This window comes from Arachis hypogaea, chromosome 7 (assembly GCF_003086295.3).
Source record: "Arachis hypogaea cultivar Tifrunner chromosome 7, arahy.Tifrunner.gnm2.J5K5, whole genome shotgun sequence".
In the NCBI taxonomy this organism is placed as follows: Eukaryota; Viridiplantae; Streptophyta; class Magnoliopsida; order Fabales; family Fabaceae; genus Arachis; species Arachis hypogaea.
The window spans coordinates 6,883,071-6,955,159 of record NC_092042.1 but is presented as its reverse complement, the minus strand read 5'-3'; the positions used below and the strand labels follow the sequence as shown (position 1 = coordinate 6,955,159).

The 72,089-nt window shown below is 32.6% G+C and overlaps 3 protein-coding genes across 5 annotated transcripts; 2 read left to right on the top strand and 1 right to left on the bottom strand.

The window, feature by feature from the left end:
- The first annotated feature begins 35,105 nt into the window (after positions 1–35,105).
- On the top strand, positions 35,106–41,726 carry LOC112702267 (inositol diphosphatase DSP4). 3 transcript variants are annotated; one of them, XM_025753237.3, is made up of 6 exons: positions 35,106–35,826; positions 35,923–36,016; positions 38,945–39,002; positions 39,122–39,165; positions 40,049–40,164; positions 41,389–41,726. In XM_025753237.3, the coding sequence occupies exons 1-6, from the start codon at positions 35,546–35,548 to the stop codon at positions 41,396–41,398; spliced, it is 603 nt and encodes a 200-aa protein (XP_025609022.1). In that variant the 5' UTR covers positions 35,106–35,545; the 3' UTR covers positions 41,399–41,726. The 3 variants fall into 3 exon arrangements, with proteins under 3 accessions (XP_025609022.1, XP_025609020.1, XP_025609021.1); XM_025753235.3 differs by having other exon boundaries at positions 40,049–40,230; XM_025753236.3 differs by lacking the exon at positions 41,389–41,726 and adding an exon at positions 40,275–40,664.
- A 6,887-nt stretch (positions 41,727–48,613) lies between these two features.
- LOC112701057 (uncharacterized) lies at positions 48,614–50,466 on the top strand. The gene is made up of 2 exons (XM_025751857.1): positions 48,614–49,269; positions 49,524–50,466. Exons 1-2 carry the CDS (start codon positions 48,614–48,616, stop codon positions 50,464–50,466), a joined length of 1,599 nt encoding a protein of 532 aa, XP_025607642.1.
- Positions 50,467–59,722: 9,256 nt separating this feature from the next.
- On the bottom strand, positions 59,723–62,359 carry LOC112702266 (1-aminocyclopropane-1-carboxylate oxidase). The gene is made up of 4 exons (XM_025753234.2): positions 61,923–62,359; positions 61,606–61,832; positions 60,869–61,205; positions 59,723–60,295 (listed from the first exon to the last, which is right to left on the bottom strand). Exons 1-4 carry the CDS (start codon positions 62,025–62,027, stop codon positions 60,005–60,007), a joined length of 960 nt encoding a protein of 319 aa, XP_025609019.1. The 5' UTR covers positions 62,028–62,359; the 3' UTR covers positions 59,723–60,004.
- Between the last annotated feature and the right edge of the window lie 9,730 nt (positions 62,360–72,089).

The window sequence follows — 72,089 nt, the reverse complement described above, 5'->3', positions numbered from 1 at the left end:
CTTTAAGAATTTTTTGCGCATATGTGCTGATAAATTCTGCATAATTCAAAGCTCTTCTTCTCCCTCCTCCTCATCTTTTGCTGCTTCTTCTTCTTCTTTTTCATCATCATCATCATCATCATCTTTTTTTTTTCATATTCATATTTTTTTCTTTTTTTATCTTCTTAAGTTTCTTCTTATTTTACTCTTTTAATAAGAATAAAAACAAAAAAACCAAACAAAGAAGAAGAAAAAATACATAATGGTACAAAATTACTTGAAAGAGGATGAACTTACATTCATTCAACTAAAAAAAAGAAAGAAATAAAGAAAAAAAGAAGAAGAAAAAAATGCAGTATTAGAGGAAATACTTTTCTATATTTGCAACAAATTTGGGTGTAACACGAAGATATTTGGGTGTATTCTTTAAGAATTTTTAGTGTATGTGTGCTGATAAGTTTTGCATAATTTAAAATTCTTCTTCTCCCTCCTTCTCATCTTCTACTGCTGCTTCTTCTTTTTTTCATCATCATCACCATTTTCTCCTTCTTTTTTTCTTATTTATCTTTTCCTTTTTGTTTTACCTTCTCAAATTTCTTTTTGTTTTACTCTCTCACCAACACCACCTCCTCCTCTTCTTCCTCCTTCTTTTTTCATTAGAATTTCTTCTCCTCCTTCCTTTTTCTCCTTCTCCTCCATATTCAGTTATCTCGTTGTTGAAAATAATGAGTAATTCAAGTTCAGATTGTCAATTGAACCAGAACGAAATTGATTATTTTAAATCCAATAAAGTGGCCGAGGTGTGATTCGATTCTAGTTAATGTTTTCGTTAGTAGTTTATGATTCTGTAGGTGAATAATGTTGTTTTTGTTTGTGAAAATTGTTGTTTATCGTTGATGGTTTGAATTGAATGTAATGTAAGAGTTCTGCATTAAAGAAAATATTTATCTGTATTTGGGTGTAACATGAAGATATTTGGGTATATTCTTTAAAAGTTTTTGGTATATGTGTACTGATAAATTATGCATAATTCAAAACTCTTCTTCTCCCTCCTCCTCATCTTCTGCTGCTTCTTCTTCTTCTTTATCTTCTTATTTCATATTTTCATAATTCTTCTTGGGAGGAAAAAATCAAACAGAGAAGAAAAAATTTACATAATGTTGCAAAATCAATAGAAAGAGAAGGAGGAAAAAAATGCAACAACAACAATAGTAATAAAAAACGACGATAAAGATGAAACACACGAAGAAAAAGGAGGAGGAGGAGGAGGAACGCAAAGCGCGCTATGGAAACCGTTAAATAATAGCGCGCGTGTTAACACGTTCGTATGAGTGAGCGTCTTTTTTGTTAGGTTTGATTCAATTTATATGACTTGTATGTGTAACACTTTTCAACATTGATGGTTTCAGTGGCTAAGAGAAGGGGGGGTTGAATCTTAGCCCCCTTTTTGCTTGATTGCACTTGCTGACTTGTTGGACCAATTCTGGAGACTTTTAGTCTTTTTATCTCATCACTGCATACGAGACTTTTTCTTTTGTCTCGTCCTTAGCCACGAGACTTTTCTTTTTGTCTCGTCACTTGGCACGAGATAATTTTGGATTTTGCTCCTGTGAAGTAGAAACAGAAATGGAGTAGAATGGAGAAGAAGGTTACACCATTGGAATTTATTTCTGCGCAGTCTCCCCCTTAATCAAAGCTCCTCCATCAAGCATGTAGTTTTATCTCATCCAAACATGCAGATGCGGAAATATATTCTGCTTCAGCTGTGGATAGAGCCACTGTGGCTTGTTTTTTGCTTGACCACATGTTGAGTGAGCTTCCAAGGAAGCAACACATGCCGGAAGTGCTCCTTCTATCCACTCTATCTCCCGCATAATCTACATCACAAAACCCTACTGCACAAAAATCATCAGATTTAGGATACCATAAACCATAATCACATGTTCCCTTAATATATCTAATGATGCATTTAACGGCCGATAAATGGGATTCTTTTGGGTGAGATTGAAATCTTGAACATATACCCACACTTTGAACAATATCCGGTCTAGAGGAAGTAAGATACATTAGTGAGCCGATCATTCCCCTATATCGTGTCTCATCCACATCTAGGCCATCATCATCCTTTTCAAGTTTAGTGTTAGGATGCATTGGTGTTCCCATTGGTTTGGAATTTTCTAGCCCAAATTTCTTTATCAATTCTTTTGCATACTTGCCTTGGTGAATAAAAATGCCACTAGGAGTTTGTTTAATTTGGAGGCCAAGAAAGAAAGTTAGCTCTCCCATTAAACTCATTTCAAACTCACTAGTCATGAGTTTTCCAAACTCTTCACACAAGGACTCATTGGCTGATCCAAACACAATGTCATCCACATAAACTTGAACAAGAAGTATATCATCATTAGATGCTTTAATAAATAAAGTAGTGTCGGTGGTACCCCTTTGAAAATGGTTTTCCAACAAGAAAGCACTAAGCCTCTCATACCAAACTCTTGGAGCTTGCCTAAGACCATAAAGAGCCTTTGAAAGTTTGAAAACATGATTTGAAAAATCTTTATGTTCAAAACCGGGGGGTTGAGCCACATACACTTCTCTATCAATAAAGCCATTAAGGAAAGCATATTTAACATCCATTTGAAACATTTTGAAATCCTTATGGGCAGCATAGGCAAGAAGCAACCTAATTGCTTCCATTCTAGCTACCGGAGCAAAAGACTCATCAAAATCAATACCCTCTTCTTGATCGTAACCTTGGGCCACTAATCTAGCCTTGTTACGAACAACTTGTCCATCCTCACCAAGTTTATTTTTAAACACCCACTTAGTACCCGTTACCTTCTTACCATTCGGATGAGGTACTAGTGTCCAAACCTCATTTTTGTCAAATTGAGCAAGCTCCTCTTGCATGGTCTTGACCCATAATGGATCTTCAAGAGCTTGTTTGACATTGTTGGGCTCCATTTATGACAAGAGAGCGAAGTTGCTAGGTTCGGTTTGCCTTTTGGTGGAGGATCTTATTGTTATTCCTTGAGAGGGATCACCAATGATGAAGTCATGAGGATAACCCCTCATAGACTTCCATTCCCTAGGCTTTCGGACAGGTGTAGAGCTTTGATGAGCTTCTGGTGGTCTCACTGTTTCAGTTGCTCGTGCTGGCTCAGGAGACAAAATGGAAATGTCTCCTCCAATCTGACGAGACAAAACTGGGCTGACAGATTCTTCATTTTGCATAGATTCGAGATTTTCTTTACTTGTTCCATCTTCTTCACAATTTGAGTCATTTTCTATAACAGTACTGGGAATTAAATTAGAATCACAAAAAGTAACATGTATGGATTCCTCTATGGTTCTATGCTCTTTTAGATAAACTCTATAGGCCTTGCTTGTGGTGGAATATCCAACAAACATCCCTTCATAGGATTTTGGATCAAATTTTCCAAGGTTTTCCTTATTGTTAAGCACAAAACATTTGCATCCAAAAACATGAAAGTACTTAAGATTTAGAGGGGTTCCTTTCCATAGCTCATAAGGAGTTTTCTTTAACCCTTTTCTAATGATTGTTCTATTCAAAATATAACATGTTGTGTTCACAGCTTCAACCCATAAAAATTTAGGAATTTCATTCTCACATAGCATGGCCCTGGTCATTTCTTGAAGGCTTCGATTCCTTCTTTCAACCACCCCATTTTGTTGGGGGATTCTAGGGTATGAGAAATTATGAGAAATCCCTAATTCATCACAGAATTTTTCAAAGTTTTGATTTTCAAATTCTCTTCCGTGATCACTTCTCAAATGGGCAATTTTCAAATCCTTTTCGTTTTGAATTTTCTTGCAAAGGGTGGAGAAGGCATAAAATGCATCATTCTTATGAGCAAGGAAAAGTACCCAACCAAATCTAGAGTAATCATCAACCACCACAAGACCATAGTGTTTACCTCCTAAACTTTGAGTTCTAGTAGGACCAAAAAGATCAATATGTAACATCTCCAATGGCCTTTTGGTAGAGATTCCATCTTTTAATTTAAAAGAAGATTTTACTTGTTTGCCCAATTGGCAAGCATCACAAGTAAGATCCTTATCAAACTTGATGTTTGGAATTCCTCTAACCAAATTCTTTTTGACTAGCTTAGAAATTTGGTACATGCTAGTGATGATTGGATTTTTGACGGTTTAGAATTTCACAATTGAATTCTCGTTGCAAGTATAGTTTCTAAACCAACAATAATCCTTTCATACAAAAGATTATTTGTCACAAGTAACAAACCCCTAATTTTATAAACCGAAGTATTCAAACCTCGGGTCGTTCTCCCTAGGAATTACAATAAAGTGTCTTGTTATTGGTTATGAGTTATTTTGGGGTTTTGATAAGAGGCATGAAAGATAAATGGCAAGAAAGTAAACTAACAACTATAAAAGGCTCTTGGCAAGGTGTGAGAACTAGAAGTCCTATCCTAGTTATCCTTCTCAATTGTGATGAAAATTGTTCATTGCTACCACTTAGTTAACCCTTACTAAATAAAGGAAAGTCAAGTGGATGAATTGACTTGAGCCACAAGTTCTAGCCAACTCCCAAGGAAAGACTAGCTTTAGTGCACTCCAAACCAATTAGCAATCTCTCCAATTATCAATCAACAAAGGAATTAGATAACTCAAGTGTCACTAATTACTCTACCTAGGCCAAGAGGAGCAAAATCTACACTAAAACTAAAAGAGACATTTCAACAAACACATAGAGTGCAATAGAAGTAAACATTATTAAATGCAAGAATTAAAGGAATCTACAACTACAAAAACAAGATATCAACAATAGAAAAGTAAAGAAGACACATTTATTATGAATTACCTCTTATTGAATTGGAAGAATGTAGAAGGAACAATACCAGATCTACAACAAAATATAAGAACAACATAAAGGAAATTACAACAAAAGAGTAGAAGAAGATGAATGTAGCAACAAAGAATTGAGAGATAGAAGTGGAAGAAAACAAAGATTAAAACCTAGATCTAAGAACTAAACCTAATCCTAATCCTAATTCTAGAGAGAAGAGAGAGCTTCTCTCTCTAGAAACTACTTCTAAACTAATCCTAATGAGTGAAAATGAACTCATCTCCTTTTCTCTTCAATCCTTGGCTTTAAATAGCATCTTTGGCGCCAAAGTTGGTTGCAATTGGGCCCCACAATCCTTCAGAATTCGTTGGCCACGTTTTCATTAAAAAATCATAAAACGGCACCGACGCGTACGCGCACAGCACGCGTACGCGTCCATGGGGTGATTCGCAGGTGCGCACAAGCGCCAGGTGCGCGCGCGCGTCCATGGGCGAGTTCAACTTCTTTGACTTTTCATGATTTCTCCACTTTGCATGCTTTCCTCTTCACTCCTTTGATCCATTTCTAGCCCTTTTCAATCTGAAATCACTAACAAACACATCAAGGCATCTAGTGGAATCAAGGAGAATTAGATTTAGCTATTTTAAGTCCTAAAAAGCATGTTTTCACATCTAAGCACAAATAAGGAGACAATCACAAAACTATGCTAATTCAATGGGTAAATGTGGGTAAAAGGTGTTAAAATCTCTTAAAATCAATGCAAGATAAACCGTCAAAACGGGGTTTATCAACCTCCCCACACTTAAACCAAGCATGTCCTCATGCTTAAACTAAGGATGAAGCAAAGGGTATGGCATTTATTCAATGGAACTAACTAAATGCAATCTACCTATATGCAACTATCTAAATGAATGCAATTGCTTGGTCAAAATAAATCAATTTCCCAAGAAGCATATATGCACAAGGGCTAAGGACTAACAAGTCTAATCCACAATTGAATTGAGTTATTAAATATTTTTACAAACTTGCATGAGAAGAGATGATCATAGGTGGAAACATGTAATTGAGCATCAAACCCTCACCGGATGTGTTTGCACTCTATTCGCTCAAGTGTTTAGGGTTGATTCTCTCAATTCTCTCCTAATCATGCTTTCTAAGATTTGTTCTTCTTCTATCAATCAACATATATTTCATGCATGCATACAAGTATCATGAGGTCTTTTCATAGGTTGTAATGGGGTTAGGATCAAGGTAGGATGCATATTTGGTCAAGTAAGCTTAAAATTTGAATCTTTGATAAGCTTAGACTTCCCACCTAGCTTATGACATCCTATACAATTGAGTTCTAACCTAACTACCCATTTCCCACTTTTTCACATACTCATGCAATTTCTTTTCATTTCCCAACACTTATGCATTGATTTTATTGAGCTATACTTTGCTTTGGGGCATTTTGTCCCCTTTTTATTATTTTTCTTCTTTTTTTCTTTCTTTTTCTATTTTTTTCTTTTCCATATTATTTTTTTTCTTTTCTTTTTCTTCGTTTCTTTTTTTTTCTTTTCTTTTTCTCATTTTTTTTCTTTATACAAGAGCATCAATGCATAAGGTCTATACATTTGATCAATACATGAGCATGTACCCAATTCCCAATATTTTCAATAAAAATACAAAACTACCCTTTTATTCAGCCAATGTCTCAAGGTTCCCACACTTGAATGATACTCACACACACTAGCCTAAGCTAATCAAAGATCCAAATAAGGACTTTTATTGTTTTCCGCTTTAGGCTTGTAATGTGCTAAAATTAAGAACAAGTGGGTTAATCGTAAGCTCAAATTTGGCTAACAAAGGAAGATAAAAGGTAAGGCCATTTGGGTAAGTGAGCTAATGAAATGATGGCCTCAATCATATAAATGCATGAATACACAAAGTAATGGACATAAAGAATCAAACAAATCAAAGATTACAATCATAGGAAGAGAATAATGCACACAAGAAGGAAAAATAAGTGGTTATAAGATGTAACCACACCATTAAGCTCAAAACTCACTTGCTTGTGTTCTTAGCTCAAAAACATGATCCACAAGATATATAATTCAAGCAAGTTTAATGAAAAGTTTTCACTCAAATCAATTGGTGCCCTATAGATAGAAATCCTTGAAAAATTTCATTATATTGACTAAGCTTATTGTGTATATATATGCAAAAATAAAAAAATGCAAGTAAAAATCCTAAAATCCTAGAATGAAATACACAAGTGTTGGAATTAGAAATTTGTCACCCAAAATCGCCGATCGGTCGGACGACCTCCCCACACTTAAAAGTTTGCACCGTCCTCGGTGCACTCAAAGATGAGCAAGGGGGTACGGCGACTCTCCGGACTGCTACGTGTTCTTAGTCTTGCTTCCGTTATTGTTTGTGGTGCATTCATCATGAAAGACAAAAATATAACACCATAAGATGATGAAGATATAAAAGCAAGGAAGCATACAATGTTGGAATGAGATAAATCACTAGAATTGAGTGAGTGAATTAGTGTGACATTAATGACAAATATGTGTGTGAATTCTAAATTGCGCGGTTTAGAACACACCTTAGCATAAAAAGCTATGTCACAAAAGAAGCATGCACTTTACTCATTCTAGTATGCTTGAGATGCTTTAAGTGAACTTGTAAGGTAAAAACAAGCATTAAAGAAGCATGAAAGCATTCAAGTCAAACACATATGGATGTATATGATCATGAAACACAATGCATTTAAGGTAAATGCACAACATCATCTATCAAGAGGTTGCCTAATCAAGGAAAAGGATTCAAATCACATGATGGCTAGCTACAACATGCAATTCAAAAGAGTTAGAAGCTCGAAGGCAATTCTCATCACTTGGTATTTTCAAAAGGTAAGCATGAAAAATTCAAAACCAAGTAGCAACATATAACCTCAATCATAGAATCCAACAAAGATTGTAAACATAATGATGTTAAGAAAACATCCCTTTTTAATACTTAGCAGCAATTAATGGTAAACAAGAATATCAATCCAACACTTATGATGAAAAGAGAGAAAATAGAATGAAAACTAACTAAAACTAACTAAGCAACTAACTAACTAATTAACTAACTAACTAATAACTAACTAAAATAAATGGTTATCAATGGTGTTTGGAAGTGTTGGATGAGGGGTAGGAGGAGGGAAGAGGAAAGGAGAAGGAAAGAATTAGAAGGAGGAGAAGAAAAGAAATGTGGTGAAGGAAGGAAATCCGCGCGTACGCGCGCATGGTCGCGCGCGCGTCGATGGCTTATTTCGAGAGTGGCGCGAACGCGTCATGTGCGCGAGCACGAAAATAGGTTTGTGCCTCAGGCCCAATTTCCGCACAGTGCAGGCCTAACTCTCGGGTCAGGGTATGGAAGATGGAACTTCTCAATCCACGCGTACGCGTGCATGGCGCGCTCGCGTGGATGGTCCAAAACGCTTGATGCACGCGTACGCATGGATGGTGCTCTGTTTTTTTCAAAAATTTTTGTTATGTTTTTTTTTTTTTTTACTTTCTATGCCAAAGCCATTTTTCAGATTCAAGAGAGGTAAAGCATGTTACATTTTGTTCCTTTAAATCCTCAAGAGTTAATCCATACACATTGTTGCATCTTTTAGCTTCAAATAGAACATCCCCAGTTTTCTCACAAACAACTAAGCAAACAAACTTCTTAAAAATAACTTCAAAACCCAAATCACATAATTGACTAACACTAAGTAAATTATGCTTCAAGCCATGTACAAGAAGGACATCATTTATACAAGATGAGAGATTTTTACCCACTTTCCCAACAGCCACTATTTTTCCTTTTGCATCATCACCGAAAGTGACAAGTCCTCCATCATATTCATCAAGCTTTATGAAGAAGGTTGTCTTTCCGGTCATATGCCTAGAGCATCCGCTATCCATGTACCACATATTTTCTTTCTTCTTGGATGCTAGGCATACCTACAAAATAAGCTCAAGTGACCTTAGGTATCCAAATTTTCTTGGATCCTTTCACGTTAAACCATCTCCTATGTCCCAAATCATTGTAATCAAAAACAACTTTGTAAACTTTATCACCAATCATCCTTTCACCAAAGAAACATTGAACTCGAAAATGACCACTACGATTACACAATCTACAAAATCTTGGAGTTGCTGTTTTGTTAAAGTAGGTGGGATCTTGAAACCTTGTGTCATTGGATGAAGAAGGTTTATCTTTAAAAGATGGTTTCTCATCAGTTTTATAAAATCCCAATCCATCTTTATCATAAAGAGGTTTTTGACTAGCCAAGATTTGATTAAGATTTTCAGAACTTTGTGTAAACTTGGCTAAGTCTTCCTTAAGCCTTTGAACCTCTTCAAGCAACTCTTCATTTCTTTTGAAACAGTCTACATATGCAAGGATAGAATGGTCACTTTCACAGCTTCTAATTTGGGCTCTTAACTGCTTATTTTCTTCAACAAGATCATAAGTAGTTTCGGCCTCCCTTAGTTTTTCTTTGAGAAAATCATTTTCAGCTTTAAGAATGAAAATTTGTTGTTCAAGATCTTGATTATCAGTCAGAAAACATCTTATTTTTTCAGAGAGGTGATCTATCATGAGATGAAGGTCTTCGGTGTCAGGGTTTTGAAAAAATACCTGATCTACATGATCTGCCATGAGACAAGGCTATGACTTAGTTTCAGATTCTTCATCATCATCATCTGAGTCATTTTCCAAATCATCCCATGAAGCCATCAGTTCCTTCTTCTTTCCCTTTTTCGGCTTTTCCTCCTTCTTTAACTTGGGACAATCAGATTTGAAATGCCCTATTTCCTTGCAATTGTAACAGATTACTTTGCTAAGGTCTTTCTTCATCCTCCTTGAGCTGCTGCCTTTGCCTTTGAGTTTCATCATTTTCCTGAATTTTTTTGCAAACAACACAAACTCATTTTCAGAAGAGTTATCACTGGATTCATCATCCAGAGGGTTAGTCACAGAAGAAAAAGCAATTCCTTTTTTTTTTGAATCTTTTTTCAAATAGGAGTTTTCAAAAGCAAGAAGATTTCCTCTCAAATCATCAAGTGTCATGGAGTCTAAGCTGCTACTCTCAGAAATAATTAAAGATTTTGTTTCCCACTCTTTTGTAAGACATCTCAACACTCTTCTCACTAGCACAGATTCTGAATGTGTAGTTCCAAGAGCATCCAAGCCAACAATGATGGAGTTGAACCGTTCAAACAATTCATCAATGGATTCTCCTTCCTTCATTGCAAACATTTCATATTCTCTGTTCAACATGTCTGTCCGAGCTTTCTTTACAATGGTGGTTCCTTCATGAGTGATTTGTAGCTTGTCCCAGATTTCCTTTGCCGTTGTGCATCGTGATACTCGTCGGTATTCCTCAAAGCTGATAGCACAGTTGAGCAGGTTTACTGCCTTTGCATTTAACTCTACCTCCTTCCGATCTTCCTCGGTCCATCTTGCTTCTGGTTTGAGAGAGACTACTCCTTCAGCACTTGTGGTAGTTGGAAATTGAGGCCCTTCAAGGATAATCTTCCAAAGTCTGTAATCCACTGCCTGTACAAATATCTTCATCCTCTCCTTCCAATAGGTATAATTTTTCCCATTGAAAAGGGGAGGTCTGTTGCTTGATTGACCTTCAGTCAGATTGTAAGACACCACATTCGCGCCACTGTTTTCCGCCATGAGGATCTTTACTCCAAGCTGCAAAGCTTGATCTCTTTGAGACCAAGCTCTGATACCAATTGATGGTTTCAGTGGCTAAGAGAAGGGGGGTTGAATCTTAGCCCCCTTTTTGCTTGATTGCACTTGCTAACTTGTTGGACCAATTCTGGAAACTTTTAGTCTTTTTATCTCATCACTGCACACGAGACTTTTTTTTTTGTCTCGTCCTTAGCCACGAGACTTTTCTTTTTGTCTCGTCCTTAGCCACGAGAATTTTCTTTTTGTCTCGTCACTTGGCACGAGATAATTTTGGATTTTGCTCCTGTGAAGTAGAAACAGAAATGGAGTGGAAAGGAGAAGAAGATTACACCAGATATATCCTGGTTCAGCTGCTAAGTGCAGTGCAGCCTACATCCAGTCTCCATCACAAACATGATGAAATTTCACTATAATCAATCTGATTACAACTTGTAAAGTGCTAACCCAACTTACAAGGGAATTCCCACAGAATCATGAAACACAACATAGATGAACAAAGGAACTCTATGGACATCTATGACTTTTTCTTTTAATTTTGCACTCTCTACCTTTTTCCGCTCTATGGCTTTTTCATACAAACCTCACTGTTTGCCTTTTTCCATGAGACTCAAGACATGACAAAATTAAACAGAAAAATATAAAACTGAATACATTGAAGGAGAAGAGAAAAATGTTAGCTCAGGTAGCTCTGAGAACTCTGTGCCTTGCACTCTCAAATTTTCTCCTTGCTTCAAATAGTGGCTGTTCTCTCTTTTTAAAGAAGAGGGAAGCCTCCACACTTGAAGCCAACACCCAAACCAACTTCTTCCTCCTTCAAGAAACAGACCCGGTTCGGCCACATAGAGAGAGAAGAGATAAACATGCTAAACCCAACATGCAATTACCTCTAGTCCTTTCTTGATCACCACTCTTCATCAGTCCGAGCTCTCCATCCTTGGCTTGCTCTCCAAGATGGATTTCTGGCCCTTGATGCTTCATGATGGTGATGACTTCATCTGCTTCAATCTCTGCCTTAACCATCACTTCGCCACTCTAGCTACTTCCTGTGGTGGTTGAGCAGAATCAAAGACAAGCCATGCTTCAAGAATCTCCCTGGCTGGTCGAATCTTCATCCTCCTTTTTTAGCATGAAGAGCTCGAGATTACCTCACCAAATCTAACCACATTTGGTGAAAATCTCAGCCACTACATACCTTTCTTTTTCTTTTTCGTGCCATCAACTCGATGGTCTTTATGCATGCAACTTCTTTTTTTTCTTTGTTGATGAGCATAGCATCCATAGCTTCATGGACAAGGACCGAAGAAGAAACAAGAAAGAGATGAGAGAGAATAAACAACTTAGAAGAAAAGCAATTCAATGTGATAAACCACTTTGTTGGTAAAAGTTGCTTTTACTTCCCTAGCTTAGAGTGGCGTGTAGTCATTATGGCCATTAATCAATTCAGTTGAACTTTTCTTTCTCATATTTCCCATGCATTAATTAACAATGTAATAGATTTTGAAATCCATCACATGGTTAAAAGCTTGGATCCGTTGGAAGCATTTTGCTTTCATTTTATCTTGGTTTCGGACCAAGTTTGGAAGCATTCATCAACAATAAGATTTGGGCTTTGTAGCATTAAAATTAAAACTGGCCCAACTAGTTAACATTTGCTTTCCTGATGAATTTTGTTTCGGATCAAGTAGAAAACTTTCATCAAAATTAACCATGGGCTTGGTTGTAACAATATTGAGCTTGGCCCATCAATATAAAAATTCAGTCACTCAATATAAAACATGCAGCAAGGCTGATTATTGGGCTTAAACCAGAAACTCATTTTTCGGCCTAATATAAAATCTACACAACAAAATTATTAATTAAGTAAATATGAATTAAGATCAAATTAATAATTTTGTAATTAAATATTTTAATAATATTTGTTCATCATCAAAATTAAATAAGAGTTTCCAAACGCATCAAACACAATATTATAACAAAATCTTTTTGAATGATACATAAATAATTGAAACGGATTGGATATTTTTTGAAAAAAAAAAAGGTCCATGTTCATAATTTTAAACATTATTACATTTTATCTTCTTTAATCACCACTAATTAAAATGTTACACATATAGAAGAGACAATTATGTAAATACCTTCGAATTTGGATTCAATATTTCATACACAATAAAAATATGAAATTCTACAAATATATCAATGGCCTGGGAACTCGTTATTAACAAAGGATGATTAAATATATCTTTTTATAGATGTTGTTTGCACGCATGGAAAACGGTTGTTAAGGATTCTATATATCCACCAATATCCAATAATATATAAATAATATTTGGACACGTAAAACAATCTATATCCCTTTCTATGTAGCTAAATTGTTAGGGTGGATGAAAATTATCCACAAAGGTAGTTTTCACTTTGACTGAACTTTCAAATAATATGATAATAGATATTTCCGATATTGGAAAGATTTACGATCCACAATGTATGGTTCTTTTTATCTTAAACAATTATAAAGTTCTAATGTCATAACTCATCCATTTTTAGCATGATTTATTAGTCAAACAAAAAGGATGATTTATCTATTTGAAAGTACATTAATGGTCAACAATAAAATTTCAGCTTTGAATTTATACATACTAGGTATGAGAAATTTAAATAACTTTCCTTTAAGAAAATTTCAAGTGAGTAATTATTGTTCCTTTTTTTTTACTTGTTTCAATGGAAATAGAATCAGAGTGTTATGAGTTTGATGAGTTTTGGTTTATATTATATTACATATTTACCCCAAGTCTTTTATATAATTTATGAGAGAGGCTATTGTCACACCTTTTTTTAAGCAGATAAAGTCCCACCCGTTCTACTTTAAATTATTGAAGAATTTAATTTGTATATAATGAAAATTTCTTTTTTTATTTTTAATTCATATGAAAAAAAGTTTAAATAAGCTTTTAGTTTAATAAATCTGAACTGCTTTATTTGAGTTTTAATTTGTTCGTCTTTATTTTTTGTTTTTTTTTGTTTTTTATAAAGGTTAGTCCATTTTTTATTATAATATTTTTTGTTTATATATTATTGAAAGAATGTTAAGTATATCAAGTACACCGATATTTCAATAATTTTAATAATTTTAAATATAAAAAATATATATAATATATAATAATTAAATGTAACCGTTAAAATTATTAGAATTCTAATATTTTAAATATATTTAAAATTTTTTCTTATATTATTTATATTTACTGTTGAATGCACGTGCATTGGCCAATGGTACGGTGAGATCCAAAGGAAATAAAAAAGTAAAGTATTTTTTTTTTGTACTAAATAATAGAGATAAATATCAATATTATCTATCTATATATCAATATATAGGAACATGATGATAATAATGTATCTGGAGTAAAAAAATTCATAATAAATCCTTTTATAATATAGAATTTTTTTCTATTTTTATTTTTGGTTTAATTACTTTGCTTCCTATAGTTTTGCGAAATTTTCAATTAGGTCTTTATACTTTTTTTCCTTTTAATTGGGTCCCTATACATTATTTTTTTTCAATTTAGTCTCTGTTAACGTTAAATGTCAAAAAACTATTAGTGAATTGTGAAATTACTTGTATACCCTTAGGGACCCAATTGAAAAGAAAAAAAATATAAGGACCTAATTAAAAATTCGATAAAACTATAAATATTCAATGAAAGATATTCCTATAATCCCTTTTATTTTGTCACTATCATTCTTTTACTTATTTATACACAAATTGTACCAAAACTACATTCTTTTTTTTTTTTTTACTTTTAAAATACCTTAAGAACATTTTAAAAAATGGATAAAATAAAACAAAAATAAGTACATAAAAAATTCAATTTCTATCATTCAAGTATTCATTATAATCATGTAATATTTTACATTTATGTGAATTCATGACAGGAAAAATTCATTCAAAAAAAAGTTTTTCCTGAATCTAGAGAATGACAATTATTACATTTCAAGCACCCATCCAAAAACTTTATCTGTTTCACGATCCTTTTTCATTGCCAGGTAAACATTTATTCAAGTGGGAGCAATCTTTTTCAGGAATTTCTGACATACGTTACATATATAGTTAAAAGGTGACCCAAAATAAAGAGACTATCCATAAGTATTGCTACTTTTATCCAAAAATATGTGTCTTTTCACCAAAACTTAAAAAGAAAATTAAATATATATTTAACACAATGTTTTTCTCTTATCTCAACATATTTTTGTCTTATCTCTGTAGTCTATTTCTACACATTTATCAAATACAATCTAGAAGACACTTAGTTTTGGACGGAAACAAATTAAAAGATACCTTGACAACAATAACAGGTAAATTGCCAATCGGATCTATATTGATTATTGGTCCTTTCTCTTTAAAGAAGTACTTCCTTAGCACTTTCTCATACTTCTTTGGCTCAATATAAAATAAAGAAAATGCAGCTCCAAGACCATCTCTAACTAAGTTTGATGAATTGATTTATGAGAATAAAAGAAGAGAAAAAATTTGAATAGAATACAAGATTTTCAATTAGTTGCAGCAGATCCATATATTATCATGTAATAGTAGCTTTGTTACACAGATATACAGCAGTACAAGCACATTTAAAAAATGACTTGTTCTTATTGGCAATGATGATATCAATAATTATTCGTATTAGTCATAGTAGTAATAAAGCTTTAAAGTAACAGTGGTAGTAACTACTTAAAACAAAATCAAATACATATTATCTAATGCCTCTACATTCGATAAAATATATGACATCTAGCAAATTCACAACTCACTGGAAAAATTTTGAAGTCACAAGATAAAATACCTGCGGTCTCTTAGATTCTTTGGCAGAATTGGCAACTGCATCAAATTCAACATAAGTAAAGAAGACTACAGTAGCTCCAGTAAATATGCTTTTCATGCCATTCAAAACAAAGGAAGACCAGTTGGAAACATCAACCTCAAAAGCTTCAACAAGAACGACAACTATATAAAAAAAAATAAAATCCTAACAAACCAGCATCATCACACTAACAACAATCAACAATATACAAAATTCATAATTTGCAAAACTAATTCATATTTCAATTCATCACATATATTCATATATTTTTAGAATTGGATAACTGTAGTGAACAAATAAACTAAAGGAGTTGCCAATTTTTAGAATTGGACAACTGTAATCAATTTTTTGTGTATTGATCTGCATTTGAGAATAGCAATAAAGTTTATCTATGGCAAACTCCAAAATTATCTATTGAATATCACAGTTTGTAATTCATTTCTCTATAATAGTAAAACAAAATTATTGATGTGTGTGCGTTTGTGGTAAAGAATATATGGTTCGTGATTGAAGGCACAAAGCGTACAACCTTAATATATGGTACAACCAGAAACTAACTCACCTGTTCTGGCAGATCAAGTGTACAGGCAGTAAAGCGAGGCGAGGCGCGACAACGTGAGGTGAGGCCCGCTGAGTTGCAGACAGGGCTTCGACGGATCAGTTAGTGAAGATCTTCAAAGACCGACAGAGGCTTTAGATGAAGATGATGGACCGACGGCTATGGATGATGAAGACGCCGAAGCCTATGGATGAAGATGACAGACTCCGGGAGGAGAAGCGCACTTTACACGATTTTCAGAGAGAAAATTAGGGGCTGGCTAGGGTTTTGTTTTCCTTTGGGACAAAATGTCAAGGAGTTTTTGAGTATTTTAAAAAAATAGAGATATGTACAATTAGAATATCTAACTCAAATAGAAGAATATCCGTTTTTTAAACTGAATATTCCGTTATCTTAAACGTTATCCTCACGGCATGGACTTAATTAAAAAAAATTAACGTATAGGGACTCAATTAAAAGGAAAAAAAGTATAGGGATCTAATTGAAAATTTCGCGAAACTATAGGGACAAACAGAGTAATTAAACTTTTATTTTTATTATTTTTAACTAATTTTAAATTTATTTACGACAATAATATATATCATTAGAGTTTAATTTTTCTCCACAACTAAATTCATTGTTATTATTTTTAAATATTTATTTATTTACTGTATATGCCACTATTTTTATTAGTAACTTCTTTTATGGAATTAACAATGAGATAATTTTGAGCCGTTTTTATAATATTTGGAAAATAATTAATAAAACGAAAAAAAAAATAGAAACAACATTTCCATTTGGTACAAGATTAAATACTATATTACCTAAAACAGTATATAAGCACTGAAATTTGAGACGATATTAAAAAGAGGAAAAGAACTAAAATTAAGGTTTTATTTTTTTAAATAAATAACTAAAATCAATAATTTGAGCAATTTAGAACTTGTAATATATTTTTAATGATAAAAATGGAGAATTGGATAATATTTTTCAAATATAAGGCATGCAAAAATAAGTAATAAGTGTTGGTACCTAATTTAGTAAAAATGAATAAATTTAACTCAACTTCGAATTAAAATCTAGTCCAAGTAAATTATCTAACACCAATACCCTAAAAATGATCACCATTATATATCCTTAGCTTGTCAAATGATGTGAAACTTCTAATACATTATTTTTTCCATTTTAAAATATTTGTTTCATTTATATTTTTTAAGATTTTGAAATATTTATTTATTTGGACAATATCAAAATGTTTTCCGTCTTTTACTCTTAATATATAATGATATATTTGTTATTAAAGCAAGAAAAAATAATTAATTGCAATAACTAAATTTTTTATGAAGATAATTCTATCTATTCATGACTCCGCCTATGTTACACTTGCGGTATATAGTCATTTCTAAACCTGAATAAAGGAGGAGGGTTGTGTTAGATTTTCGACAACCAACATAAAAATATAGTCGAACCCCTGTGATATATAATTTTATATATTCATCTAATGTTTTGCTATTACTAAAATGTTTATTGTATATTTGGCCAAAAAAAAATTGATATCGGAAATTTATTTGTAAATTTTCAAAATATGGTGATATTTTTATTTTCTATAATATGGTATGTCAATTTTTAAAAAGCCAAAAGGATGAAGGAAGTTTTGTAATTTTTTTGTTTTAGATAACCAAAAATCATTGAAGGTGAATTCAATTTTTTTTTATATTTTGAAACACGAAATTGGTGAGAACAATTTTATAACTCATTTCTTTTATTCTAAAATACACTAAATCGGTAAGGTGATTTTGTATTTTTTAAAAATAAAGAATAAGAAACATAATTGTCGAAAGTAATTTGTGTTTTTTCTTTTTAACAAATTTTTCTAACAATTTTTTTTTCTCTTTTCCATCTTTTTTCCATCCACGCACCTACCTTTTTTTTCCTTTTCTTCTCTCTTTTCTTTTCCAGTTTTTTTTTTCCTTTTTTTTCACTTTTTTTTCTTTTTTTTTTCTGTTCTAGTTCTATTTTTTGTTTTAGCTTTTTTGTTTATGATTTTATATATATATTTTTTTAAATTTTTTCGTAGATCTAATTTGTCAATAATCTTTTGGTAATTATTCTTCTCTTTTTATAGTGTAATAGTTACTTTTTATGGATATTTTGGTTTCTGTAATACATATCCTAATATGGGAGGAAGATATTTTGAAAAAAAATTGGATATTTATAGAGTTTTTTATATATCTAAAAAGTGATCAAATATATTTTTAAGAGTCGAGAAAATTATTTTATTTATTGTTTTAATTTGTAGCATATCTATGTAGATTTGGAAATAAAAAAACTTAATTTTATCGTTATTTTTATTAATTAAAATTCTTTGTAATTTAATACTGCGCCTCTCTTCAGTTTATAGTTTAATATATAAAATATTTATCTTCTGATTTAGATATAAATTTAATACTTTTGTTCCGATGTGTAAGTATTTTACGAGTTTTCTATAAATGAAAGTTGTTCCTCTTAACAAAAAAAGAAAAGAAAACAAGGCAACGAGGGCATAATGTGTATATTGAAAAGACAACACTAAATTGATAATATTCCTCACCTAATGATGCTTTCTGTATATTGTCCTTGACTTATTCATTCTTCTTATATGGCTATTACTGTGCAAATCGAAAATTAAAACAGCGAAAGTATCAATGACAACAGAATAATTGACTGTTAATATATATATATATATATATATATATATATATATATATATAAATAAACGATAATTTTAAAAAAAATAAAAAAATCAAAATTTATTTTATTTAATATTTATTAATTATTACAATAATTAATAAATTTTAAATAAAATAAAATTTGGCTGATTTTAGTTAAATTTTGTTGGTTAATTAACATTTTCGATATATAAACAACCTTAAGTTAAAATAAAATATAAGAGGCTTTATAGTTTATACTACTGCTCACTATATTTTTAATACGAAAAAAATGGATGTGTAGTTTTTATATGTTACATGTTGAGTAACGCGCTCTTAATTACTTATATGTAATTTATTGGATTCTTTAATTTCACGCTATTTATTTAAAAATATTGAAATTATGTTATTTTTATTTTAAGTATTTTATGATATTGCTGGCCACCAGCTTTTAGATTTTTTTGAAATACATATTTAATTTAACGAGTAGTTCAATTTTTTCTTTTTGGTTTTTCAATCCATCACGAGCTATCATTAGGATACGACCCGATTCAGTTCGAAGTAATTTTGTACATATTGGCTTAGACCTAAAGTGATTTAGATTTAATCGGAGATAAAATACAGCATTCAAAAGAATACCTCAACCGTATTCAGACCATAGTTCAAGTTATTCGGTTCGATCCGGTGAAGATATATATATATATTCGAAAATTATTGTTTTGTGTTTAAGAATTATAAGATTTTAGATTAATATATAATATTTTGTATTATTTAATTTATATGTCACTTATATATTTGGTGTTATTAATATTGATTTATAATTATGTTTTAATATTAAAATTTAATTAATATTTTTATATTTTTTAGATAAATTTTATCATATGAAATAATTATTAGAGATTTAGAACTTCTCTCATATTAATATTGTGTAATATTAATTATAAATTAATCTATTTATTTTTAATAAAAATAATTATAAAATTAGAAAAAAATATAAAGATGTATGAAATTATGATTAAAGGTCTGATTTTTATCTGATGTAATTGTGGCTTGAATTTGTATAAATTTCATCATATTTAGAATCGGTTTAAGATCTAAAAGATAGGTCCGATATATATTTAGAGTCGGATCTAAATTAAGACAAATCCAATTTTATTCGACCCATATACATCTCTAAATATCATCATTCAACATAGCTAGACAGCCGATGCAAATGATTTTTCAACCAAATTTCATTTATTATTATTTTCTTCTTATTAAATTTTTGTTATCTTTTTTTATTATTATCATCGCCTCTCCCTCCTTTATATGTTCAGTAACTTAGCACATAAATTTTTTAAAGATCACATGCTTAATACATTGACCTCAAACAAACAGTTTACATAAAAAATTTTGTATTATGTACAAAAATTTTTGTGTTATGTGTAAAAAAATTTATACTACATGTAAAAATTTTTGTTATATCAATAAATTATGTGTTATGTGCAAAATTTTTTATGTTATATATAAAAATTTTTGTACTATATCAATAAGTTTCTGTACTCAATCAACAAAAAATTTTGTGCAGAAGAAACACGAAAAAAAAAAATAAATGACACATTCACACTTTTTTTTTGTCGGACTTGCATTGTATTATTTGGTTACAAAAGCTTATGTACGTGTAGTATCACTGATTTTCTTTATTAATGGCAAAACTAATCCCCCTAAAAAAAAGTAATTTCATGATATGTTATCAAAATTTTTATAATCTAAAAATCGAGAGTTTAATTTTTGTCGATTTTAATAAAAAAGAGAAAAACTTAAAATAGTCCTTGACAATTACTTCAAAAGACAACAAAATCTTTGATAAAAAAAATATCCAACCTAACTCCTGAACTTTATTTTTATGAGACTAATTAACGCCTGTGCCAAAAAAATTTAATGTTATTTTTTTGGCACATGAGCTAATTAATTCCAAAAATAATATCAGGTGCCGAATTGAGCGGTTTTTTTTTTTTGGAAGTCTCGTTGTCCTTTTGAAATAATTGTCAGGAGTCGGATAGGATATTCACTCAAAAAATAATTTTAATATAAGACAAATAAAAATTAAAAAAAGCTATACAAAAATTTACATAAATTAATAAAAGAAAATTTTTGTATGAAAAGACATATTAAAAAATATAACTATTTATATACCATATTTTAGCGGCTTAAATTAAAAAAAAATAATTTTCCAAAAAGAAAATTGTCGTTAGGGCTAAACCAAAGATTCTAGTTTGACCATGAGAAAGGAAAAAAATTTGTTTGGTTCAAAGCCCCTTCTCATCGAATTTCTTGATATTTCTAAACCACATAAGGACTATAGAAAAACTAAAGTAAAATAAAATAAAGTAGCTCAATGCACCTTTTGTTTTTTGTTCCTTTTGTTCTTTACTGAAACAAAAATAAACCAAGACATTTATAACAAAGTCCATGTTCCATGTATATGTGTAAATAAATTAAAGAGTTAATGGGCAGTGTGGTGTACCATGTGAGCTTTAATTTGTTGCAAGCAATATATTGAGTATTGACCTTTCCAAAGAAGGCATGAAGAATCTACCATAAAAAAGGCCTAAAAGAAAATTAAACAAGTAAATTAAAGCCTAATAGTCATGATGATGAATATAAACTAAGTTTTGTGCATCAATTTACTATATAATAATATAGCTGTATGTTCTTTATATATATACACTAGTATGAAAAATACTAAATTGCTGATATATTGACAAAATTTTTGTTATCAGCAACTTTTGAGAGGTTAAAACTCAAGTTTATATTAGAGTTATCCCAAAGTCCAACTTAAAATTGAAGAAGGTATTTAGATAGATGACAACTGTGTAAATCAAGATTCTGTCAAAAAGCAATTAGAAGCTCTATCTTAACTAACTCTAGCAGCTTCTACAGTGTAGTAGTAATCTCCTATGTTTGTGTATATAATGGCTTTTGGTCTAGTGGGTGTGTAATTAAAAAATTAAGGGATTACAATGCATTATATTATTAGATATTAGAGAAAAAGCAAGGGCATAATAAAATGCTATTTAAGTCGTATAAGACTTTACCTGTGTTGGTTACCAGCCGTTGAAATTGAAGGCACATATGATTCCACTACGAGTCACTAAATCAAAATGAAGAATTTGAAAATATAGCCCTTCGTTACAGAATAAAATAAAGAATAAAAAGTTCAAAGAACAGGAGTTTATCTTGGTCACAAACAATTTACTGAGAACTCGTTTTTCAAATGACTTGTTAAGATAGAGATTATTATTAAGAGCAATACTAGGAACTAAAAGGGTATTAACAAAAAATCAGCTAAATATTTTTGAGTGAATTTAAAAGCTCTATGAATTAATATGTATGAATATTTCATCTGCTAAATATCAGAATGTTTCTTTTTCATACTAAATAGATGTTCTTTTATATATTTTTCGAATTTTTTTTATATTGCAAATATGAATGTCTCTATTTCTTTAAAAATTTTATATTTTTTTAAATTTTATAGATATTTAATTATTTTTACTAAAATATAATTGGATTTTTTTTGTTAAGTATTAGGATGTTTTTTTCATATTAAATAAATGTTTTTTTATAATTCTATAATTGTATAGTTTGCAGTCTCTTTAATCATCAAAACGGCACCTAATATCCAAAAACACAGAGAGCAAAATCTGCAACAAACTCCTAATTACAAACATGTGTGTTGAATACAAAATAGGAACTCCGTCATCCACCATCCTACACTATAACATGTCCCCTGCACACTTCGAGTACAAATCAATCAAACCACTTTCTACATGAGAATTCCTATGAAACCCACTCTTAATCATCTTAGAATGAAATTGCATCTCCCTGCCAAATCTTTGAGGGAAGTAAAGGCAGTCAAAACACTAGTCATAATGAACATGTCAACCTCCAATCCCATCCTAACCATCTCACAGTGCCAGTGCCTCCGATCTCTTGCTGTGTTGCCCACACACCACAATCATCGAGTTTCAAGAAACCTCATCCCTCCCACCAAGCCCCATCTCATGAAACAGTCTTTTTGCCTCACACAAGAATTCTTCCTTGCTATAACTCGTGAGCATGACATTGTTAACAGAAGCATAAGAATAAACCCACTCATCACCACAAAACACAGCAGTATTGGTGAGAGAGACCTGTGTGATTATTGGAGATGGTTAGGTTAATATGAGAGAGAAAATAAAGACTTTTATATGTTTTAATTAGGTTTACTTAATTAATTTTAAATTTTTTAAATTTTGAATTTAAAAAATTATAAATTAATTATTAGTATAAATGTGATTTTGTTTAGTTTTTGACAGATAACCTCTAGTTCCATATATTTTTATTATTATTAAAAACAAAGCATTTCTATTTTAATTTTATAGCAATTATAAACGAATTAGAACTGGTGACCCTCTAAGCCTGAACATCTTGTAATCACTAAATCAATATATACGTTAAATATATATTCCTATTCGCAAAAACTAATTGATGGGTAATTTTTGGAATATATATAACAATTTGAATACCTAGTGTAAAAGATTATGAATGATATGATGTTAATATATTTAAACAATAGGCTTTGATTGCTACATTCGAATCGAATAAGAGTTAAAATTGACTAATAATATTGATAGAATTTTAATTATATCTAATAAAATATGACCAAGTTTAATATTAGTTAATAAGTTTAGACAAAATAAAATGTATATATTTAAAAGAAATTAGAGTAAAGTATTGTTTTTATTCCGAATGTTTGGGATAAGTTCTAAAGTTGTCTCTAACATTTAAATCGTCCTATTTAAGTTCTTACATTTCAAAATTGATTCAATGTTGTCTCGTTGTTAGGGACCTGTTAATAGAATTAACGACGGGACAAAATTAAGAAGATTTTGAAACGTTAGGAATTTAAATATATAGGACAAAAACGTTGGAGACAAAAACGATACATTGAATTAAATTTTAAATTTATCCTTCAATAATATCAATTTTTTTACGGTACACAGTTATTCAATTATTTTTTAATCACATCTAAGTAAATTATACTTAATCACATTACTTTAATTCTAAATAAATTTATTTTTTTATAATTTTACTCTTACAAATTTTTACTCATCATGAAATGTTTGTAAAATTACTAGAATCACATTACTTTATTGTATATGTATCATTTTTTTCGCAAGTTTATGTACTAATCATTTTATAAATATTTCATGATGAATAAACATATTTAAAGTAAAATTATAAAAAAATAAATTTATTTAAAAATAATGTGATTGAGTATAATTACTTAGATGTGATTAAAAAATAATTGAATAACTATGTACTGTAAATAATTGATATTATTGAAGGATCAAATTAAATTTATTTCTATGTATCGTTTTTGTCCCTAACGTATTCGTCCTATTTAAGTTCCTAACGTTTTAAAATCGTCTCAATTTTGTCCCGCCGTTAATTCTGTTAACAGATCCCTAACGGCAGGATAACATTGAGTCAATTTTAAAACGTTGGAGACTTAAATAGGACGATTTAAATGTTAGGGACAACTTTGAGACTTACTCCAAACGTTGAAGACAAAAACGATACTTTACTCAAGAAATTATAAACTAATTTCTCAAACTTTTTGTATCACGTTATAAATTTATATGATTTTAAAATTTTCACTTAATCTTTCATTGATTTATATTTGTTTTTTCAATGTTTGTGATGATCCTTTATCTTCAACTATCAGCCTTATTTAGATATGGCTACATATATAACCAAGGTTCTAAAACTGAACATAGAGTTAAAAATTTAAAAATTCAATCGAAATTAAATTCCAAATTAAACTGGATATATAAAATAATATATCAATATATAGAATATATTTTTTGAAAAAATAATTTTTGTTATGATGATTTATTATTTTTAAATTGATTAATCATTAAAAAATTGTCACCAATTCAACTGGCTAATCAATGTTTTTACTAATTTTTATGGTTTTTGACCAATTCACTATCATGCGATTTTATCTTAAATTGATCAATCTGATCGGTGATTTTCGATTAAAAAATTTAGAAGTCAAACTACTATATAAGCCAACTAAATTAATTATTTTTTATTTTAAAATTTGAAAAATTAAGTTAATGAGATTTTTTATAATGGATCTATTTTTTAACTAATTAATTAAAATTGACGTCACTTCTAATTAGTTTTCGAACGAAACTAATTTTCAATTAGCTAGATCAAATTAATTGGTTCAGTTTGATTTTCAGAACAATGTATATAACATTATAACTCCATCACCTTAAGCCAAGGTTTTTTTTAAGGGGGGCTAAATGAATGAATTCATTATATATTGTCATATTGAATACCGAAAATAGAATAGAAGGAAATCGAGAATCTTTTCTGGTTCACTTTTTTGTTTCGCTTTCTAGCGTGAGATGACACAAACGTAAAGAGAAGGAATAAAATAATAAAATGAGTGAAAGCTGGTTTTGTATGTGGCGCAGAGCCCTCGCATACTGACCATCATACTTTTTTATATTTTTATTTCTTTTTTCAATTTTGGCTTTTCAAGCACCAAAGTACAAAAGTGGTTCTCAGCATATTCCTTCGAATGTTCCACTTTCATCTACCAAAAATTAAAAAATAATTATTGACCTATTCAACGATGGTAATTAATAATCAATCATGAACTATACTGGTCGATCTTGTTCAAGCACATATAATCGAAATCTACTTGTTAGCAATAAGTACATTATCTTTATGCATATTTTAAATTGAAGAAATAGTTTAACAATGAAAATATCTTTATACACATATTTCGGGTTTCTACTTGATTCAATGAATTATATAGTTCTATATATTAAGAGAAAAAGATAGGTTACTTCAATTATTGACAATGTTCTACATATTATTAGATATTTAATATGGTATACATGCAAATTATATATTAACACTAAATGGCTATTTATTTATTTAGTTGTAGCCTACTAGAGTTTAAAGTGTTCTCTTAAAATTTTTGTGAGAGTAATTCGTATTTTCAAAGTCAACATAATCAAACGATCTGAATATGTGACCGTGATCAATTCTATGACATCTAATACAAGTATACAATATAAACTAAGTCTGGTCTAAAGAGAGGTTTAAATGAAGAGAAACATGTAATTTCTGTAAACGTAGAAGTGATTAAAAAAAGAATGGAGAGGTGTGAACGTAGTTTAATTGAGAAATTATTGGTTGATCGAGTCTTTTTTTACTGGAATTGTAGAGTCAGTTTTAACTTCTATATGGAGACAGTCGGCTGGTTTTAAGGTGCTAGATTTTGGAGGCAACATATTCTAATTTTTCTTTGAGGATGAAAAAGAGGTTGTCAGAATTAAAAGAGGAGCTCCCTAACTTTTCAAGAACTTTATTATCAATTTGAAACGATGGAAAGAGGAGGAGCCAATTAAAGAGACAACATTCTCACATGTCCCGTTGTGGATACAATTTTAGAGATTGTTGGAGCATTGTAAAATGAAAGAATTAGAGAGAAAGTTAAGAGGTATGTTTGGAGACGTCTTAGATGTTGATATTTTCAGATGAGAGGAAAGAAAAATAGAATTGTCAAAGTCCAAGTCTCCCTAAATATTACAAAACAACTACGAAAGATTTTGAAGATTGCTGGTTCTAATGATAAAGTGATGGAAGTGCAACTCTGATACGAGAGAATTGAAAAATTTTGCAAATATTGTAGCAAGATTGTTCATGAGGTCAGGGGCTGCAATACTCATCTAGAAGATTCACTGAAAGGGGAGGTTGTAGAGGAGGGCTGGGGTGATTGGTTGCGGGTAGAAGAGAGGACAACCAAATAGAAAACATAATTTCAAACAGCACGTTTAGAGAAGGTAAAGGGTTGAGGATCACAAAAAAATAACACCGGTCAGTCTTTTAAAAAGTGTTTGCTAATTTATCAGTTGACGATTCACAAGTTAAAAGGCTGGAGGCTTTGGAGAAAAGAATCGAGGGGTAGAAAAAACTCCATTGAAGACATTAGAAAATAAAATTTTTAGCTAAGACAATAAAAAAGTTTTAGATTCTGTTGTTCTCAAACAAATTGAACAAATTAAATTTGAATCTTTTTCAATTAGGGACAGAGGCAGCAACTCAGAGCAATCTAGAAGAAAAAAGATGAAGCTAAAAAATTATCTATAAGAGGAGGTAATCAAGTTGGTGGGAGTAAAAAGAACTGCAATGATGGAAGGTGCTGATTTTATGCAGAAAAAACAGTGGCAGATGCAATTGAAACCTGCTGAGATGGGAAAGATACCAACCAAAAAATGGCACCCAAGGATCATGAATATGGTGATGTGGAACTGTCAGGATTTGAAAAATCTCCTGACAGTTCACAACATGCAAGGAATTAGTAAATTCCATTCCCAAAGTAATGTTTTTATGTGAAACCAAAAATATTATCTCGATGGTGCAGGCTCAGGGAAGTAAGGCAGGTTTCACCAAATTTTATTGTGTTGATCTTAATGGTCTAGCTGGTAGTTTGATGTTGATGTAGAGAAATAATGTAGATATTCAGATTCAAAATGAAAAAAAATATTTTATTCAAATAAATGGAGAGATCAGCAGATGCCAAGGGAGTTAAAAGTGGTGACAGTGTATTTACACAGTGGCAAAAATCAGAGGTTGATGCAATACGATAAAGTCCTTGAAGTGTTAAACCAAGTCACGAGTTGCTATATAGTAATTGGTGATTTTAATACAATAGCGGCTTATCGCAAAAAAGAAGGAGGGAGAATAAAGTCTGCAACGTCAATAGCAGTCTTTAATGAATTCATCAATGCCATTAGTTTGGTCGATCTAGGCTACTCAAGAATGAAATTCACTTGGTGTAACAAACAGTGTGGGCACAATTTTATTCAAGAAAGATTGGACAAATGTAGGGATGGCAACGGGTCCCCATGGGGGCGGGGACATGCCCCCCGCCCCCCGCCCCCGCCTCCATTATTCGTCCCCGTCCCCGCCCCATCCCCGTGACGGGTAACGGGGGCCCCATATCCGCCGGGGACCCGGGTCTCCGCGGATATCCGCGGATTTTTATAAAAAAATAATAAAAATTGAAAAAAATTAGAAAAAAATTTAAAAAATAGTGTATTGTATATAATTTAGTATTTTACTTACATCAATATCTACTTCAATATTATGAATTACATGTATAGCACTCAAATGCTTAACCAAAAATTCAAAATCAGTAAAATAATAAAAATTTTAGAATAATTATAACAAATGTTTATCCAAATCACAGTAATTATAATAGAAAAAGCAAACAAAGATAATGAAAATGATAACAAATGCTTAATTATAATCATATAAATTATATTTAACTTAATTCAATAATTATAACAAATGCTTAACAAAATCATAGTACACACAAATGGGGTATTCTAGTCTTTTTACATAAACGGAGTTTAAACGGGTCTCCACGGGGCGGGGACCTCTATCCCCGCCCCCGCCCCGTTTAATATACGGGGCCCCGTCCCCCGTCCCCGCGGGTACAAAATCGTCCCCATATCCGCCCCGTGACGGGTAAATCCCCGCGGATATCCGCCCCGCTGGGGATTTTTGCCATCCCTAGACAAATGTCTAGTTTTTCAACAACTCAGAGATGATTATCCAAGAGCTTCTATTGTGCATCTAGAAGATATGGGTTTAGACTACTGCTCTATTCCTTTTAACTCAAATATGGAACGAAGGAATACTAAGAGGAGATTTTGCTTTCAAGAGCGATGGTGTGAGAAAGAAGAGGTATTGAATATTGTGAAAGAGGCATGGAGATATGGAGTTTCAAATTCTCCAATGTACAAATTATTTAACGAACATAAATAATGCAGGCACTATCTTGTTGATTGGCAAAAGACCAACCCTAGTAACTCACAAAAAATTATTATTGATCTTAAGGTGAAGTTGGTGACGGAGAAAGTTAAAGGCAGCAATGTAGATAGAGAAGTAATTCATACTCTGGAGGAGGATTTGGCAGATGCATATGAGATAGAAGAGAGGCACTGAAAAGAAAAATAAAAAATTCAGTGACTGAAGTGAGGAGATCAGAATACTAAATTTTTTCACTCTAAAATTTCAGTATAAAAATCGAAAAAACAAGATCCACATACTATAAGACAGCTTTGATTCATTCAAAACGGATCCAGAGGGTATAGCTCAAGTTGCTCAAGACTACTTTCAAGAGATTTTTTCATCATCTAACCCTTGGTCAGCAAAGGAGGACATTCACTCTATTCGAAAAAAGGTGGATGATAGAACTAATCAGATGCTCACAAGAAGAGTAACAAAAAGTGAAATCAAGACTACTGTTTTTTCTATTAATCTTTTCTCGCCCCCAGCGATGATGGATTCACGGAAAAACTCTTTCAATTTTACTGAAAAACTATTAAAAAAAAGGAGGTAGTAGAAGCGGTTGGTAGTTTTTTTTTACAGGTGGTAAGATGCTGAGAACCCTAAATCATACTCAAATTTGTCTCATTCCAAAAGTTACTATGATAGAGACGATGACCCAGATAAGGCCAATAAGCCTCAGAAATGTCTTCTACAAGGTAATCTCTAAAGTCCTAGTACATCACATGTAAAATATTATGAATAAGATAATTAGTAATAATCATAGTGCATTTATTAAGGGAAGGTTGATTAGTGATAACATCCTCATTGCTCATGAATATATGCATTTTCTAAAGAATAAGAGGTTTGGTGATTATGATTTAGCCCTCAAACTTGATATGAGCAAATGGTGGAATGGAGTTTTGTGTGGGAGGTTATAGAACAACTAGGTTTTTCTAAAAAATGGGTTAATTGGATAAAAAAATGCATGACTACTGTATCTTATTCTGTTACTATGAAAGAACAACCTCATAGTTTCTTTAAACCATGTAAGGGATTACGACAATGTGATCCCCTCTTTCTCTATCTTTTTATAATTTGTGCAGAGGGACTATCTCATTTACTCCACAGAAGATAACAGAGATAAAAGATTTCAGGTCTAAGGCTTAATAGTACGTAGATGTCCTTCTCTTAGCAACTTATTTTTTGCAGATGACTCTATTATGTTCTGTAAAGCAACAGATACAACATGCCAACATCTTATGCATACCTTACAGACCTATGGTGAATTAAGCGGTCAGATTGTTAATTTGCCCAAGTCAGCATTATTTATCAATCAGAACACTCTAAAATAGATCCAGAATTATCTAGCTCACATCCTACAAATTTTTCATATGTGCAGGCAGGACAAATAGTTGTGGCTACCGTATGTGATTTAGAGATATAAGAAAGATGTCTTTTAACTACATTCGGGACAAGGTTGTGAAGAAATTTCAGGTTTGAAAAAGAAATTTATTATCAATGAGCAGAAGAGAGGCCCTTATTAAAGCAATGGCTACTGCTATTTCAATTTACACGTTAAGTTGCTTTAAACTTTCAGATTCTCTAATAGAAAAGATATTCAGAAGAAAGTCATGCAATTTTGGTGGGGTAAAAAATGATGAAAGGAGATAGCACTGGGTTAGATAGGACATTGTTTGTCGACAAAAAGAACAAGAAAGAATGTGATTCAAAGATTTAAAGATGTTTAATTTGACGATGCTTGCAAAACAGGGGTGGAGATTAATGATAAAGACACACTCTTTAGCGTACAAAATTTATAATGGCAAGTATTTCAGGTACTCGTCTATTTTAAAGATAAATATCGGTCAGAATTCTTTCTGGTCTGGGAGGGATGTATTAGAAGGGAGGAAGGTTTTCGAAAAAGGAATGTTTTGGTCTTTGGAAGAAAAAGTTTAGTAAAAATATTTGAAGGCCGTGGTTGAAGAATTTTAATCCTATTGCATTGTACTACTAGCCTAACACATACTCAAATCTAATTTAGGTTAATCAATTATATGTCAGCAATAGACAGTGGAATGAGCAATTAATTAGAGACAAATTTTCACAAGCATTTGCAAGTGCTATCCTGTAAGTTAGAGAACAATGGTCACTATTTTATTTCTTTGGAGTGCCGAGTTGCATTTTCATTTTACCATCCCCTATTGGTGGATCAACTCCCAAAAATCTGCAGCACAAAAAAAAATCTGGGAAGTAACATGATAGAAGATATCATGCCCGGCAAAGGTTAAAACGTTCCTCTGAAAAATACTCCACGGTGATTTACCGGTCAGAAGTTAGCTCAAGCAACGATTCCTATCTATTGAAGACTATTGCATGTCCTAATTGTCAACAACCAGAACAATGGTCACTATTTTATTTCTTCGGGGTGTCGAGTTGCATTTTCATTTTACCATCCCCTATTGGTGGATCAACTCCCAGGAATTTGCAGCACACAAAAAATCTGAAAAGCAATATGATGAAAGATATCATGCCCGACAAAGGTTAAAACGTTCCTCTGAAAAGTACTCCACGGTGATTTACCGGTCAGAAGTTAGCTCAAGCAACGATTCCTATCTATTGAAGACTATTGCCCTAATTGTCAACAACCAGAAAAATTTATCTTTCATTGTCTTTTATCATACTCTATAATTTAACTTTCTTAGTCTGAAATCAGCTTCAAAAACTAGATTTCACTAATTTTTCCAAATCAATTTTAGGAATGGTGATCTTAGCTCTTGAATGAATTGAAAAAGGAATTGAATTAAAAGGAGAAGGCTGCAATTACATCGATACTACTATGAAAGATTTGAAAAACAAAAAATGTTAGGGTCTTCGAAAACATCATCATCTCACCATATCAAGTAGCCATGGAAGCTAAGGCTATAGTAAAGAAATTTTAATGAAGTCTCACCGTGTAATTCATTTTTTCTTTCTCTTAATGTTGTGTTTAAGATATTTAGGTTTATCCCTTTTTTTACTGTGCTTAATCTACCTTAGACATGTATTCTATTTACTGAAATAAATGAATTATCACTTTTTTTTTGAAAAAAAAAGCTATTTATTCATTTATTTAGTAGCACTTATGATCAATGGTATTACTATATTAATTAATGGAATGCACATGAGCACAACAACATGCTCAACAATAATAATAATCAAGCTGCTGCCGGTATGGCCTTTCTTCGAGTAATTATAACCGTAGAATTTGTTGGTTAGATTTTCAAGTAAAATATCTTATTCTCACTACCAATTTAGATTTAGTTTTTGCTTCTTTATTTTTCTTTTGTGGTCAACAACTCAACATTCTCTTTTTCTGCCATTAGCCACTTAATGGAGCATTGTGTGTTATACTTAAGGTTTGTTTTTTAGTTTTAATTGGACTAAACGAATTATAATTAGAAAAATAATAATTTAAAATTATTTTATTTAACTTAATATATATATATATATATATATATATATATATTCAATTATTTCAGTTTTAATTAGTTGAAGAATGCAAAATTAAAAAAATCAATATAAAATAAAACGTATATTGATTTATACATGTATAATTTAAAAAAAAAACATAGATAAAAAATAGATATGGTATTAAAAAAATTATAACTAAATGAAACCTATTATTATACACCCAAAAAAATTATTCATAATTAATTTCAATTTATTATTAATTTAAGTAAATTTTAAGTGACCTAATTACTACAAACTCTCAGGCAAGAATGATTCATATGCATAATTTTACTTGTTTATTCCTATTATAAATTTATAAACCACCTTTATCTTTTTGTCCTTTTGGATTGGGGGTGGGGGTGTCCTTTTTTTTTTTTTACCGAAAATATAGAGAGTCGAATTCGTAATTTTTTGGATGAATATAGAGAGATTATGCCATTTAACCTATAATTTTTTGGGAGTTGTTTACATTATAATATAATGTTGATTTTTATTATTAGTTTTTTAATTTCCCGATTTTTTTAAGTTGATCACAAATTAAACATGTGCATACTCGATCATATCATGTGTAGATATTTAATAATCCTATTGCAACAATTATAAGAATATTGTCAAAGAAATTATTCCAGATACACACCTATAGACATGCATACACTCTCACACACACACCAATCGGTTGGAAAAATCAACAGAAACACAACTAATTAACATGTGCTCCTCTTCGTGCTGCTTCTCTTGAGACATTATGAGATTCTTTCATTAGTTGATGAATTGTGTTGACATGCATTTTTCAACTATCCAGCTTGCGTTTCTTAATACAACTTAACCACGTTTATGTGATAGTATATATAATTTCAATGAAAATTAGTATCATAAACAAAACCATAAGAATGCCATATTTATTTGCTTTTTTTTTTTATATATAGTTCATAACCTCGTATTAGTAATTTAATAGTATACAAATCAATTTATTGGCATATATATTTTAAAATTATAATTTTTATGTTATTTTAAAAGACTATATTTTATATTAATTTTTTAATATTAAAAGTTTTAATAATAATTCTTTAAATATTAATAAACCAAAATTTTTAACATAAATATCAATAAACTAATATGTTTTCTACTATTTCAGTTTTGTTGACTGTTCCAACTAAATTACAATAAAAGTTTTTCTTTTTCTATTTTGCAGATAGTGGCTACAAAATTAGGTGGTGGCTGCAAAATTTAAGAATAATACATAAAATAATAAATATTTGTATTTTTATGTAAAGTAGTAAATATATAATTTTTTTATTTATTTAAAAAGAAGGCAACTATGACACCTATTTTTTTAAAAAAGAAAAATGTAAAAACGTAATTTACACGAATGGGCAAAGGGAATCTAAATTTTCCCCACGCGCCGCAATTTTATATAAAATTAATAAATTAAAATAATAATGATGATACGATGAAACATGAAAGTAGAGAGTGAAGATGTGTTAAAAGCTTTTTCATGTGCTGAGGTCAGGGGCGTGTGTGGTCCTTAATTTTTGCTTCCTTTCCTTCTCCAATTTGCTATGTCAAAACCCTTTGCTTCTACAATTCATTGTTTCTTAATCACTAATACAACCATTTATAAATAAAAACTACCATTAAGTAAAGCTAATTATATGTAAATCACACACTCAATAGCACTATTACATCATCTACATAGAAAAAGGGTTATGATATATAGAATTTTGATTGCCCCCGGTTTCAAAAGTTTTTTTTACCTTTTAAAAAAAATTTAATTTTAATTATATCAATGTAAAATTATTTTATATGTATATTCAATCACATAATGTTATATTAGCAAAAATAATTATCTTTTGTATTAACTGCATAAATAATCATCTAAAAAAACAATTATAATTACATAACTATAATATATTACACTGTCAGTGCATCAAAATTAAACTCTTAAAAAAAATACTTTCCATCCATATTATATTGGGTTGTCTAGGTTAGTATGTCAACTCTATTTTTTTTTCATATATCAAAAGATGACATAATAATAAATTGTACGTAGTTTAGGCAATTAATTTGATATTGGCAAAATGACATGAAAAATTATTTTGTTTTGATGAAATCACTTGATTCTATTTTATTAGAAATTTGACTATATTAATTCAATTAATTTTAATCAAATTTTTTAAAAAATATACGAGTTCTTTTATTTTTTATTTTAAACTTGAATCTAAGACTATACAATTAAGATAATGAGGCAACTATATAATCTTAAAAAAAATGCAAAAAATTAGTTAGAATAATCGATCATATATTAATTAAGATTAATCATCCAATAATTAATAAGGTTAAATATTACTTAGCTTGTCCCACAATATAAAATAAATTTTTTCTATCACTCAACCTTTTCTTGATATGCATTTTTCTTTTTGGGAAGTCATTAAAAAAAATGAACCTCATTTTAAATTCTATTGAGTGACATTTAATGGAAAATGTATTTAATTTCCATAATTAATGTTGATTTGATTTGATAAATGACACTGTACTGTTAGAAAAGCTTAACATCTCAACTTATGGTATTCATAATAAGAATAAATTAGCTATTCTCATAAAGATATTTTTTGAAAATATAATAATTATTAGATGATTTAATTTAATTAATTATATTATATACACATTAAAATTAATTATTAAATAAATTATTTATATAAAATATATATTAAAAATAAATTAAATAAATTTATATTTTTATATATAAATAATATATAATAACTAATTTTTTATATATATTATATTTAATATTTTTATAATTTCACGTTTAGTCCATACATATATATATATATATATATATATATATATATATATATATATATATATATATATAAAATTAGTTTTGGGTAAAATACATTGCACAAACCGCCGTCCGAAGACCGTTTTTTGGTCGTTATCCAATATTTTTAAGCTAAATACATCTACAAGAAACTAATTAAAAGGAACAAATTACATTTTATTAACAAGTATAACTTAATTCAGTTTTAGTTTAGTAATAATCAACCAATTGATAAAAAAAAAAAAAAAAGCTAAGGCAGACATGATCTGATGATCACATCATTATTTTCAAAAGAAAAATAGCATTTGGCTTATGACTAAGCCAAACGGTGTGCTATATGCTCTAATTTAATTTCTCTCTTTCTCTCTTTTCCAATTCTCATCTCTCTCTCAATGTCTGTTTATATAAAGGCCTCTCTCTTTCACTTCTCTCATATCATATCATATGGTCTACCACTTTAACTAACCCCACCCCACTTCCATTCTCTCAACAAAGTTATAAACTTTCTTCACCAAAGTTTGTTTCTTTCTTCTCAACTGTCAAAAAAAGCATTCATTGAGAGTTAGAGAGAGGCAGTAACATATACAAGAAATTTAAAAGAAGCAGCCCATAAGGAATATCCTCTTTGATCCCTTCACTTTATTTTTATATTACTCACTTATTTGTTTCCTTTCCTTTATTTTGATTATCCCACAACAAAACAAACACCACCATCTTGTGTTTTTCTGAGTTTCCAACTTTGATATGCAAGTAGCAGAACTCCAACAAAACCTGGTTCAACACCAACACAAAGAGAACAAGATCATGTGCAAGAAGATCCAGCTAAGTGTCTCTGACACTGAACTCCATAATCACCATCATAATTCATGTGGTTGTGATGTTGATGGGTGCCACAAGGTTGAGGGTGAGGATCTATTCATTCCACCCCTCAATTTTGCAATGGTTGATAATGGCATTTTCAGGTCTGGTTTCCCTGAACCTGCTAACTTCTCTTTCCTTCAGACCCTTGCTCTCCGCTCTATCATGTATGTATATGATACCCTTTTGGCCTCATTTTCATCCACCCAATTCTTCGATTCTTCTAACTTCTTATTCTTTCTTTGATTAATTGCTTCTTTTAGATATCTATGTCCTGAGCCATATCCAGAGGCTAACATGGAGTTCCTCAAGTCAAATGGGATCAAGCTTTATCAATTTGGAATTGAGGGTCATAAGGTATCTATCTATCTATCTGTGAACTTTTGTATTATTAATTAGGAGATGATTTGGTTTTGTTATTTTTTCATTTTGGGTGGTTTCTCTGTTGGGTCTAATAGTATTTTGTGTTGAATGTGTTTGGTTTCTATGTCTTACTGAAAGATTTGCACAACCATCTAAGATAACAATGATACTGTTAGAGATATAATCATTTATAAGTCTTTTTTTATTAGTTTAGTTTTGAGAAAAATGATATCATAATATAATATTAAAATTTTTATAATTAAAAGAATTAGGATTCAATTTTTGTATTGTTAAACTAAAAAAAATTATCATAAGATAAAAAAAAAGAAATCTATATAAAAATGCAAACAAATTTAAAAGAGATTATTATTTAAAAAAATGTGTCCACTCATGTATCTTCTTCTATCAGCATAAATTTCAAAAAAAATATTTTATTGTATATATCTAATCCAATTGAAATGAATTGTGTCTCATCTATTTGTTATGTTTTGGAAGGTTTTATTCAAGTTGGTGTGGATAATTAATTAGTGGCCTATTGAATGAAATGGGACCATTAATTATTACATCAGTAACTTGTGGAGTAGTCTGCTTTTCTTTAAGAAATGTTTGAATTAAATGATTTTTTTTTTTTACATAGCAGTGCAAAATTAAAAGGAGAGAAAAAGGGGGGATATTGTAACTTGTAAAGTTGGTTATTGTCATTATTTTTCTTCTTTTTCCAGTGATAGAGTCATTTAACCTAAACAAATACATGATTTAGGAAAAAATATTTGATATTACTAATTTATATAGTTGACTCCGCGTAATAAGATAAGACTTAATTGTTCTGTTTTAAAATCTTTTGATAAAATATTCTAACTTTATGATTAAACAAATTTTACAGTCTTCTGATATTACTTTAAAATGTCGCAACTTTTAACGGTGCATAACAAAATCTTAAGAGAACTATACTATTACATCTTTTTGGGTATCATTATTATGTTGTCATATCAATAATATTTTTTGGTCATGCTATTGCTACTGATTATTACATCCATTCTTTTTCAATTTTGAAGCATATATTTCTTCTGTTTTAAAATAAAAAGAGTTCTCTTCAATATTGGCCCTTATGTGCAGAGAGAAAGTATACCAACTTTAGAATATGAAAATATCATGCTTGATGGGAATCCTAGCTGGCATATCAAGTCTTTTCCTTATTTTTCTTTTCTTATCTAAAATGATCACAATCATTATTTGATCTTGTGAATATATAATTAATGGATTGGTGGATAAGCATATATTATACTTATTGTCTGTTTAATGGGATGTCAAAAAATCTATTCAGTCCATGAAGCACTAATTTTCCCTCTGATCATAATGCAAGTACAGATAGAGAAAGGGGAAAGGAATTAATAACAGCACTGAATGTACACCACAATCATTTATCAACCCACCAAAAGACAATAAGAACAGACAACATTTAAGTATAAGGACATGGTTAAAAAAAAAAAATACAGAGAATATGTCACAATTCATTTTGGACATATAATTTATGTGTTACTTGAGGGAGATTCAAGCTAAATTACTTAACTCAAATGTTTAAATGGATAAGAGATGACACATAAATAATTATATATATTTAATATATTTTTTATGTAAATTTTTTTGGGATTTATGTGAATTTTATATAGATTTTTTTCTTTTTCTGTCTTAAAATCTTTTTTTTTCCTAGAGATCAACAAAAATAAAATTCTAATAATTTTGATTATAGAAATTTTGATATTACATCATAAAATCGTTTGTTTTAAGAACTTAAACAGATGAGAAGAGACAAATCCTCAAGTTTCAATTCTATAAACTTTGTTTTGGATACAAAATTATGGACTCAAATCTTCCTTCCATGTCAAGGAAACAGAATACTACTTTTTAGTCGTGTCTTTATCTAATAAGTTGAATTTAATTTTTGATGGACTTAATTTGTAGCAAACTCCTTATTTTAGTTGAAGACCTCATTGTCTAATTTTGGCATATCTTGAATATCTGTATATCCCTAAGTGGAAAACGAGGTAGTGAGATAGATGAATGAGAATTGATTTGATTAATAGTTTCTTTCTACTTCTGTTTTGTTATTGAAAATTAAAGTAGTATAGATAATGTGCGTTATGAAATAATAATTAAAATCAACGTATGATCAATTGTAGCGATAAATACTCATTTTTCTTAACGGTAATGTTAAAGAAAGAAAAAAAATGTTAGAATTTGATTTATTTAATATTTATTAATTATTATTTTTTTGATTAATTATTTTTTATTATTAAATATTTTCGTTTTCCTAATTAGTAGTATCAAGTTTTTGTTCTGTGAAGTAATCTGTAAAATAAAAACCGTGATTTAATAAAAAGAAAAGTGAGAGAATCAATATTTTTAGTGAAAGAAATAGAGTTGGTGGGTACTAATTCAAATACAAAGCAAAACATACAAGATAAAAATATTGGTCATTTAATTTTTTGTTAATAAAAAATAAAATTGATTAATAATTGCTTCCCTTGGATGCCAAAGAAGTGTAGTTTTTACTCAGGATTATCACCAATTTGTTATATATCGGTAAATATTTTCTTTAAATGGTATTAGCAATATACTGTTGTCCCATTTGATAATATTAGGAGACAAAAATAATAATCAAAATTTATTTTATTTAATATCTATTAATTACTGTTAGAATTAATAAATTTTAAATGAGGTAAGTCTTAACTATTTTTAGTAAAATGATTTTGTCAATAGTATTCCATTTCTACCAATAAATTTAGATGACAAAATTTAATTAACAAACACTTTTACTTTTATTTTATGTAAACATAGCTACTATATAGGGGGCAAGATTTTTTATCATGTGAAATAATATAATTAAATTAAATACTAAAAAGATTGTGTATCTCATGACAGGAGCCTTTTGTAAACATCCCAGAAGACACAATCCGTGAAGCATTAAAAGTTGTCCTTGGTATGCTTTCCATATATAAATAGATACATCTTCTCTTCTCTTTTATTATTTTTGCTAATTGCTACTGCATTTATTTCAACAACTCATTTTCTTATTAATATGCTCACCATTATTTGCAGATGTCAGGAACCATCCACTTATAATTCATTGTAAGCGGGGGAAGGTGAGTTTTTATTTTTATTTTTATTTTTATTTTTTTTTTTGTCTTTACCAATTTTCTAAGTGCATTTTCCAGTTTGTGTGTTTAAGTTTTCTAAGTAACTATTAGTTTGATTAAATTGCGGCACTTCTTTGAAATATTATATCTAGTTAAAAGTAGATGTATTTTAAAAAACAAAATTAAATTTTTTTCAACAAATAATAGGACAATCATTACAAGGACAAAAAAAAACACACACATTTAGTGATAATTTATTTTACTTTAATATTTAATAAAATAGTTGCTAGCATAATATCAGAAATTAAATATCAACCATCTTATATTTTGTTACTAAAAAATTTTAATAATTATTATTATAATCATTGATAAAGACCTTTTAAAAGTCACAACAATTCTATAACTTGTTATTATAATATATAAATTGTCACAAAAAAATAATTAAATTAATTAAAAGAAATACTAATCATAATGAATTGTTACTAAAATTAGTTTTTCTTAAAAGTGAATATTTATCCTTTTTTTTAATTTTTTTCTTAATTTTTATCCTTTCATTATAATTTGTTGACTAATTGTTAATTCAGTAATGTTAGAGAGACAATCATTTAAAATTATCTTATTTAACTTAACATTTATAATTTTACATATATATAACATCCAAATTACATATTTATTATATCTAGTATTATGCATTTATTTCAGAAGTAATTAATAAACGTAAAATAAGACAACTTTAGGTTGATTTAGTTAATTTTTATTGTCTCTCAAACATTTCTGTTGTTAGTTAAAAAAAAGTTAGTTTGCAGCATACTAATCTAGTGATGTTCTTAAAGTGTATAATAATTAATGATTGTTATTATCTCTAATTTTTGGGGGTGTATTTATGCAGCACCGAACGGGGTGTTTAGTAGGATGCTATAGGAAGTTGCAGAAATGGTGTTTGTCTTCTGTGTTTGATGAATACCAACGCTTTGCAGCTGCAAAAGCAAGAGTTTCAGATCAGAGGTTCGTTGAGTTGTTTGATATTTCAACCATCAAGCCTCTCCCTATAACATTTTCATCTTTCAAGAGGTAACATAGAAAAGTGTTATGCTAATTAAATCTGGAATAAATAGGAAAAGGTGATGAACTCCTTCAATTCATCAATGCATTATTGCGGCGGCAGACTCCATTATCATTCCCATCATTTTCAAGAATAAGATTTATTATTAAGGAAAAATAAAAAAAAATTATATTAGAATATGTAGTGGTTATTAATAGATCAGCATTGTTATTGCTTGTATCTTTATATAATTATTATTGTTATATATAGTTCTTGTAGTACATACTCTACTTCATTGGTTAGGCACTTTCTGTATGTGCCTATCATCCTTTATTATTATTTTTTTCTATGCTGCTACCCCATTCATCTGAAATGAGTGTAGATACTTCTTGATTTTTTTCTCGAGGCTCGGAGAATTATTCAAGAAAGCTAGAAAAATTAAAAAAAAAAAAAGTTTGCTCTATATATACATTGTTATGTGTTGTTTCTTTCCTTCAGTTCATGCATAAAAATATTATTTATAGTATATTAGTGTTAGGATAATCTTATTTAATTTATATGTAGTTATTTTCGTATAAAATTGATAGTTGAAACTTGCAGGACTAGTTTAATGCACATTTCACAATTTTTTTTTGTTTTGTATGGACGAGAAAATCCAAGAATGAATGAAGAGGAATGAGAGTTGTGTAATAATAATTCTCAAATACATAACATAATAATAAATATGAAAAATGATTGGGAATTAAATAGTGGTAATAGAACCCTATTATATATGCTTGAAACAAGAAAGATTATACAATGGACTTTATTTATATATATAATATTAACGACCGTTTTTACTTTTCGGTATCTTTACTCAGAAGTGTTTCATGATGATCTGCAAAATTTGTAATGGCACTAAGTAATTTACCTATAATTTGAGCAAAAAATAATTGCTAGCATTAATCTTCGCAAATAAAAATTTATCTATCAAGTAATAAACGAAAATATTATTTTCTTACGGGAAGTATATATAAGTTAAAGGTGAAAGATTCCTACATAGTTAGTTTAGCACGCAAGGTTTTATATAACTAGATTACAATGTTTATTGCTAAAAATAATTAAACAAAAAAATGACCTTTAGTTACAATTCTTTGATAACGTTAGTGAAAAGAATTGACATTATCTTTTACATTATTTCTTTCTAGGTTGGATTGAAATTATAAGGACTGCTGATTGAAGGATTGCAAGAAATTAAACTCCATTTGGAGGAATTTTTCTTTTCCTTCTAAACTTAATGTGATGCACCTCTTCACAGCCGATGGACTTTTTATCTGGGCCTTAAGCTGTTGCTTCGGAAGGAGACAAGTGCATAGTGTTGATATTTACAAAATAGCATTAAGATTCAACAAATAATTTTATGTGTAAATGTTCAATTTAATTCGCACAATTTGATCACTTTGTAATTCAATTGAAGCTTTACTAGTACCATGTCTATATTATTTTAAGATCAGTTTCTATACGACTTGTTCTTATGTCTTAACCATATGATGTCTCAAATATTTCCCACTTTATTGGCAATACAAAGTAAACTTTTGATCGGATTAGTTGGCTAATTAATGATATCAAGAAACCATGATAGATATCATTAGCAATACAAAGTAAATTTTTTAGAGGGAACAATAAATACGCTAATTGTCTAGCAAAAATCAGTTTAGGGTTAGAAGATGATTTTTTGTTCTAGGACTCTCCTTCACAGAAAATCACTAGAATCTTCTACGAGGATGAGAGAGAGGCTTCTTTTTTTTTTTTTTGGTTTGGTTTCCCACGGTATCCACCAGCTCGACAAGCCAAGGACTAATCCGCCGCGGTACTGAGCTCCATTTAAGAGTTTGTCGCTGGCCAATGGGTTGCTGCATGCACAAGAGAGAGAGGCTTCTTTACCCCAAATCACTTGTATCTAGTTTTTTTTTTGTTTTGTTTCCTTTGGGCTTTAGCCTCCGTTCAATACCAAAAACAATAAAACTTAACCATGGATTATATTTATATATATATTTCTTTTTTTGTTGGGGGGACTTGTCCATAACGTTCGTTCCTTTGGAATTAAATTTTCTGAATTCTGATCTTTGACTAGATAAGATCTTTTAATATTTTTTTGTTAAATGAATAACTACCAAGAGAACTAGGTGGCCAAACTTTTCAGCACACTTTGCTATTTGGACTCTTTGGGCGACAAGATCATTATCAGATTTCAGTTGAGTAAGAGCTTTTACCTACTGGGGCCCATGATATGTAAGCTTCTTATTAGCCCAGAAGAAACTACAAGACCAAACCAAAAGAAAAAAAAAGCTACGCATATTTAATTAGGAGAATGACTATTTTTTTTTTTTTGGTGACTAGGAGAATGACTATTTGATTGAATGATAATGACATCTTATATTTTTTTGGTGAAACTAATGACATCTTATATTAAATATAAAAACAATTATACTACGTGACCATAAAAAAATCAATTACCAATCAATTATTGCATATAAAATTTCATATTTAGCAATTTATAGACTTTTTTCATTATACTACTTTGAATAAGTTAGATTATTGGACTATTACGAATTTAATTATTTTACTATGATGGATTGATTATTTGGGTAGCTAATTATTTACAAAATGTCTCATGATATAACATGCTATAACATTCTTAAAGGTGATATGTATGATGGTCAAAAGTGTCCACATTCTATAACATTCTTAAAAAATTGGGATGCGTGGTTGGCCCAAAAAACAAACTTTTGATTTTAGAAATAAAAAATATATTTTATCTTAATAATAATTTTGTTAAAAGTTTCTTAAAATTCAATTCTTCCACCTTGTGTCCCTTCATCTCCTCCCTTTCCAAACCTTGTGAGTAACGGAATAAAGTGAAATTCTTCTACATGTGTTTGGCTATGCTCGTTTGGAAAGAAAATAGGAATTGATTATTGACTATGATGGTTAGATATTGACATGAAAATACCATATCATATAGAATATGTAGACACATAAATTTAAAATTTTTATAAAATAAAGAGACATGGTATATATATAAAATATAAATTATTTTTTAGATAAATTATAATTATATTTTAGTATTTTATTGATATTAAAATATAAATGATTTTTAATATTTTTTAATTATATAAAATATTTAAAATATTTTTATTTTAGTAATTAATAATATATATTATTTCTAAACTCATATCAAGAATGTATGTTAAAAATAAAATTGGACACACTAACATATAATGGTATTTAAGTATGTTCAAGTGTGTTCGAAAATTTTATTTTTTATTTTTTATTAAGATACGATTATCAATGAGTGTCGTATCTGAAATATGTCCGATATACGAATACGACAAATAAAAAAAGTATGTGTACTTCGTAAACTATAGAGAATGAACTACTATACATAGCATACAAAAGACATGTGCCATTATTTTTGCCCTTGAAATGGAAATTACACTTAGGTTGGGCATTGATTTTATTGGAACTAAAATCTAGGTTTTGCTTTTGCTAACATGAAAATGCTCATCGGTAGTAAGTAGTAACCAATTCATGCAGAAAATTTTCAATCCATGTAGCATTGCTCTACTAATTAATAAATAATAATTAATAATAGTAGGCGAAATAAAAGATGAACCCTAAACTTAAAAACACCGCACGCTTATATTATGTGCGACATCAACTAATCTATCTTACTTTTCGTAAAGTAAAGTTGACTTAATTATTATGCAAATCCGAAAAAAATTACTTTATTTGGTATCACTCAATCTAATATTTTTCAATAAAGTATGTTGACTTAATTTTGGTAATTCATATATAGTTTTGTAACAGGACACATCACACAGGTCCACTTCAATCTCAAAGAGAAGCCATTCTTGATCAGTCAATGACTTATATGACAGTGTATGTAGCTATAACTTACAAGAAAATTCAAATATATTTAATTTATATATGAAAGTCCAATATAATTGACTCCGCTAACTAGCTAGTAACAAACTAACAAAACTAGTGGTCCAAATTGACTCCTAAAATGTAAGGACACGAAACATATAATAACGACAAAATATATCTATAGAAAAAGGTTCACTATTTTGTCTCCAAGATATTATCTATGATCAAAATAATGTTAGGTAGTTGCATTATTGCGGTAGGTTCTAAAACACAAACAAAAGGGGAGAATTCAAATAAAGTGGTAAAGATTTTTCTTTTTCTTTTTCTTCGTATTTCTCTAACCCAAAATAATTAAAAAGTGATAATCATAATGTTTCATAGTAAGGAGTTCTTTGCTGCAAAATTTTCTTGTCTCTCTCATCGTGGCATTAATTTTCGATCATTATCCACTAACAAAGGAAGCTACTACTATGCAACCTATATACATTTATTAATTAACTCACTAATGACTCTAAAAGTTGCCTGTATATTTAACATGAATGTGTATGTTGATGCGAAGGACAAAGAAATTCTTCATTTTTCGTAGATCGTGATACTCGGCTTGTCCCCAATTAAGCTAGCGTTTATTCCTTCTAACAAAAAGTTTAGGTAATAAAATCATGTCGTATTTTTTTTTAATTTAAATTGATAAAAAAATAGTATAATTATATATTTAATACGATCTTTTATGTAAGAGTTTTTTTTTTTTTTTTACTTACATGAGTTTTTATTTCATTTTTTCTTTCTGTTTTTAAAATAGGCACTTAAGTAAATAATACATTTTCTCTATATACTTAAGTTGGAATCTGAAATATTAATCTTGTAAATACTTCTTTAAGTTATTTTGTCGACTAAATCGTCATTATCTATTAAGAAAAAAAATTTTTAAAGTGATAATGTTAGTAAAATCAATGTTCTGAAAATCGAACCGGTCATTGAACCGCTCTAGCTATTGGTTCACTGGTTTATAGGTTCAACCGGTTCGACCGTAGTTAAACCGAAAAAACCGTTTTATAATAAAATAATAAATAAAATATAAATAAACATGTTAAAATATAGTTATAGTCTAAAATAAACCTTAAAATATCATTCAAATTAAAAAACTACATAAACCAGAATATTATGATCTCATTCAAATACAATAATGGTTCTTGGTTGATACCAGCCAATAATGGTTTTTTTGACTTTTTTCCAATTACAATATCACAACAACCCACTCCAACCCAATAATCTCAAGATCACAACAAGCAACATCCAAAAATATTCACAATTATTCAACAAACAACAAAATTCAGTAGTTCACACTTCACAGCTTAACTAACAATAATTATTCAACAAAGTTCACAATTCAGTTCAGTAACTTTAGTTGAATCAGTTCACACTTTACAGTTCACACTTCATAGAGCAATAAAAAATCAGTAAATTACATAGTTAATAAAAAAATTACCTAGAGCTAGAAGCTAGAAGCATCAAACAATTATTCAATAAACCAGTAAATCAGAGACTTCACAGAGCTAGAAGCTTCAGTAAATCAGTAAATTAGTTCACACTTTAGTGACTTCAGTAGTTCACACTTCACAGCTTAACTAATAATAATTATTCACAATTATTAAACAAAGTTCACAGTCCAGTTCAGTAACTTTAGTTGAATCAGTTCACACTTCACAGAGCAATACAAAATTAGTAAATCACATAGTTAATAAAAAAAATTACCTAGAACTAGAAGCTAGAAGAATCAAACAATTATTCAATAAATCAGTAAATCAGTTCACATTTTCCATACATATCGATCAGGGAATTGCAGAGTGCAACCATCCACATAAACCCATTCTGCTCTATGTACTCATGCACCATCCTCCCTGTCTCTATGTCTCCCAAATTTGTGCAAGCCGAGATCACACTCACCATGGTAACCTCATCTAGCCTCACCTCAGTATGCCTCATCTCCCAAAACAACTCCAACGCTTCCTGTGGAAGCTTGGCCTGGGAATACGTGGATAACATTGTGGTCCACGAGACTACATCCCTCTCAGGCATTTCATCAAACACACGTCGCATAATAAAAAATCAGTAAATCAGTAAATCAGAGACTTCACAGAGCTAGAAGCTTCAGTAAATGAGTAATTCAGTTCACACTTCAGTGACTTCACAGTTCACAGAGCTTCGCAGAATCAAACATCAACAATGGTTCAATCATAGTTAATAAAAAATTTACCTAGAAGCTAGAAGAAGCCTTCAAACGGGCTTCGAACTGGGACAGTGGTTGCGAAGAACAGAGCATGCAAGAGGGAGATAAAGAGACCGAGTGACCAAGACAAGGAGCAGTAGTGGAGTACCTTCGAACGGGCTTCGAACTGGGATAATGGTTGCGGAGAATAGAGCTAGTGCCGGCGGCAGCGTGGCTGCGCGACTGCGCGATGGAGGAAGGTTGCGATGGCTGCGCAATGGAAGGGAAGGTTGATATCGATGGCTGCAGCGCAATGGAGGGAAGGTGAGTGAGCAGACGGTGGCTATTGGAGAGAACGACGGCGGCGGCACGAGGCAGTGGCTGGACGGAGGTAAGGGACGGCCAGGAGCTAGGGCTAAGTGCAGAGGATGGAGATTGAGTGTGAGAGAGGCAAAGGCGTTCTGGAGTGGAGGAATCTAGATCTGGTTATCAAGGATGGACTTAGGGCTAAGTACAGCAGCTGAAACGGTGACGTTTCATTCCCCATTCAAAAACCGGTCGGGTCACGGTTCGGTTCGACCGACCGGTTTTTAAAATTTGCGATTTTGACATTTGTCCGAGTCGTTTTCCTCTGCGGTTCACGGTTTAACCGGTTCGACCGGCCGGTCCGAACCGGTTTTCAGAACCTTGAGTAAAATAGTAAAGTGATGCTTTAATCATTTTTAAATTCGTAATATTTATTATTTGTGAGTCTCACTATCTTAATTCAAAGGTGATTAATAATATACTTTTTTCTTTAATTAAAGTGACAATATAACTTTAGAAAAGTCGAATCTATCTACTAAACCTTCATATTAATTAGCAGTTAAAACTAAATTTGTACTACTTATCTTACCAATTCTATCAATAACTTTGTTAGGTAATCAATTAGAGCACCAACCAACTCTAAAAAACTATAGTGTAGGTTGGAACAAAATATTTAATGATACAAAAAAAGACCTCACAACTTTATCCATTTTCACGTTTTACTCTTACTTACAGTAAATTATAAAAAAAAGCCCTCGCACAAACTCTCTCCTTCCTCTCTCCACTCCCAACACCGTTCTGCATACACTCCCAACCACCATGACGCTTCTGTGCCGCTGCACCCATCATGTTGTTCAATCTTTTGTTGCAAGAAGTCGCCGCGCTTAGTGTCGAAAACTTTGTCCGCAGTCACCACGAAGGGAGCTACGGAGAGAATGTCACCACGCACCTCACACCAACCTAGAGCAGATGTTTGTGGGACCTTGCCCCTACGACCCGTGCACTGTGACAGGTGCGCAAAACTCAGTTTGCAGATCCGGCGGTTAGCTGCTGTTACGGCCTGGCCCAAACAAAATATGGGTCGGCCCGACTCGGGCACCACCTGACCCGAACGGTTGGGAGCGGGGCGCCTCGATCGCTGACCCGGACACGCGTCCCTGACAGCTGCTCTACAGCTGTGCAAGGGAGGCCTCAAAGGAGGTGGGCCTGTCCTTACAGGGCCCACCTCTGACACGGTATAAATGGGGAGGGACATACCCTTCCCCCAAGGTACGTCACCTATCACTCACCCTTTTTCGCCTGCACACTCTATTGACTAGGGTGTCGGAGTGTCTTTGCAGGTGACACCCCCCACTCCTTGCACGAAGTACTCGGAACATTGTCTTTGCCAGCCCAGGAGCTCACGACTAGGCAAGACCCCCACTTCATCAACCAGGATACCAACCCGAACCGTCCGGTACCCGACCTACCTAACATTGGTGCCGTCTGTGGGGATCGAACGAAGCTAAATGGAGATCGTGCCGGGTCCAGGGGACCACAGGTGCGCAGCAGCCCCCGAGGGGGCGGCCTCCATTGCCTCACCCCGTAAGAGGTTAAGATCCCCTCCCCGACAAACCGGGTTCCAGTCGAGAGCTCAGGAGAGGCGCCCCTTCGGGGGAACAGGCAGTGACAGCGCCAGGATAATGCAGGAGCTGCGTCACAGGGTGCAGAATCTGGAGCGCCAACTAGCAGATCAGGAGCATCATCAGCGGGCCTCCGACCCTGACTACTCTCAGTCCCCTGAGAGTCGGGGAAGAACCTCCAACCGAAGCAGTCGCTCCCGGCGCACCCCTATACCGAGATCAGAATCGGAGAGTAGCCGGGAGGATTGGCAGCGCCCTAGGAGGTGAAACAATACAATCATCTACGCCTGCGGCAAACGGGCATGCGGTATGCGTGGGGACCGCAAAAACGGAGAAGGAAGGTCCGAAAGAAAACAGCAACCCGTCATCATGGGCGCCACCCCATTCCACCGTTCCATCCTCGAGGTCCGGTTGCCGAGACACTTCGACAAACCAACAGATATGAGGTATGACGGAACACAGGACCCGCAAGAGCACCTAACGGCCTTCGAGGCCCGAATGAACCTCGAAGGAGTGGGAGACGAGGTGAGGTGCCGTGCTTTCCCGGTCACCCTGGCAGGCCCGGCGATACGGTGGTTCAATAGCCTCCCGCAGGGTTCTGTAGCCACCTTCTCGGACATCACCCGCACCTTCTTGGCGCAATTCACTACTAGAATCGCGAAGGCAAAGCACCCAATCAATCTTCTCGGCGTGACCCAAAGTGTCGGGGAGACGACTAGGAAGTATTTAGTTCGTTTCAACGACGAATGCCTGGAAATCGAAGGACTAACTGACTTTATGGCCAGCCTTTGTCTGACGAATGGCCTTCTTAATGAGGATTTCCGAAAGCACCTCACCACTAAACCGGTCTGGACGATGCATGAGATCCAGACCGTAGCCAAGGAATACATAAATGATGAGGAAGTCAGCCGAGTCGTGGCTGCCAACAAACGGCAGCCCTCCTACAATCAACCCAGGCACCATGGTAACAGAGAAAGGCAGAAGGAACAGGTCAGAGACGGGGGGCCGAGCAAGGCACCCAGACCGTCTCCCCGAATAGAAAAATTCACCACTACACCCCACTCACTCTCCCCATCATGGAAGTTTACCAGCAAATCGCCGAAAAGGGAATATTGACGAAGCCCCGACCTCTGAAAGACCGTACAGGGGGGAACAAGAGCCTCTACTGTGATTACCACAAAGGCTACAGGCACCAAACATAGGACTGTTTCGACCTGAAAGATGCGCTAGAATAAGCAATCAGGGATGGTAAACTGGCCGAATTCTCCCACCTTATCAGGGAGCCAAGGAGACGACATCGCGACCACGATGAAGACGGCAAGACCCGATCGACGAAATGGCGGCAAGAACCAGAAGACAACGATCACGGCCTCACCATAATAAACGTGGTGACCGCCAAGAACACAGCGCCAAAGTCGAGGTCTGCGCACAAGAAAGACGCCAAAGTCCTGGCAATTTCCTCTTCGCCGGCACGAAGCTCCAAGAGGTCCCCAACTATTTCCTTTGGGCCAGAGGATCATTGGTTCGACGAGGTCCCTGAGAACCCACCCATGGTCATTACGGCTAGGGTGGGAACCGACCTCGTCAAACGAATCCTTGTGGACACGGGGGCAGACTTGAACATTATGTTCCGCAACGTGTTCGATGTGCTAGGTTTACGGGACGCCGACCTCATGACTCACCAACACGGTGTCATAGGGTTGGGTGACCACTTCATTAAGCCGGACGGGATAATATCCCTCCCGACCTCCGTGGGACAAGGACAAGGGCGGATGTCAATAATGGCCGAGTTTGTAGTTCTACGGGACTCCACTGCCTACAACATCATCCTGGGGAGGAAAACGATCAACGATGTTGAGGCGGTAATCAACACGAAGCTGTTGGTTATGAAGTTCGTGGCTGATGACGGATCTATAGGATCCATAAGAGGAGATCTGGAAATGGCAGTCGCTTGCGACAACGCCAGCCTCTCCTTGAGGAAGAAGTCTAAAGAAGCATCCGGAGTGTTCCTTGTTGACTTAGACACCAGAGTCGACGACAAGCCAAGGCCAGAACCAGAGGGGGACTTGGAAAAGTTCAGGGTCGGTGACACAGAGGAAAAGTTCACGTTCGTTAATAGAAACCTCCCACACGAGTTGAAAGAACCCCTAGTAGAAATGATTAGGGCCAACGGAGATCTATTCGCTTGGACGCCAGCCGATATGCCGGGGCATAGACCCTAGAGTCATGTCACACCACCTGGCCGTCAAGTCGGACACCCGTCCAGTGGCCCAAAGAAGGAGGAAGATGTCCCAGGAGAGAGCAGAGGAGGTGGCCAAGCAGACGGCCAGCCTCTTAGAAGCGGGTTTCATACGAGAACTAGACTAGTCGACATGGCTGTCAAATGTAGTTTTGGTAAAGAAGCACAGTGGCAAATGGAAAATGTGTGTGGACTATTCCGACCTCAACAAAGCATGCCCCAAGGACTGCTTTCCGCTTCCCAACATAGATGCGCTCGTCGACGCGGCGGCGGGGTACCGGTACTTGAGCTTCATGGATGCCTATTGCGGCTACAACCAAATACCGATACACCGACCCGACGAGGACAAAACAACATTCATAACACCCGGAGGGACCTATTGCTACAAGGTGATGCCGTTCGGACTGAAAAACGCAGGGGCAACATACCAAAGGCTGATGAATAAAATATTCGGAAGCCTCATAGGCAAGATAGTGGAAGTCTACGTGGACGACATCCTTGCAAAGACTACGCGGCCTGACGACCTCCTGACCGACCTAGGAAGTGTGTTCGCATCTCTCCGACAGCACGGCATGAGGCTTAACCCCCTCAAATGCGCTTTTGCCATGGAGGCCGAAAAATTCCTGGGATTCATGATAACCCAAAGAGGAGTAGAAGCCAATCCCGAGAAATGCCAGGCAATACTCCAAATGAAGAGCTCGGGATGTGTCAAAGACGTTCAGAGACTAGCAGGTCGCCTCACCTCATTATCCCGCTTCCTCGGAGCATCGGCAGCAAAAGCCCTACCCTTCTTCAATCTAATGAGGAAAGGAATAGAATTTGAATGGACTCCTGCGTGCGAGGAAGCATTCAGACACTTCAAAGAAATCTTGGCGACACCCCCGGTACTCGAAAAGCCCAAAGTCGGAGAACCACTATACCTGTACCTAGCCATAACGGGGGAAGCCCTGGCAACGGTTTTGGTACGAGAGGAGGAGAAAGCTCAACAACCAGTCTATTTTGTGAGCAGGGCCCTACAAGGGGCGGAACTGCGGTACAGCAAACTGGAGAAGTTAGCTCTGGCGCTCTTGACCTCTTCTTGAAGATTAAAACAATATTTCCAAGGTCATCAGATCGTCGTCAGGACGGATCAAGGAATCCGACAAGTGCTCCAAAAACCCGACTTAGCGAGAAGGATGATGACTTGGTCCATTGAGTTGTCCCAATATGACATACGGTACGAACCTCGGCATGCGATCATGGCGCAAGCAATGGCAGACTTTCTAGTAGAAGTAACGGGGGACACAACCGAAGAGACGGACACACGGTGGAGGCTCCATGTTGACGGGGCGTCCAACCAGACGTCCGGCAGTGCCGGGATAATCCTTGAGAGCCCGGCTGGGGTCGTCTACGAGCAATCAATCAGATTCGAGTTCCCCATTTCGAACAATCAAGCAGAATACGAAGCCTTTCTAGGAGGCTTAGCCCTGGCAAAGGAAGTCGGAGCGACGAGGCTGGAGGTATGCGGCGATTCACAAGTCGTTACCTCGCAAGCAAATGGAAGCTATCAAGCTAGAGACTCACTATTACAAAAATACTTGGAAAAGGTCAAGGAACTGAGTAAAACATTCGAGGAAGTCACGATCCGACACATTCCGAGAGAAAGGAACATGCGGGCAGACCTACTATCCAAGTTGGCCAGCACGAAACCGGGAGAAGGCAACCGATCTCTTATACAGGTCATGATGAAGGAGCCAGCGGTGACCCTGCATCTGTCAAGGCTGAGTCCCTCCTGGCTAGACCCCATCACTAGTTTCTTGGAAAGCGGCAAGCTTCCCGACGACGAAAAGGGTGCCAAAGCGTAGAGAAGGGAGGCGGCCAAGTATGCTATCATTCAAGGACAGCTATTCAAAAAAGGACTCAGTCAACCCCTGCTGAAGTGCGTACACCCCGATCAGACGGACTACTTGCTCAGAGAAGTCCACGAAGGATGCTGCGGCCACCACATAGGGGGAAAAGCCCTAGCCAGGAAGCTAATCCGAACAAGATACTACTGGCCTTCGATGATGGCAGATTCTAAAGAATTCGTGAGAAAGTGCGTTAAGTGTCAAGAGAACGCCAACTTCCACAAAGCACCAGCTTCGGAGCTGAGTCTGTTAACGATCTCCTGACCTTTCTCACAATGGGGAATCGACCTTTTGGGACCTTTCCCACTCGGTCCAGGGCAGGTCAAGTACCTCATAGTCGCCATCGATTACTACACCAAGTGGATAGAGGCCGAGCCACTGGCCAGCATATCCTCTTCTAACTGCAGAAAGTTCATGTGGAGGCAAGTAATAACCCGATTCAGTATCTCGAAAACCGTCATCTCGGAAAACGGCACGCAGTTCACCGACAAGAAATTCACAGATTTCCTCACCGGCCTTGGCGTAAAACAGAAATTCTCCTCGGTAGAGCACCCTCAGACAAACGGCCAGGTCGAATCTGCAAACAAAATCATCCTGCTGGGGCTGAAGAAGCGGCTTGATAATAAAAAAGGTGCTTGGGCCGATGAACTTGCCTCGGTCCTCTGGTCCTACCGAACAACCGAACAGTCATCCACCGGAGAAACACCTTTCCGACTAACATACGGATTAGATGCGGTAATACCCGTGGAAGTCGGTGAGCCGAGCCCGAGACTGCTCCTGAAGAGAGTAGAGGAAGCGGTGGAAAAGGATCTTGTGGGCGAAACAAGGGAGATGGCCCACTTGTCGGAAACAGCACTCAAGCAAAGGATGGCCGTGCGATACAACGCCAAAATACTCAAAAGGGAATTTGAACAGAACGACCTCATCCTAAGACGCAACGACATCGACTTACCGGCCCCGGGAGAAGGCAAACTGGCGACAAAATGGAAAGGTCCCTACAAAGTTAAAGAGGTGATCGGCAAGGGCGCCTACAAGTTGGAAAAGCTCGATGGCAAGGAGATCCCGAGAACATGGAATGCAGACAACTTGAGAAGGTTTAATTCCTAAGTCGTTTACTTTGTAAAAATACTTTTGCCATGGTTATAGACTTGCTTGATTACCGGTTAAGTTATACTTGTCCATATTTTTGCTCTCTTTTGTTTACTTTCCTGGGACGACTATCGCGCAAACGAGTCCCGCGCCTTACGAACCAGAAAGCACGGCGATACACGGCCCCGGGACTGATCACCTCGAGAGCCCCCTAGGCCAAGAACATAACAAACAACCGTAGCAAAGAGAGAACTTGACTTCGAAGAAGTACCAACACAACGGTAAAGCGAGTAACTTACCAACATAACGGTAAAACGAGTAAATTGGCAAACAAAACAACCAACAATAAACAAACAAACGTATATACAAACCAACCGACCCACTAACGGACGCGAAAGTTTCGGTACGAATGTTCTATAAAAAAGTTACAAGAAATCACTTCTTCGGCATATCAACAACCTTCCCGTCCTTAATGGTCTTGAAGACACCAATTGCCGATATGTCGAAGTCAGGAGCAATAACCTTCACTTGAGCCTTGAGAGCCTCTTCGGTCATGAAAATCGCATTCTTGCCCTGCTCTCTAACCTCCTTGTGCTTTCTCTTGAACGCATCAGCCTCATCATGAGCAGTCTTGACGGCTGCCACAGTTGTGTCCCGCTCTTTCTCCAACACGACCACTCAACCTTGTGCAGCACTTAACTGGCTCTTCAAAGTCATTTTTTGCTCGGTCAAACGGGACACAGAAGCATCGGCAGTCTTCTTCTCGGCAGCATCAAGCTTATTCCTCGCCTCGGTCAGCTGCCCCTAAAGTGTTTCAACTTGAGCCTTGAGCTTATGGTTGGCTGTGGCGGCGGTCTCGAGCTTCCGACGAAGCGAGGCCATACCCAAAAGCTCGAACTTAGCCTTCCGAGCTATGGCCACGCCGCGAAGGAGGGTGCGGTACATCCATTGTGCCTGCCCCAAGACGTCGGTACCATGGAAATGTTCCTCCGTGCCGGGAAGTAGTTGGGTATCTATGAACGACCCGGCATCAAAGTTCCTTTCCATAACGGTAAGGACCCCCTTAGGGCTAGACTGCGACCTTTGTCTCTTGGAAGTGGGGATGACACTCAACTCCTCATCCTCCTCCCGACGAACGGAAGACGAGTGCCCGGGGACAGCCACCTCCTGGAGAATGGGGGACACAGGTGGAGTGGCAACCTTTTCCGCCATGGCCACCTCGGGAGGCGTAGGTGCCGTCTGTGTCCCGTCGTCCTCAGGGGGCGCCGCTGATTGATCTCCAGCCTCTTCACCATCATCCTCCACCAAGAAAGTCTTGTACAGATTCTCGAGGCCGGTCACTTTAGCAGACATCCCCACTACAAACAAAAAATGAACAAATTAGTAACCAGCATACTAAGACAAAGCAAGTAACCATTCAAAACGCAAACATGACACGGATGACTCACGAATATAATCTCGGACGACCTCCCGACTACCCATGAGGAGGTGGGGATTTACGTGGTTCCTCCCAAAAATGGCCCATAGCATGTCGGCTATCTTCTGATCCACAGCCGACATCCCCTTGTAGGTAACTTTTATGAAAGTATTGGAGCCCGCCCCGAAACTCCAATAGGTCGGAATGAGGCATTTTTTCTCCAACGATAACCAGAAGGGGTGACGACCCTTGACCGGGTGAACCTTGAAGTATTTGTCCTTGAACCCATGATAGGAGTCCTCGAACACACCAAAAATCCTCCGCCCCTGGGCAGATCGGAAGGACATAAACCCCTTCCTCGCTTTTCCCTCCTTGGAAGGGTTCGTCAGGTTGAAGAAGAAAAGGAAGACGTCAACAGACACCGGCAGCTCTAGGTACTCGCATACCGTCTCGAAGCAGCGAATCGACGCCCAACTATTCGGATGCAGCTGCGACGGGGCCACAGAAATCCGGCTTAAGAGTCCCATTTGGAAAGCGGAGAGGGGAATGCGAACCCCCACTTGAGTGAACATGGCCTTATAGAACCAAATCCAATTAGGGACCCGGGGAGCATGGAAGTTGAGCTCATACAACCGCTCATGAGGAGCAGGGACGTACATATCGTAGTTAGCCTCCTTATTGGTACCCCCACACAAGTAATTGGCCTGACGGAACTCGGTGAGCTCCTCCTCACCCATTTGGTTTGGGGAATCCTTGAGGTCGGAGACCACCCAGGCGTACGGGTCATAACCCGCGTCGGAGGTGGAAGCCCGAGCGACCACACGAGGCATACCTACAGTGGGGGCACCACTCGGTTAGTCTATGAGGTCGGGAACCCGAAAGAAACCCAGAAACTACGTCTACCAGTCTACCTTACAACCCGAACTAAACACGGAGAAAGTCAATAACAAATGAGACCTATCCCAGAATGGTACACCCTCTAAACACACTCTGCTTGACATTATAAAGATGTCTATCCTACGAAAATCAAACAATACGCAGCAAAAACACGCAGTAGATATGCAAGAGAGAATCAAAGCGGAAAAGAAAAGGGATCAGAGATTACCTGAATTAGTTGCAAAAACTGAGAAGGGAGAAGGAAAAATGCACGAGGGAACTAGAGCAAAGCTCTGGGGATTTCTGGGTGAAAAGGAAGGAGATAGTAGGGAGAAAGTAGGAGTAAGAGTGTAAAGAAAAAAAACCAAGGCAAAGACTGTTTAAAACTACCACCCAGGAAGCGCGAAAGGCCTGGGGGCAAAATAGTCTTTACATACAGGATTTTTTCAGCCCATAATGAACATTTAATGATTCGCGCGAGAAACGAGGCGACAAACAGCTATTCCAGCAATGAACAGACGCGCGCAAGAGGCACGTCTACCCTACGGACGATCGACCTGGCGACAACGCACAAAAGAAGAGATGACACGCCACCAACGATCCCTACGGTCGTTGCTGGCGCGTCGGGGGCACTGTTATGGCCTGGCCCAAACTAAATATGGGCCGGCCCGACTCGGACACCACCCGACCCGAACGGTTGGGAGCGGGACGCCTCGATCGCCGACCCAGACACGCGTCCCTAACAGCTGCTCTACAGCTGTGCAAGGGAGGCCTCAAAGGAGGTGGGCCTGTCCTTACAGGGCCCACCTCTGACACGGTATAAATGGGGAGGGACATACCTTTCCCCCAAGGTACGTCACCTATCACTCACCCTTTTTCGCCTGCACACTCTATTGACTAGGGCGTTGGAGTGTCTTTGCAGGTGACACCCCCCACTCCTTGCACGAAGTACTCGGAACATTGTCTTCGCCAGCCCGAGAGCTCACGACTAGGCAAGACCCCCACTTCATCAACCAGGATACCAACCCGAACTGTCCGGTACCCGACCTACCGAACAGCTGCTATTGACATTGCTCATCGCGGCTATCAGAATTGGATGTAGAGGGAAAAGGTGACACAGTGCGCGTGGAGAGAGGTGCTGCTCGGAAAGCTGCCCGCGTTGGAGCGAACACAATTGGATGCGGAAGAGAACGGTGCGATAGAGAGAAAAGTTGAGGGAAGATGCGACAGTCAATTCACGTTGAGGGCACTCAAGATGAATACTAAAGAGATAATGTGTTGTTGCCGACTAATATTACTAATTTAAAATCTTTAAAAAATAAATTTAATTAAAAATATTTTTTAAAAACCAATTTAAAAAACAAATAATATTTTAAAAATTAATTTGACCATGTACTCCTTCAATATGTTTTCTTCTACCTCACCATTTCTCTTTTAAATTGCGGAAAATTGCATTCCCACAGCAAGAGTGATGAGTACACTTATATAAACTATTCATTTCTAGTTATGTGAGGTTGAGCATCATTCTCTCGAATATAATGTCATTTCTATGTCTATCTTTGTTGAGACAATTTATGACAAATGTTATGATTATATAAGCAAATATAGTATATGATCTTAGCTATCTCCACGTTACTTATCTCCCTCAAGGCCTCAATATATAATAATAATAATAATAATAATAATAATAATAATAATAATAATAATTCAATTAAAAAGTTAATTTTTTAATCCATATCAATCAATAATGTTTCTTAATTTATTTTTTATTCTAAATTTAAAATTTAAAATTCTAAACTTAATCTTAATTCTAAATTCTACATTTTAACTTAAATCTCAAATTCTCTAAAAATAAAAAATTTTAAAAATATTTCATAATAAAATATTAATTAATATTAACCAATTGAAAAATAATTCAATATGCTCATTCTAATAATAATAATACTCGCTTTCAGCTTTAAAAATATCCCATAAAAAGTGTGGGATCTCAACTTTTGAAGTTGAATGCTTATAAGGATGATAAGCTCCTGTGTCTAAAGAGATAACATAGTGGATATATATATATGTATATAATTATGATTATGATATGTGATCATGAATTTCGTGGAATCAGATGTATATATTAGTTTTTTTTTCATGTCGGCTTGATTTTCTTTTTATTATTCACACTGTATTTTATGCCTTATTATTGTGCAGTTGTTATTATTATTGTTGTTGTTGAACTTAATATAAAAATACTTGGTATGCCCTTTTCTAAGATTATACAGGTAATATTCTATTATATTTATTAATTAATTTTTTTTATAAATTTCCCAAATAGCTTAATATTATTTTAACTTATTAAAAGTATCAAAATATATAAAGTTTATAGTAATTTTTTGATGGGCCAAGTTGATAAGTCATATATATATTAAAGAGTTTGTCATCATCGCACCATCTTATTATTAAGTAGATTTATTGGTAGGTTAAGATAGTTCATGTTGGATTAACTAACTTTATCTGTAAGTTGAGAGATATCGTATATAATAATAATAAAAATTTACCTATTCATTTATTTTAAAGAATTGGAAACAAAATATTATTTCAATCAAATTAGAATATTAAATAATCAACTTATGTCCAAAAAAAAAAAGAAAAGCTAAAATTACTTAAAACTGTGAACTCTTAATTTTAGTAACACTTAATGAAAGAAGTGACAGTGGCTGATCTAAAAAATTTAAGTATTAACTAAACTATTATCTCTTAATCTAGTATACAAAAGTTACTGAAAATTTTTTATAATAAAAAAAAACTCCTACTATTTTTTTTCTTTTTTTTAATTAAAAAAAAAACTCGTTCCTTTCCATAAGCCAAAACAAAGCTAACAGATCAGAATAACTAAGAAGGGCACTACATTACTATTCACTAATATTATATACACTTATCACTCACATTTCACCGTTCTACTATCTCTTATACATGTTTATTGCTTCTCTTTACTTTGATTCTATATAGTATATATATATCCTTATCAATTAGTTTATCCGGTCTAATTTATCCCAAGCATCACAAGTTATTGTAGCGAGAGTTGATTTGCATGCACTCTCAATAGAGATACTTTTTTTTTTTTGTGGTAATCTCACTTGATGCACGCATGCTAACCATATTGTTAACATGTCAAAACTATGCAAAACATGTTAGTTAATAAAACAAAAATTTAATAATCTTCAAAAGATATAGTCAAATTGTTTACACCTAAGATGAACAATTTTCCAGCCTAATAAGAACATATACCATTTTGAAAATTCATCAACGCATTAACAACCTCGTGTCCATTATTATTTAACGTCATAATCATTAGTGGTCCAAAACCCAACTTGGCCAACAAGTTTATTGCCTTTATATAAAGCCAGTTAAAGAGAAGAATAGTAATAGCTAGCAGATAGAGCCAAAGAAATTAAACAACGATAATAAATGAGGAGCGAGAAAATAGCTCATTTTTGTGTGCAATCCATCAAATTATTCAATAAATATTTCTGCCAAAAACAAGTAAGTATAGATGTGTTTTATTGTTTTTACTGTTTTTTAATTTTTTAAAAAAATTTAAAAATAAAAAATACAAATACAAATTAAATGCATTATAATATTTTTTTAAGTTTAATTATTCTGTAAATTTTTTTATTAAATTTATAACTAGATTTTTATTATTTTTTTTAATTGGCTCTTTACATAATTTTTAATTTTGTAATTAGATTATTTTTATTAAAAATATTAAAATTAATAAAATATTTTTCTTAAAAAATATGTAATTAAATATTTAATTAAATTTTTAATTGTAACTACTTTTAATTTATAAAAAAATATTCTGTTAATTCTAATATTTTTTATATTGATAAAAATCTAATTATAAAATTAAAAATAATATAACAATATTTATCTAAAAAAATATAAAAATCTAATTATAAATTTAATAAAATTCTAGGACAATCCAATAATCAAACCTAATTTTTTATTGTGAAATAACCCACATATATAGTACATGGTAACACCTCAACCACTATATATATATAGCAAACATACAGTACATTATTATATTCCTTAAGATCTAAACACATGCATTTGCCTACTATATATATATATATATATATATATATATATATATATATATGAGCTATTCATATTTGTTCACTTCGGATCCACTCATGAAGCAAATCAAACATCTTTCTACTTATAGTAACAACAATAATAAAATAAAGATAAGTATTATTTAATAATTAAGCAGTGGCAATTGGACCCAGATTGACATTATTAGATGCTTTGAAAGCTTCAAATCTTGGCTCCTTAGCATGGAACTTGAGTCTAGCATAGAGTTTCATGTAGTCTTCAAACACAAACTTAGGGTACATGTGTTTCTTGTCCTCTTCCTCTCTCTCCAACAATTCTGGGGCAGGGTAGATGACAGCATCACTGCCAGGGTTGTAGAATGAGGCTATGGACATTCTGGTCCCATCTGTTTGTGCAATCACACGGTGCTCCACACTCTTGTACTTTCCATTTGTGATTACCTGTTTTTTACCCAATAATGCACACATTATTATTCTTTGATATAATTGATATGAATCACACAAAATGGATAAATATTTTGTGGATTTATTATGTTTTCTATACTAATTCGACATAATCTTTTTTATTTTAAATAGAAAAACTATGTTAAAAATATAACCATTTATATGTATTTTTTAATTTATTTAAATTTTTTAAAAAAGTAATTTAGTGATATTGTATCAAAACTGCTACGAGGGAAAGATCTAGAATTCATTCTTATTCCCCAAGAAAAAAAAGGACATAATTAGGCATAGTAAAAAAAGGAAGTATAGGAAGCCAATAAAATATTTGTATAATGTGTACAATAGGGATATAAGGATGTTCGATTTAATAAGATATTAGATGTTTATTATCCTGATATCCGGATGGTTATTCTGAATAGTATGAGTGTATTGTGTTTGAAAAATTAGTAGAATTTTATTCTAGATGTTCATTTTTTAACTTATATTGGGCCAGATAAATAGTCTTTTATACATATTGTACAAATACTCCATTAGCTCCAAGCGAAATTCTAATAAAAAAAAGAAAGTTACCTCAAGTTGGTCACCAAGATTGACGACAATGGAATGGCGCATCGGCGGCACATCAATCCAGTTTCCGTCCTTGAGAAGCTGGAGGCCGCTGACCTTGTCATCTTGGAAGAGGAGGATGATGCCGCCAGCGTCGGTGTGGGCCCTAAGACCCTTAACAAGGTCAGGTTTAGGACATGGAGGGTAGTTAGCAACCTTGGTGCCAAAAGTGGGTAGTCCACTTGATCCATAGAAGGTCTTCTTGAGGTACCCTTTCTCTAATCCAAGATTCTCACACAACAAGTCCAACAATTCCTCTGCTAGTTTCTCCAACTTCAAAGCAAATTCCTTCATCACCTTCCTGCACCATTATTAGCCCCAAGTAATTTAGCTTCAATTTCATTGGGTGCAACATGTCATGCAATGTATATAATTAGGTAAAAATTCAAATGCAGTCAACTTTACGTGAAGTTGATAACTGAGAGCCATTAGATGAAAATTTAATCAAATCAGTCAAATCATCTAACAGCTTTTAGTTATCAACTTTATGTAAAATCGACTGCAGTTGAGTTTCTACCACATAATAATCTCATTTTAAAAACAATTATGAAAGAAAATTACATTAATCTCCTTCACTTGTACATGTAGTATTACTATTTATTTAATTTGAACCTTAAAGGAGATTAAAGGTGGCTTTACAAATGAAGAAATTGATGAGAGAGAAAAAGGAAAAAAGAAAAGTTTGTGTTGAGTAGAGTAACCTGTAATCATCAGAGAGATCAGGGATATCAAAAATATTTGATTGAGGGAGGTGTTTCAAGTGAAAAGTGCTCTCCCAATCCATGTCTTTCACCTCAGATTGAACAGCTTCAAGGCCTTTGCTTGCAACAGCTTCCTTAAACCTCTGTTCCATACATTTTCTGTAGTGTTCTTTGGTCAATCTCTCCACAGTGTCCATCATATCATGGGGTATTCCATGATTCACCAACTACAAACATATCAACAAAATCACATCAAGTAGTAGTAACATACATAATGATCTAGAAATGAATGTGGTTAATTTTATAATATGTAATACCTCAAAGAATCCCCAATTCTCACAAGCATCCTTGATTTTCTCCATGGTGGCTTTTCTCTCCTCACCATTCAGCTTCTCAAAATTGATCACTGGGAAGTCTTCCATCTCACAAAACTCAGAACTCAAAACTTAATAACTCTCTTTTTGTATATGCCTCTTCTTCTAGTCTCTGTAGTGTGTTTAGTTGCTCTGTGAATATTAAAGTTTGGGGATAGGGTGGTATATATAGTGCTTAAATATTAGAATTAACCATATAAAATAAAGAATAATTTTTTTTTAATTTTGAATATTTTAATTACCAACCTTATGCCACTTTTTTTCCCTGTTTGATCTCAGCTTTTAGTCCACATCATAGCTAACTTCTCTCTTGGTTCCTTTTTTCTCGGAAATATACAAAGTGTAGGTAAGATTAACTCCAATTATCTATATTTTAAAATATGCTTTTAAATATTTTTTAATATTTATAGGAGTATTTACATATTATTTACTCAAATATTTTTTTATATATTAGTTCATAATACAAATTAAGCATGTGAAGATACAAGATATTTTTAAAAATTATAACTTTCTCTCAAACCAAATCAATTTATTAAAAAAATTTTCGTGTAATTATTTTTATGTAAAATTAATATATTGTTAAAAAATTAAAATTTATTATAGGATAATTTAATTAAATTAAATTATTTAATAATTTTTAAATATTAATTTCATATGAGATAATTGGTTGTGATACTTTAATCGATTCTTATTATTAAAGTTCTGATATTGATTAAAATTAAAAAAAATATAATAAGACATGAAAATGTTGTCTACTTTCACTCTTAATTGGTTGCGTTGATGAATTGCCTTAACTATTCTAGTGATGATTGAACCCACTTTGGTGGCTGATTTTTCCCCCTTGAAAATTTGACCAGGACTTCCACATGCAGCCACCACCGTCTGCTTATATTGTCATTATTATTATTATTATTATTATTATTATTATTATTATTATTATTATTATTATTATTATTATTTTCTACAACGTGGTTTTCGGGCCACATGAAAGTGATTTATTTTGAGAAGTTGTATTATACTACTCTTTTATATTAGACAATAATAAAGAAGTTTTATGGTCCACAAATTCAGCCCAACAGAATACATAAATTCAGTTTTAATTTTAATTTTTATTAGTTTATCTTATCTTATCTTTATGTTATCTTCTCTTTTTATCTGATCTTTACTTTTATCTTTCATAGAACAATGCTCTATATATATTTAGTTTTACCCTCATAGTTTACAACACATGTTCAATTCAATCAATTAATAATCAATAAAAATTATTTTTTTGCTTTTCTTATTCTTTCACAATTTTATCAAGTTGCATAACAACTTCAATTCATTTTCAAAATTTTTTTGGCATCGTTGATCGATGCCCTTTAGTTAATATATCATGAATCAATTGAGTTTGAACAGAAAAAAAATTTGTGTTTTAATTTGTCTATATTGCTCGTGTGAATTATTAATATTCTTAGCTAATCAGGAATAATGATTACTTGAGCCACATGCATATATATTCTGTTTTAATTTGATTTATATTTCGATTTAGACTATATATATTATTTAGACATTTCTCAGTGGGGGAAGCAATATCGAAATAATTATGGAGCAAGAATCTGAATGAAATACTACATGAAGCATCAACACCATGATCTCCAATATTTTGAGTCGAGATTTAATTAAGGGTGGATATTTTTATGATGACATCTTTATATAAAGATAGTATTATAAATTATTAGATAAGTTAATATATTTAACTAAATATATTTTATTAATTATTTAAGGATTCATAATATCATTTTTATATGAAGATGTTATTATGTGAGTATTTCGTCTCCTTAACTAAGTGATTGATCATGTAACTTTGTTTTATATATTTTTATTTATCAATGAGATTTCATTTCATTCACCAATTATGCATAAATTAATAATTTTATTATAGTAAATCAATTTTAATTAATTGAATGATCAATTTATTTATTTATTTAAATAAATATTGAGAGAATTTAAATTTTTGCTTTGTACAAATAATAATTTTTTAGTTAATAATAAATTTTTAAATAAAATTTTGATTTGCAATACATTAATCTTTATAGTTTAATGAGGTGAAAAATATCGTAAAAGAAAATCATAATGAATATAGCCAAAAATTAACCCTAGTTAGCCAAAACTAATAACATTAAACTATGCTTATTACTTTTAAGAGAAAACTAGCTTAGAGAAAATAAAGCCAACATTTATTTACTAAAAAATATATATTTATTTAATTTATAAAACAAAATAATACATAAGTTTATTTATACTAGTAAAGTGATGCAGATTTTTAAAATCACAGACTATCGATAAGTATACTGAATCGTATCAAATAATACTATGAGAGTGGATTATCGTTTCCACAAAAATTAATAGATTAAACAAGTAATGATCAATTGATTATTATTCTAGTCAGACAATAAAAAAAAAAGATTTCAATAGTAAGTAACATGAAAACATAAATTTAACAAGAACAAACTAAAATTTGTTAAGAAAATAATATAATAAAAGATAGTTAAAGTGTCATACATATTTAAATTTCAAGATTAACAATTATTGTCATCTATCCTAATCATGAAAAAATTTAATTCATGGCAAATCTTAGGTAATTGAATTCTAATTCTTTGGCGATTCAAACTCTTCTAACCTAGTTAACTATCGATTCCTTGATCAATTAATTGTGTTAAAAGATTAAGTTCGAACTCTAATTTAAAGACCACACAATTCTTAAGAACTCAAAAATAATCTAATTATATGTCACGTATCACATTAAATCCAGATAATTGAAGAATTATGAGAAAAGAGTTTCAAGCTTTAGTTCTAATGATTTAACTTTTCCAAGATTTAAAGGGATTTAATTTAGATTAGGGTTATTTTTCAATATACTCTAATCCTTAAGATGAAGAATGAAACTCAATTTTTAAATAAAAATCAATGCATTAATAAAAATAGCAAAACAATAATATTAATACTTCAAAATAAATATAGTTTCTGATCTTAATAATGGAGGTTTAGTTGCCTATGGTACAGAAAAATCTAAATCATAATCTAATGTAAAACCTAAAACTAATGAAGAGAAGAAAAAACGGAAAAGAGAGTCCCCTCCATAGAGCTGCGGCACGTTACTTCCTTTATATAAACGTGAAATTGGGCTTGGGCTGCTGGGTTGCTGGCGTTTAGCGCCATTTGGGTGGCGTTTGGCGCCAATTTTGATGCAATCCGTGACTCTTTGCTGCTCGTCTGGCGTTTAGCGTCGAGACTCCTGCATGGAGTGGTGATGAGATGCAGACTCGCATTTACCACTTTCATGGTGTTTGGTGCCGTGATTCTAAAGAATAATCATAGATTATTATATATCGTTAGAAAGTTCTGAAAGTTGTTTTTCTAACACTGCTAGAACCGAGTTATTTAGACATTTATATTTCAAGAGATTATAGTTGACAGATCCACGAATTCTCTCTACACCTGTCTTCAATTCTTGTTCCTTCTTGTGCTTTTGCTTTTCTTTTTCTAACATTTCTTTACAAAAATCATGAAACCAAGAAAATTAAAATATTAATAAAATAATCTTAAAAATTATATAATTATCAAACAAAAATCATAAATTTTTTAAAATACTTAAAATGCTAGGGGTGAGCATGGATAGCGGGTACTCGACCGTTTGAATTCGAATCGAACCAATTAAATTGGTTCTGAAACTAACGGGTAATCGGGTTCAACCCGAACCAAATTGATGACTTTTGTTAGTTATTGGTTCGGGTATCGGTTTTGAGGGTGCCAAACCCGAATCAACCCGCGAACCCGATCATATATTAATTAAACAAATATATATATATATATATATATATATATATATATATATATATATATATATGCCTTTTCCATTAGACAATGATTATTCATTATTAATATGTTTGGATTTTAATGTATTTGGTGTTTAACATGTTTGGATTATTTCTATTGATGTTACATGTTTATTGTACTTGTTGAATTTTTAAGATAAAAATTTGGTTTTTTTAATAAATTTCAAAGTCATCGGATACCCAATTACCCGAACCGAACCAATCCGTTCTTAATCGATTTGGTTTAGTTCAGATACATGTACAAAAAAATACAAATTCAAATCAAACCAAACCAATTACATTTTGATCGATTCGATTCTAATTTTACCATAAATCCGAACCAAACCGTCTTACCTATAAAATGCTCATGCATTATGTATTATGAAAAAAGAAAAACCTAGTAAACTAACCTATACAAACCTTTTACAATACATAATATATCATAATAACATAAATAAAACTATATTACTTCCAACGACAGATATAAAATTATATTCCTGCACCATTCTCAAATTCATTTCTTACTACACATATATAGCTCTCATACATTCGCAAAAAGAATATATAGTTAATAAAAAGTATCATGGTATCATACAAGATATGTATAGCATATGAAAGTTAGTTAATGAAAACAACTACTCTTGACAATGTGTTCTTATCAAAGTTCTAGCAGCCAGCGAAAGATTAGTGATTATAATTAAAGATAAAGTCGCCTTATTAACTTCGCTTTTTGTTAATAAGGATGAAATTAATAGCGACATGACTGTATAAAAAACAACTCAGGGGGTACACTTGGCCACTTGCACAGGGACCATAAATTTTCTTAGAACTAATTAAAAGGGGGGTGTGGATTGGATAATAATAATCTTAGTGGTTTTGGAACGAAATATATATTTCGCACAATTAATCTATTTTGAAATGAAATTTAAGAGTTAATATATGCAGTAGAAATTCACATACCATTATTTTTATGTGAAGTATTAAAATTAAAATTGAATATATTTAACTTAACATAAAAAATTAACTTATTTACAGAATAAAAAACATCTTACACTAATAAATTATTTAAAATCTTTATCCTTAATTGACGTGGGACTTGTAATATCTACAGTAAAGTTTAAACCGCCGGTTTTATTCTTTGGGAAGAATTTAACAACCTGTAGATTAAGGTTGAAGTGTAGTTAGTAATAATATATATCTTAAGTTTTCAAAAGATGCAATAATTACTAATTATTGATAATTTTACCTTTAAAATATAACAAATCTCCATAAAATATTCAATTATTCAGGGTGTATCCGATCCAATCCGTTACACTTGCTTATATATGCATCTACAAGATCTGTCTGGGGTCTCCTTTATGAGATATGAGGCTGTTTTCTTCTAGCTTTTCCTAGTAGCGAAAAAATAATTGTCTACAACAATATAATTTACTTTACAGTAAGGTAGTTAAATTAGTAACATATAGCATTGTGCTTGCCCTACTATACTTTCGCCTCATTCAATTATGATCTTAATAAATATTTTTTATGAGTAATTTTTTTGTCTACGATATTCTTTAATCCATCATTTAAAGGTCTGTTATTGGTTAATATATATAATAAATTGTTACGTACAAAATTTGAACTTCTGTTACTTACTTAAGTAGACGAATAAACTAACCACTTGATCAACTCAAGTTGATTTCTACGAAGAGAATTTAATCAACACATTATATCTAAAAAATTAGTTGTGTAAAGTTAAATAAGAGCACAACTACACACAAATTACTAAGTTTAAAAGAACTAAAAAATTATTTAACCTTTACCTTTTATAAAAATATCATTTAATTAAAATATTTTTATTTTACAATTTTAAAAATAATGTGTCTATTATCCATTAAAAAGAGAAGTATGCTAACATTACTTGGTCCATATATAAACTAATAAATAATGAATGGCGGAGCTTCTCTTAATAAATAATGAATGGGACGCGGCATAGTTGGAGGATTTGCCAATAGAGGCACTACAACTTAGCAAGATACAATGCATGCAATCATTTTGCCTCAGACAACGAAAAAGGAAATATAAGGACAAATGTGATAAAAACTATACTTTACAAAGTGTATGTTGGTGCCTTTGCCTTTTAATTTCTTTATGGGAAGTGATGACATGATGATGGTAGATATTCTTGTATATTATATTTCAATTCCAATACCATAATGTATAATTAATTAAATATACTTTTTGTTATAAATATTCAGATTCAATTACATTTACGAAAATGTTGGTCAATTATAATCTAGTTATTAGTTTTTGATTATTTTTTTCTTTTCGTACGTTAAGTCTAGAATTGATTTTATTATAATGTTGGTCAATGCTTTAGTGTCTTTTCTTTCATTTTCATTTTAAACTTCATTATTATTTCTATTTTATTATTTTTTATGTTTATTTTTCTGTAAAAAAAAGACTTAATTATATTTAAGTAAGGATTATAAAAAAATTCATGAGTAAAAAGAGAAAAACAAAAATAGTTAGTAAAAAATAAAAAAAATTAATTTTTTTATAATTAATTTTTGATTATGTTGATCTGGATTAAATCTTCTCCTTAAATAAGTTGGAATATCACTTGATATTTATTATATTTTAGGTTAAAAATTTAATAAGAAAATATTAAATGAGTTAAATTTATTAGTATTCATGTATCTAATTAATTTCATTATAATTAAAATAGTCTAATTATACATCCAAATATTTTTGTATCTAAGTCTAACCAAGTAGACGCAAACTCAATAAAAACATTTTTATTATGCTCACGTGTATACACGCGCATTTCAATAATGTTTCTTTGTCTCTGTCTTCGTCTTCATCTTCGCTTTCTTCCTTCTTTGACTTCGCATTCTTTTTTCTTCTTTGCTTTTCTCCTTCTTCATTTTTGCGTTCCTTCTTTTTTTCGCGTGTTTTCTCTCAATCATCATTCTTTTATTATTGTTGTTGTTGCTGCGTTTTTTCTTTTTCCCCTTTTAATTGAGGTTCATTTGGATCTAGAAATGAACCGAATTTGATTTAAATTTGGCGAATACTTAACAGTAGTATCAAGTGAACCTAACTCAATTTACAAATGAACCAAATTCGATTCAGATTTGACTAAACAGTTAAAAAATTACTTAAAGAATAAAAATTTTGATCAATACTTATCAGTAGCATCAAGTGAACTTCAATTAATACATGAATGAACCGAAATAAACTAAGAAATGAAATGAAATTATTTAATGATGCATGACATCAGAGAAAATTAAAACTAATAAAAATTTTAGTAAAATGTTGATATTATTGGTGATGGCGATAACGAAAAAAAAAAAAGATGCAGCATTAAAGAGGAGAAGGAGGAGGAACGTGTGCGAATTTAGAAAAAGAAGAAGAAGACGACAAGGAGAAGGAGAAAGAAACAAACAAGAAGAAGAAGAAAAAGAAGGAGAAGAAGAAGGAGGCGCGCAATTTAAAAATTGTTATAACAGCTTAGTTAGATTTAGTTAAATATTTTGTTTAAATATAAAACTTTATTCTAATTAAAATTTTATTATAGTTGTAATAAAAATTAGATGTAAATTTTATTACACATAAAATCTGAATTAAAATATATGTTTATGTGATTCTCTTTTTTTTTTTCTCTGTTTTTCATTAATATTAGAAACAAAACACAAAAAATCTGCCACAGAAACACACTTAAACAAATCTAATAAAAAACTTCTAAAATTTAAAATCAACGTAACTTGATTCAATCCGTTCTCAAGTTCTAGTAAATGATCGCCTTGAAATTAAAACTCATCAATTGTCTACTATACATGCTAGCTAGGGTAGCTGGAGATGAAATACGTTATGAATAAGTTTGAGGATATACTTCACGAGTTATGTTCAAATATTCGGTCCCATTTAGTGGGGGGAATTGAAAGGATATGTTATGTTGACATGTGCATGCATGTTCCCCCTCTACATAATAATATTGTTACCACCATGCATTGTGAGAAGAAAACTTTTGGTACCAAAAGAATCTTTTATTATTGTGGACAATATAATAATCATTATATTCTACAACCAGCAGTTTTATTAAAATTTAACTATCACTTAACTAATCAAAAATAATAATAATTTTATACTATTAAATATAATTTTATATCATTAAAAATATTAATAATAATTAATTAATTATTATAAATTATAAAATTTACTGATTCCTACATTCTTTTATTTTAGAATTGCCAAATAGACCTATATATAGGTGGTTTTTCCAACTGAAATTCGCACTATGGTTTGTCAGTTTGTCATATTAGGATGAACATGCATCCTTATACTATTAAATCAAATCTCAATCAATAAAAAAATACTTATAATTTGATTAGTAATTATAAAATAATTAATGAGCAAAACAGAAATAATGTTGTTAATTACTATATGATTGAAGCCCAAAAAATTAGTTCAACTCAAAATATATATATAATTTTTTATTTTTTGTTTCCTTTTAAATTGTAGAAGAGCAGCAACGTAACCTTGAGCAGAAAATTTTCTTCTTTTTTTTTTGAATATTTTTTAAGTCGGCCTAACTAAATATATACGATGTGAATTAATTGAATGAGGATATTATTTATCTTTGAACAAAATGGATTAAAAATATTACACTAAGTGTGTTGGTTTTTGTTGCTATTAGCAAATCTAAGATTGAGGGCGTAGTGTATGTGCCATAGTGGGTTTTAAGATTCATATCATCATCTATTAGGATAAGATTCTTTGTACTTGCAAGTTTTGCTCGATTTAGTGGAAGCACACAGGTCTGTAGTGTTTTTTAACACTTGAACATCTCACGTTCATGCTTTTGCTTTTGCTTTTGCAAATCATGCTTTTTAATTGTGAAGTAGCTGCTGCTATGGGTGTTTTATATTTTCACCAAATCACTCTTCTCAAATAATTAATACGTTCTCTTATACAAAAGTTTCTTTTTAAATTTATGTAGACAAAGACCAGTGAAAGATCTAAAAAATTATAGTGAAGATAAAGTATATATAACATAAAAAAAAAAAAACGGAGTATGTAGTGGCGTTAAATTTAATAACGTATGGAAGACAATTATACATAATTTTTATATACTATTTAGAATAATAAGGGTATTTATTTTTAATGAAAACTCACGTACAATTATTTTCATGTAAAATTAATTGAAAATTTTTTTTAGATGATTTAATATGTTAGGAGTGATAAACTAGCAAGTTAACTAAAAGGAAACACAGTTCTGTTTCAGTATCCTTCTCTTTCTGCAATTATTGATGCTGTTAATTCTGTTTTCTGTTAGAGTTAGTTAGTGTGGACCCTAACTAACTCAGTAGTAGCTTTTAGTCACTTCTATAGTTTGTTACAGTTAGTTAGTTTAGTGTATGAGGCAAATCAGTATTAATTAGCTAGCTATATACATATAAACTGCAATTCTTCACAAGCTGTAGTTCAGTTACTTAGCTGAATGCATATTCATACTTTCTCAGCTTCTCTCTCTACTCTTTTCTCTTTAAACTTTTCCTTTGAGACCTAGTACCTTTCATGGTATCAGAGCTTTCAAGCTTCGCTGGTCACTCAACAATGGCGCAAGGATTCATAGCAACTCCTATATCGATGAAACTGGATGAGGACAATTTTCTGCAATGGAAGGATCAAGCAGTCTCAACAATAGAAGTGAATGATATGCTGAGCCACGTCATAGGAAGAGGAATTCCTCTACAGTTTGTGCAATCGAATGATGGAACAAATACTGTAGTGAATCCAAATTATCAACAATGGAAGAGGCAGGATGCACTTCTCAAATATTGGTTACTGGCTTCGATGAGTAAGCCGTTCACCACAAGGATGATAGGTTGTGTGTTTCGGAATAAAGTGTGAAAAAGGTTAAAGGATCACTTCTCTTCTCAAATCAAGACTAAGGTGATGCAATTGAAAAACAAGCTCAGCACGCTCCAAATTGGAGGATCTGTGACTGAGTACGTATTGATGATTAACGGCACAGTTGAAGCTCTGGCATCCGTAGGAGAGTTAGTAAAGGAAAGCGATCATATAAACGCAATTTTACATGGCTTATCTAAAGAATATTCTCCAGTATATACGTTTGTGCTTGCAAGATTGGAGAGCATAACGGTTGTTGAACTGGAAGCATTGTTGCTAGCTAGCTCATGAGAGCATGCTAGCAAAGTTTAAAAAGTCAGAGGCGTTTGTACAAGCAAACGTAGCTCAATTCGAA

Excerpts from the sequence above, each read along its gene's own strand:
- LOC112702267 (XM_025753235.3), top strand. The coding sequence starts at position 35,546 with ATGCAAGTAGCAGAACTCCAACAAAACCTGGTTCAACACCAACACAAA. Across the intron at positions 35,827-35,922 it reads CTTGCTCTCCGCTCTATCAT|ATATCTATGTCCTGAGCCAT; the intron begins GTATGTATATGA and ends TGCTTCTTTTAG. Across the intron at positions 39,003-39,121 it reads AGCATTAAAAGTTGTCCTTG|ATGTCAGGAACCATCCACTT; the intron begins GTATGCTTTCCA and ends CATTATTTGCAG.
- LOC112701057 (XM_025751857.1), top strand. The coding sequence starts at position 48,614 with ATGGGCGCCACCCCATTCCACCGTTCCATCCTCGAGGTCCGGTTGCCG. Across the intron at positions 49,270-49,523 it reads CCGAGCAAGGCACCCAGACC|GGAGCCAAGGAGACGACATC; the intron begins GTCTCCCCGAAT and ends CCACCTTATCAG.
- LOC112702266 (XM_025753234.2), bottom strand. The coding sequence starts at position 62,027 with ATGGAAGACTTCCCAGTGATCAATTTTGAGAAGCTGAATGGTGAGGAG. Across the intron at positions 61,833-61,922 it reads AGAATTGGGGATTCTTTGAG|TTGGTGAATCATGGAATACC; the intron begins GTATTACATATT and ends ATATGTTTGTAG. Across the intron at positions 60,296-60,868 it reads ATCTTGGTGACCAACTTGAG|GTAATCACAAATGGAAAGTA; the intron begins GTAACTTTCTTT and ends GGTAAAAAACAG.